Below are 70,030 nucleotides of genomic sequence, written 5' to 3' on the forward strand. Positions count from 1 at the left end.
GGTGAAAAATGACTTGTCTGCTGAATGAGGTCACCCTCACATATGGTAGTGATTGTGGCTCTGACATGCTGTCAGCTGTTGAGAAACAATGGAGTCCAGTAAACTAAAAGTGATCTAATGTATAAGCATGAGGTTTTTTTTTTTAGAGGTTTGACTTGTTTGTGACTTAATTGTTGGTAACTTCAGCAGCACATTTAATAAACTAAAAGCTGAATGTCCGTGATGGACTTTCCAGGGTGTCTCCCCACCTTTTGTCCAGTGAGCGCTGGGATAGGCCCTACGTGATCCACTTAAAGTCCTACCAATTACTACTTTGCCTCACTGCATTTGGAAGATGTGCATTGCTGTTGTATTAAAATTGCAGCTGATCAGTACCTTGATAACAAGGGGACAGCAGTAGGATCTCTGATACCATGGGAGTGTACAAAAGACGTCTAACTAAACTATTGGTTTAATTCTTTCTGTTTGCTCACTGGTGCATTACTCTCTTTTGAGCTGTTGGTTGTTGATGGTATTCACCTCATCACATCATCTTTACTGCAGTTGAAGTATTTCTATATTTCTCTATGTAGGCAATTCAGTCTACTGTAGTGGTGGAATGTGCCCTTAATGTTCAGTGCGGTATCAATGGGAGCGTGAGAATCAGAGTCTACACCAGATTCCTGTGCTTTCCTCCATCTGTATATTCTCCCTGGTATGTACCTTGTTAGTTTGAACATTTCACGCAACAATTGCCATGATGACAGAAATAGCCAAACCAGAATGGGATGAAGTGTAACCTTACTTGTTTCCTCCAATACGGTTACAGTTGAGTGACACTATGGCATTGTACTCTTTGTCTAGCAGTTCCCTGCACCTCGACATATTTCACTGAGACTTCCGCACAGACATGAGAGTATGCCTGTGTAACAAAAAGAAATCATCATGCTCCCAAGTGCTGGCTGACAAACCTGTTAGGCTAGGAATATCATTACCATGATTAATATTATCTGGTCACTCAAGATATATATCACATTAAAGGAAACTGAATATTGACTAGAGATGTGGTAAGCCTGTGGTAGGTCTGTGACAGGAAATTCTTTTAATAAGTATCTTTTCTTCCAAATTACATTTCAGTGTGTGATTACTCAAGCAAATAAATATTACATCAGACCGGCCTATTCCATTGTATGTAATCTGAAAGCACCGGATCGTATGAAAGCACGTTCAACAGCTACCAGTGCCACATGTCAAGATGACCTTTACACAAAACATGAAACTGGTTTGGTAAATGACTCACATTTGTCACCACTGTAGTACCTAAAAGTCTTCCCATACCTTCTTCTTACACCCACAATAAATTTGATCTAATACATTTCTCCATGTGAGGTACAAAATGGGACCCTTGTCGTCGCTGTTTTTATCATTACTGTTGTTGCCTCACAGGCTGAAATGGTTGGGTTCAGTCAAATCTAACCCTTAAAAATGAGAAGTTCAAAAAGCAAGAAGTAGATTTTTTCCCTTTTTGTAACTTACTCTAACTTTCATTCATACAGTTTGGTTGTAGAGAAAAATGACTGTCTTCTTTCTGACTTTCACTGAAAATATATATATAAAACAAAATGTAGTAATAATTTAAGTATTTAGAAAATATATTCAAATGTGGTTCAACTCTGGATTTTGAATGTGTCACTGAGATGAGTAAGAATGGTCACAGAAAAAAACAATCTTCAAATGTCATAAAACTAGACCACTAGAATCGCTAGTTTGAATTTGATAACTTGTCTAATTAAAGTAAATGGACTTATATCAGTGGCTATTCAGTGGTAGGGTTTCCTTGTTTGCAAACCCCCCCCCCCCCCCCCAAAAAAAAACCGGAGTGAAAGACTGAAAATCATTCATTTTTATATATGTGCTCAGCTCCCACTCACTTGAAACATTTTTTGACATATGGCAGAAGGGCCTAATTACACTGAATTAAAGAAATATCTCATTCAAATATTCAGTGTGGTATTTTGACTGACCTCTGTGGCTTAGCTCAAATTGTATGTGCCTCAAGAGGATATTTGAGGCTTTGGATTGAACTGGAATCAGATGAGCAACAGAGGAACAGGAAAACTGTATAACAAAAACATTATCTCCACATCTTAGCCATCCAGATATTTTATCTTAAATTCCATTCATTTTAACAACATACAACCTACAGTGACATTAACAATGTCAGCTTTCAACAAAATCCTTTTCACTGGTGTCACAACCTGCACCGCCATTTTGGACTTTTAGTTTGCTATGTCTTTGTGCTCTTGCTGTGTCTGTCTCTGCCCCTCACCTGTTCCTGTTTTGTCTAATTATTGACCTTGTTAATTTTACCCAATCCTGTTTTGCCCTGTTTAGTTTCTCCTATTTAAGTCCTAGTGTTTTCCTTGTCCTTTGTCTATCGTTGTTTGTGTATTTTGCGCACTGTCATGCTGCACCTTTTTGTTATCGGCTTTTGTTATTGGTTTGCACTGTATTTTGGTCTTCATTTTAAGTAAAGCCTTCCGTTTCGTCACCGTCAACCATCGTGTCTTTGCACTTGGGTCCTGCACCACACCACCAGCGTGACAACTGGTAAACCATTGTAATATACAAGTCAAATGATATACTTTTCTTGGTGTTGTAAAGAGACGGACCAATATATTAATCCATGTTTAACAATGTATTCATTGACCAAAATGATAATACTCATCAGAATAAAGAGTTTTTGAACATTATCGCTACAAAAAACTCATTATACCTATCTTTGGTATGCCATACATAAATGCACTGACTCTCTCGATTTTCCGGCACAAAATTGAGAGAGCTTATCTATGAAGTTTATATATCGTTATTGAGCAAATGGAGGATAACTAATGGACTGACTATGAACCCTTTTTCCTTTTTAAATTCTCATAATAAGACTGATCTGCTTACTCTCCAATCCAGGCAAAATGGCAATCAGATACTGCCAAAAATAATTACATCTACTATGTCATGGTGGTATGGTGAAAAAAACTGGATGTGTTTCTGTAGCTTAAATGAACCATACAGGTGATTTATATGTTAGATTGGTCAGCTAGTGGTCTGCCTGACAATATTTTCTTTTTCCTAAACTATCAATAGAAGTATTTAGATTTATCATGTCAAATATAATCTCAATGCCATGAATCATTCACTGCAATACATTTGCCCAGCAGACTTTTTGTGTGTGTGTCACTGAGACAGAATAACAATCTGCCAGTCCGGGTGAGGGGGGAATGCCTTGTGTTATCAGGACAAACTAAGGCATTTGTGAGATTGCATCAACTTTATCAGTACAAGTTCATGAAAACATCCTTGTTCAGACCTTGTTTTTTATCATTCACTTTTAAATAATCACGATATGATTTAAAGGAAAATCAGTCAAAAATTAGAAGAAACACGCTTAGGAATCACTTTAATGTGTATTTTTGGCCGGAAAGGATAGCAAAAATATCTGTCCATTTGGTGACAAAGAGAGCAGTTTGTTGAACAGTCTTGGAATGTCTTCTGGTTTATAATCTAAGAATGGCTTTGTACAGCATTCAAGTTAATCATCACAACCACTATCACAACACCCACACAATGAGGCTTCTTTCTTTCAGTCTTCAGTCAGTGCAAAAGCTGCTTGACATGAATGCTACACATTCACATTCCTTTAACAAGCACAGAATTGTTTTCTCTTTTTCTGTCTTTCTTTCTTTCTTTCTTTCGTTCGTTCTTTCTTTCTTTCTTTCTTTCTTTCTTTCTTTCTAATCTATAGAGGCCCATTAATTCACTTTTTGGGGGCAAAAACAAACAATATAAAGGAAGATCATGCCAGTATGTCAGAGAGTTACTTTGGGGTCAGTTGGAACTATATTATGGCCCCACCGTTTACATTTGACTCACTGTTTTGGCACTGAAACGGTTAATGTATTGTCTCCTGTCCATACATTCATGCCTTGTTGTACATATTAACAAAACAAAAAAAAAAAATTAAGAACTGTTGGGAAAAGTATTTGCAATGCCAATCAGTAATGTAAGTAATGTATGCTGGAACTAAATCTAATTATACTCTTAGAAAATCCATGGCCAAAGAGGAATGCCTGAGGATTATTCAGTTCACAGTTCTTTATATGGGTGGGCTGTAATCTTTTGTAACCTTCATATATTCTTTACGTTAATGATTCAGCAGCCTGAGCACATTAAAATATTGCCCTGAATTACACGCTTAAAAAAATCAATCGGTTTTGTCCGGTATTGCTTTGAAATCAATCAGCTTTGTCATGCAACACAGTTGCCATATGGTTTGGGACTGGACCATCTTCACTCAAAAGAAAAAAGCCGGAGGTTTATGGACTTGAATTTCTTTTCACATTAAAATGAGGTGGTTTGAGTTGGAATTGAAATGAATAAACAAATTTAAGTAATCTGAATGACAACGGTTCACCTTATGCACAGTGATGGACAACACTGCCACCTTGAGGTTTTTCTCAGTGTTGTAAAACCTTGCTTTTTAATTAAAACCTTGTTTACTTAGATGTGATTAATACCAGGCTTGCTTATAATCTTACCAGTCAAAAATCCATTGAGCATATTAAGATAAAATAAGATTATTTCAATATTGGTGTGGTACATCCATTTATTCGTATATATTTACAATTCATCCATTTTTTGCTATACTCTAAACTGTACAGAAAAGGGTTCAATCAGGTAATTCAGTGTTCAGGGATTTTAGTATAAAGATGTCTACTTTCCAACTGAACTCCCTTTCCAACTGAATGGCATCTATTTAAAAAAAAAATGTACACTTTTCAGCAATGAGCTGATTTCAAATTTAAAAAATCAAGCAATTTTGAAAATGGTTTACAGAAGTTCTTTTTCTCTCTCTCTCTCTCTCTCTCTCTCTCTCTCTCTCTCTCTCTCTCGTCTATTGTGGCACTGTGTGGATGGCCCAAGAAATGATACATAAAAAGGTACACTGTGATTTTTGTGGCAGTCTTTTTCGTATCTAATCAATGCCTATCACAGTGCCAAGAATAAAGTATCACATTAGACATATTAAAAACATGGATCTCTGGAAGTAGCCAGTTCTTGTTCTTAAAAGTCTTTGGTGTATTTCAAATCCTCATACTTAACAACCCTTCCCTGATTCATTACCACCTCCTTATACTCAAGAGTGCCAGCTTTGCCATCCTCTGACACATAACGACGGTGAACCACTTTACCATCTGTCGGAAGGGGACAAGGAAAAGACATATTCTGAAGAAGCGAACTTTGACTCATCTGTGACTTGGAGTTCAAAGGAGTCAAAGCCTGAGCCTCTTCTTTTAGTGGAGAGACAAGACGACCTGTTGCTCCTCCTAGTGGTGGCTTCACTTCCGTCCTCTGTGGAGTGGGGGAAAGAAAGGAACTTTTTGCTCCTATTAATGGTGACTTCACTTCCGTCCTCTGTGGAGTGGGGGAGAGAAAGGAACTTTTGGCTCCTACTAATGGTGACTTCACTTCCGTCCTCTGTGGAGTGGGGGAGAGAAAGGAACTTTTTGCTCCTACTAATGGTGACTTCACTTCCGTCCTCTGTGGAGTGGGTGTTACTGTGGGGAATTTCTGTTTTACCCCTTTGTTGATGCCCCCTATGTCCGGTCCTGTTCTTGTTCCCCTCTCTTCTGCTCTCAGACTTATCCCAGCCCTTCTGATGTCATCAATCACCCCAGCCATGGTGGCTCTTTTAGAAGGATCGCTGTCCACCATCTTGGAAACACATTTGCAGTAGGGATGGTCCTTGAGATTCTCCTCAATTTTGGCCGGAGAAACAAAGATGGTTGGCAGCCTTACACGATTGCAGAATTCAGCGATAACTTTACCCATGGCCCAGACGTCAGAACGCATATCCCTAACGCCACCATTCAAGATTTCAGGGGCAGAATATGCTTCATTGCCCAGGTTTGCAGCGGTGGTAATCCCATTATGTGAGAACTTTGCCAGTCCTAGATCAATGATCACAGCACGATGGGTTTGGTGCTCAACCTGTAAATGCAGTCAGAAGATGAGGATGGAAGCCATGCTTGTTATTCATTGTTAAGGATAATGTGGCCTGTAGTTTTATTTCACACATACAATATCACCCTCACCATAATGTTATCTGGTTTGATATCTTGGTGAACAATGTTTTTGCTATGCAGATGCAGAAGACCCTCAGACATGCCAGTGATAATGGTGGCTTTGACAGATGGTGTCAGCTGTTGAAAGACAATGAGATCAGTGAGATCATTTATAATATAATTTAGAAGTACTCCGCTAACGCAGTTTTGTGCAGTTAAAATTGTTTTTAAACACTATATGATTCCTTTGTCATTGGTGACGATGTATCAACATTGCAAACCAAGAACTGAACTTAAATCATCATAAACTAGTCTTATTTTGCAATAGTTCCCAAGTCATTTCTGTCTCATACCTGTATTTTAGACATTCGTGCTTTGAAAATCGTTGTTTCCAGGTCTTCTCCAGTGATGAATTCCAGGGGGATGTGCCACTTTGAATCCCTCAGCCAAGGATCACCCAAGAGCTTGACCACGTTGGGATGTTGGGCATTGCTGCACATTTGAAGATTGGACATACAATAAGCTTTCTAATCATAAACAAAGGTAAGATCTCTTTTAAAAATAAGGAAAATGACAGGAATGCTCACCCACTTTATTGATTTTGCATATATTTTGTAAGCTTTTAAACATGTACAGTATGCATGTCATTACTCTGTCATCACTGATATACAGTAGCTGGGAGGAGGAGTTAGTAATGTGAGTATTTAACCCTTTACTTACCGGTATACACGGCACTCCCTATCAAGTTGTTGTCTGGTTATGAAACCCACAGGCACCTTCTTTAATGCAGCCCAGGAATCCTTATACTTCTCTTTGTAAATTTTCCCAAAGCAACCTCCAGCCAATGTTTTGGTGGGATCTCCCATCTTCTGAGTATATGGCAAATAGAAGTGAAGCTGTAAAAAGCAAGATGACTGCTTCCAATCATTGGCATCACTGTATTATATAGTTACTTCCTCAATAAAGGCGAATGACACAGGATGTACAACATTATTTCAGTGCTTAAATATACAGGGAAAATATTTTCCTTATGATGATAATGATGATGATGTATATCATAACAATATCACAAATGAAGCTGGACCAAAACAACAAGGTGAGAGCCAAGGGAACAAGAGGAGCCTTGGGTGTTGAGGGACGTAATAGCATTGGTTAACCTGAACTAAGCTTGGGGGAGATGAAGAACTGCTGCCTGAGGAGCCCCCTGTATGGTTGGGGAAGGTTTGTAGTAGCCTTTGAGGTGTTATCTGTTGGTGATGTGGCAGTGCCAGTGGTAGAGAACCAGACGAGGGATAAGTGGCAGGAATAAGGGCTGTGAGCAATGCTCAGGGGCGTCTCTGTATTTGAACAGATGCTCAATTCAAGCTTTGGAGTAAATTATGAGGACAAGTTTTTTTGTTGTTGTTGTTGTTGTTTTGTTTTTTTTTATCTGCGTAAATGCTCGAGGCGTCGGCCTGTGGCTAGCCCTCTTGCTAAGGTATGTTCGTGAATCCCTATATTCCCTCATAGCAACTCGGAGTTTTTCCACCTTGGACTTGAGCGGTCGTCACTGCGATGCACTATTGCAACCACAGAGAGATACTGACGACAGAGATAAGTAGAAACCTGTTTCTTTCTCGTATATGAGCCCAGTGTCTTCCAGTCTACATCTGACAGGGCGGATTCTTGCAGACTTGCAGTGAACAGTTTGTCTCAATTATTTAGATGACATGTTCAGGGGGATCTTTGGAGGAGCATCTGGCTCATCTTCAGGCTATGCTGATAAATGATTGTTTGTTTAGAGGAGCAGTGGTACTGAAACCTGTGCAGTATTTAAATCCACTAAGGCAGATCACTGTGCACCTCTACAACCGCTTCAATGGTCTTTTTGAAAAGTTAGGTATAGATATTATATTCCTAGAAACTGGCCGTTCTTAAGCATCAAGGGTGACCCAATGCTTATGAAGACACTTTTTTTTACTTATTTAAGCCAATTTGCTCTAAATTATTAAACTGAGGATAAACTGTGAGTGAGAGACAATGGGGTAGAAAAAGAAGAGACAATGTATAAAGAAAAAGAAAAAAGAAAATGATAAAGACACATCGTACAAAGAATACATATCAGATGAGCTCCTCAGACTCTCTTGCCAGGGTAAACCCTGTTTTTTTGTTTGTTTGTTTGTTTGTTTGCTTTGGTTCACTATGATTGCCTTAATCTTTGCTCTAGCTGAGTCCAACAACTGGGAAGACCCTCCCCACCCTGCCCCTCAGAACTACTTCAATACATGACTGTGAACACCAAAAAAATCCAGCCTGGTGCTATATCAATGTCTTGGTCAAGTAAGAAATAGCAGGACATTTCAGAGAGTGGAGATCAACATTTGCCAAGGAATGTGGGAAACAAATTCATTGGTGTGGTAGACATAAGCAGACACTGGCGCATGTGGTTAAAAATACCTGTCGCTTGAGGAACAGTGTTTTGCATGTCATGAGAAGGGGAGAGCCAAAGAAGATTGTAGCAGAACAGTAAACCACACTCTCAGTGATCATAAAAGATGCTGTGAATATGACTAAAATGATTTTTTTTTTAAAGGCTCAGTGTAGCTTGCAAAACTAATACAAAACAGTGAGGATGTGACATGTGAAAAGACGCTGTGCAGATGACCTCATGTGAACTCTGAACAAAGTAGCCAACGGTACAAGACCTGACCACATGATCCGTGACCAGTGCATTTGCTGATCTGCAGCTGATCTGCTGCTTGCTCTGTGAATGTGCACAATGGGACTCGCCCTGATGCCTCAGCCCAGTCATTCTAGTCCAGTTTAGACTTTCAATTAAGATCTGTGCAGAAGCACCGAATTCTAGAGAAGTAACTACTGAATACAACACTAATGTTATAGTTTGTGTGCTATCTGTCTCTAAATAAATAAATTTAAATTTCCACTGTGTTGTTAAATGTTAAATAGAGCAAAGCAGGAACAAGAAAAGTAAATAATGTGGCCAGACTGGATTCTCAGGATTAATTCTCCGCCCTCACAGACATCAGTCAACACCACAAAGCTAAACTCAACCGCAATTATGTTTTTCACTGAAGATCCCCGGAAGTACAGTGTATGTAGGATACAAATGTAGGCTATGTAACACATATTCTTTTTTACGCTCTTAAACAAATTTTACAACGTATATGACATAAAACAGCTGTCGGGCGGCAATAGGAGGAGAGACTTTTTACACTGCAATACAAGGTCTAATAAATGTTTTACTAGTTTTGATATTAGAAGTTGCATAGGGTCTCCCCCCACGCCTCACCTTTCACCTTTCTTTGACACTCTCTAGGCGCATTCCTCCTCTCTGTCCCTATCTGTGCCTTTGATCTTAATTTCCCTCATCCATGGCCAAGCCCAACTACATTCGCAGACAATGTACATCACAGCAAAAAGTCTGTCGTCGTAACACCTACAGACGCCGGGTTCGACGACACAACATTTCCAGTGAATTCCAGATCAGATTCCAGGTTACTTTGCTGTGGGGATGGAATTCGCACCATGCCACGAGTCCTAATCAACATTTCCTCAGTCGTTAACAAACTGTACAGAGCAAAATACATACTGAAACATTACGCGCGTATTGAAGCTGCGTTCTGAATAATTTCTAGGTTCAGTGTTCAGAGTGCTGAGCTATAAATAGAGTTTTTCAGAATAACTGTAATTTCACTGGGTCAGGTTCTCAAATAAGTTTATGGTTACAGCTAAGTTATATTAGTATTAAGTCCTGTATTCACAGTGAACCGTTGACCAAAATTTCCCTGTACCATTGGTACAACACAACATACATATCTTCTTATCTTAGAGAAACACAGACCCTGTTTCTGTCAAAGAGAAAGAGCAGACTTAGGAGGAGATTTCAAAATGAAAGAATAAAAATATGCCAGTTCTTGTACATACAAAGTTAATTCTGTATACGTCTTTGCATCTCTGTACGTGACCACTGATTTGATCTTAATCATCTTGAAGCTGAGGAGCTCATGTGATCAGTTAAAGAAACTGTTCCTACCTTTGCTGTGGCACACTTTAGGCTGGTCTCAGAAAGAAATGAAAACACTCAGGAAGAGGCGGTTTTATCTGTTCTCTGTCTGACCACACCTTAAGTTTCTGTGTTGAAAGTGAAACAGAAATTGTGGAATAAAGGTGTCTGATCAAGATTCCAGTAAGCTGTAATGTAGAAGTTACCAAATGAGGTCAGATCTTACTTTATTAAGAAAATGAGAATGATATCGTCATATGAGTTCTTTCCCAGACTGAGAGATTCAAATGCAAACATTTGGGGTGGAGGACATATTTTGAACGAAATTTATTTTAACAGCAGAATAAAATATCTGTAAAAAATCAGAATCCTTGTCAGATGTTTGTTTATTTTGTAGTTTAGGTATGAGACAGGTAGGGAAGTTTTCTAATTTTCCATTCTTTGCTTTGTTGTAAAGCCAATAACAGGAGTCCATTAACACCGAGTACCTGAGCATGACCACCAACTTCTGTACTGCTTTCCCCCATTTGCGAGTGTTCCGATAAAGCACTTAGTTCAGGTGAAGCTCCCAGATGGTCCGGGCAAAAGAACTTAAAGAGGATGTCCTCAAGCCCTAAACAGGTGTGATCTCACTAGCATGCCATTACTCGTCCTTCTGTATAATAATGAACTAAAATGAAAGTGCTAGCATGACTGATTTTCAGTATCAGTCCCAAAAAGCAACACTGTCAGAGTGGGGTATTTAAGTTTCCAGTGACATTTTCAACTGTTGTTTTATTTCAGTAGTGACAACACAAAGCATTGTGCTTGTGTTTTAATCCACTAGGGGGTGTATTTTCTTTAAATTTACATGACAGGCTCCTCTCCCTCTCTTTCCCCAGGTGGAGCACTATGTACTCAAGGGGCCAGTCGAATGAGTCAGGCTGAGTTCTGCTGTAATTCTTGTATAATGACTTTCTTCCTCTGGCAGGTGAAACCAGTAAGGCCTTTACCTGGAATTTGGAAAGGAAGTGTTCAAGTCAGTTGTGATACGAACTATATGCAAAACAATTACTGATCTGACCCCTGAGAATAAAGAAAAAAAAAAGAAAGTACAAAATAATAGATTGAATATAAAATCAAAAGAACATGAAAGTAGCACATGGGAATTTTCTTACAGAGGAACAGCTGTGATCTCAGCAAAATCATTAGGAAATGTGTCCAAAGCACAAAGCCAAGTTCAAATGTGATCTCTGCTCATGAGCTATTAGAAATCCGACTGATGCACTGATTGTAAGTCACTTTGGCTAAAAGCATCTGCCAAATAACAAATTGTAAATTGTAAATTGTAAATGCTCATCCTTGTGTGTGACTGACTAGTAAAGTAAAATAACAATTGAAAAAACTATAAACAACCCTCCAAATGATTCTTAATTTCAACTGGGAAGGAATATTGTCGAGAAATGTAAGTCCAATAGAACAGTTGATGTCAAGGGAAAATCAGGAAAAGACTTATGGGCTTGAATAATGGACTGAAATAAAATCCACCTAAATTCTATAGAGAAGTTCAGCTGACACTAGGGTACTTATTCACAAGACCATGTTACAGTTACGCAGCAATGATCTGCTAGGCAACAGTCAGTTGGAGGCCTTTTCTATCATTATAAGTACAGAAAAAAATGATTAGAACTGATGAAAAAAACTAAAAAACTGGTGAAGCATGTAAAGGACAGAACACTTCACAAACCAAGCAAAAGTATCAACCTGTTACCTTTTGGTATTGCGTAAGCCAGTGGAACAGGACATATCATGTAGGTGGAGGAAAGACTGGATTGAATTGTACCAACAAATCCTACAAGGGGATTTCCCAGGCAGTCAAGAAACTGAAGTAGAGATCAGGTTATATATTTCAGGGAAGCAACAGCTTAAAACAGACCTCAAAATTAAACATGAATACTTAAAAGCAAAAAACTGAAGGTTTACAAATGGCTGTACAGATCCACAGATACAAATATTATTCAAAATTGTGTGGTGTTCTCAAACATACAGTGTATCTACAACAACCTAAACACATTTCTGGTGCTAGAGGAGGTCTGTAAGGAATATTGGAAAACCTCCAAAAGCAAGAATAAGAAGACTCCAACCTACCTACACAAAATGCCTACAAGCTGTTATATCAGCAAAAGGAGATTTTCTAAATGCATATTAACATTGTTCAAGATTTACAAGTCACACATTTGCTTTTTAGAGTTACTTAAATCTATAAAAATGCAAATAGATGGGAACTCCTGAACTAGGACTGAAACAAAGCCCTAGTGAGATTCCACACCTGACCAGTATCTGTGCACTTAAATACCCATCAGTGTCCTAAATTCTTAGTACAACTTCAAAAGTGTTGCTCATCTAATCCGAGAGAAATCCAACATTGCACTGTACACACAGGACTGGTAGTGTTTGTGATAGAGGACAACACTCACTTTTTCGTGTTAATAACTCCCTCTAGTGGATCAAATGCAGCATAAACAAAAATTATTTGTTTTCCCCTTCCGAACCGATTCTGTTAAGGTCGTCATTTATTTGACACCTACATCAGTAATATAATATAAATACCCGTAAAACCAGAGCGCTGAGTGAATTGATGTTGACTTCCTTTTTTTTTTCTTCAGACGTTAATAATTTAAATCGCCTATCTCTTCATCACTTAATTTTTTATTTCCCAAAAAGCAAAATAAAAATGAATTATCACCATGAGACCTCTTTGTGAAACTGCTGTGAAATACTGCTGTATTCTATGAAAGACTCTACGCACTCTCCTCTTGAACATTTCTGTACCGCAGTCGCCATTATACTGAAGTGTAAATATCTTGATGTGAGCTGGCCAAAATATACAATTACACAGAAACAGAGAAAGATGTGAGTTCATCCTTCTCCCGAGTCACCAAGGTGCAGGGCCACACAGATAAGTAAGTAAATCATATGTACAGGCAGCTAATCTCATGGTGACTGATTGAGTGCTTAATATAAGCTCATTTTACTCAGGCAAACAGTGCAATAGATGATAATTTGTCAGCATACAACAGCAAGTCTGTGCATAGTTGATTATACATTCCTAAACAAGAATAACTATCCTTGTGACACACGGAGAAATAATTTATAATAATAACAACTACATATTGCAAATTATTTTATTAAATTAAAGTACATTTCACTGACAATGAATGTCTGGGTCTTGGCTCATTTTATTAAATTACTTGTCAAAGAGTCATTTGTTCATTATATGTCTCATTTACTTTTTTTTCAAGAGATCTACTCGAAACATATAGTGAACAGATAAGTCTCAAACTAAAGCAGGTTGAATTAATTTGAATTCCCTGCACCACTGAAGACGTAAGGCAGAGGTGAGATCACCTAGGGGTAAGGACACGTAACATGAGGTGTTGAGAATCTGATTCACCACTTGAGGTGTGTCACTGGGTTCTAAGTGTCTCTGATGATTGGTTGGTCATTCAAAGAAGGAGGAGAAAAGGGAGGGGGACAAAGAAGGGAGAGAGAGAGAGAGAGAGAGAGAGAGAGAGAGAGAGAGAGATGACCTAATAGTCAAGAAAAGCGATGAAGTCATAACCACCTGACTCATATTCCCAGCTGAGAACAGCTTAAGCCTCATGTGAGTAAGTGAGTGTGTGAAAGAGTGAGAGGGCAATATGAGTGAAAGGGTGAAATGAAGACTGAAGATGTGCACTGAATTATATATATGTAGATACAAGTGCGTTGAAGCTCAGAAGAAAATGTAATTTTCTGAATTACATCTGCTGTCTGAGTGATTACTAAATGCTTAAACACCCTTTGTTTTCATATAGCAAAATGCTAATGCAACCCCCCCCCTCCCTCATTAGAGTGCTTAATTAGATTGGCTTGTATTTCATTTAGAGCTGCTTATCCACAAGAGTGCTTAAGCTAAAATATCCAACCATACTAGTAATCATGTATTTTCAAAAAGACAACAGATCATTTATTTCCGCAAACTTGTTTAACTTATCAAGCGACTTCTTGACACTCAGCCATTAGCCTATATTCAGCGACAGTTCCAAGAGCAGATGTCATGTAAGGCCATCAGTCTCTGTGAAAGTTGAGTGGTGTGTGCTTTGTCTTTCTTATATTATGCAAATACAGGTGGTTGGACAAAGAATGTGACACTTCAACAGGTGTTCTAAATGACTATTTTTTTTTTTCTAACAGCAGCTTGCTTGTCATGAACTGTGACATTCATCACTGAAACAGATGGCCATGGAGGGAATCTGCTGAGAAAGGGTAAGAATAAAGAAAAAATAGTCCTTTTATAAATAGGCCCAACGCAGAGACATAGACAGACTGGGGTGAGCAGGAAACATTATCCGTTATCCATAGATGATATTGATTTGGGCCTTAGGCTCCCAGTAGACACCATTAGTGGAGGCAGATGACCTTTTGGACATACTGAGCCTTTTACCAAGAAGCTGGACCCATTTTACTGTCAAAGCAAGAAACACCCCTCTTTTATGCTACAGTCCTCGGGCTCCTCTATGGTATTTTCCAGCCCTGCCCATTGTCTTCCTTCATTTGCATAGAAGGCCTCTGCCACAATAATCCCTTCATGGTAAACAAGGATGTTTGATCTGAGTGAACATATGAGGAGCTAACCATGGTGTACCATCCTCACAAACTGTATTGATTCCCCCTGGCAAACAAACAGTAGGATGCACCGGGGAACCTCTCCCTAATTATTTGGTTGTTGTTAACTGTCTAGACAAAGATTATACACACCTGATCAGTCTCATACTGACATGAAATCATTCTTTTTGGAAGTTCTTATAATTAACGATATGTACTGTCTATTAGAATAATACACGATATACAAAAAAAAATTCTAAATATACACATGCATGAGAAAAATAGGGAACACCAACGTAAAGTGTCTAAATAGGGTACTGGAACTCCAGAACAGTGTCAGTGCATCTTTGGCATGGCTCCTGCAAGTATTCAACAACATTTTTCTTATAGAAATTCCACCATGTGATGTTTTGCTGATGACAGTGGAAAACACTATTTCAGGTGCCATTCCAAAATGTCTTCAAACGCTCAGCTGGGTTGAAATCTGGATATACTCATATCCCTGGTTTATAGTTTCCATTGTTTTCATGCTCATCAAAGCATTCATTGACCACTCATGCCCTGCATATGGAGGGATTGAGAAAACCACTCCCATTAGGATTGAAATGGTTCATGAAAGTGATGACTCAGAATGGCTTAGTGTTCACTGGTCATTACCTCATCCTGATAATAATGAACAGGCAATATAGAGATATTCAGTGATACATGATAATAATTAAAATTCAAAGGAATTTATGTCACCTCATACTATCACTACAACTACTATACTACTACTACGACTACCACTACTACTACAACTACTACTATAATAATAATAATAATTATTATTATTATTATATCTATTTATTTATTTTATTATTATTATTATTATAACTATTATTATAGATTTCTATTGCGTGCATAATTTACATAATTCCAGTCAGGCGTGGCGTCTTAAGGAAATATTGACTTGACAGTGCTGTGATAAAAGACGTGACTGGTCTTTGTTCGGGGTTTGCTCTCGATGCTGCAATAGCTCTGATTACTGGAAATTAGTTTTCTCTTTTTTTAAAGAAAAAGATCAGTGGTTGCTGCAGCACAGGTTCTGCAATGCCCGTCTGACAACACCCTGTCTTCCTTCTTTACCACATAACCTAATGTAGTCCCACTCCCACTACACACCATGCCCTGCGCTACGGCAGCCGAGACAACAACACCAACACAGTGACCCACTGCAACCCACCGCGAGAGGGGTGGGCGGCACCCAAAATTATGTCAGTTTAACTCTTTGGTGCTACGGAGTCGAATAAGATACGATAGAATCATCGAAAAATATACAAAACAAAACAACGAGAGGCAAAGGAATCACAAACGCAGCATAACATATATGCGCTTACAGGGTGAGGCCAAGACATGATACTTAACGACGCCCAGCTCTCCGAAAAACACATATTAGCTGTCATTCATGTGTTTATTTGTGCACGCGCCTCATGAGGCATGTGCAGAAAACATGTCTCTGGAAATCTGCCCCTTCAATACTAGACTGCACATTGCGACAGTGGCATTTATTTGTTAGCCAGAGAATAGCCTCCAGAGACAAAAGGAGACTTGTATCATATAGGCTACTCTTTATTCACAACGGAGGTGGCTCAATCCAGGAGCAGATTTAATGCCACCAGCCCAAGAACTTAGGACTGGATGGAGTAACGGGGGAGGTCTGCTCGTTTTGTCTCAGCAAGGAGGGAACGGTGTAAACCAGACGGGGTGGAGCAACATATTGCCTCGCCCCTTTCCGTGCAGACAGCCTTGTGTCCCGTTTGCCTTGTGCGCTGTAAAAAGTATTGGAAGTAACGGGCAGAAAGAGGGGGCCGGTCTATGGGAGGGACTACTGCATAGGGGGAATTAGAGGGAGGAGGGGGCGGGGAGGCGGCAAGGGTGCTGTTTCTCCAGTCTCTTTCCCGTGTCTTTGTCTCATACTCTTTTGTTAGCCATGCCTAGCCTGCTGGTTCTAGCAGGGATCATGGAGAAAAATGGGGGCTACGGCGGGGATCTAGCCAGCTCCGGCTTCGGTAGCGAAGGTCTCCTGGTGCCAACCGATGAAGAGGAAGACGACTCCCGTGCCCTTAGAGTTGCACTGGGCCAACTGTCTTTGCTGGGTCTTGGAGAAAACGAAGACGGTGGCGGGGCTCCTGCCACAGGAGTTCAGGACCGGAGTAACAATAACAATAACCATCACAACCACGCTAACAGCGTTGGAGGAGGAGGAGGTGGGGACACTGGATTGTTACAAGGGAAGAGCAAGTTATGTGTCCTGTATGAGGGTTCCTCAACTGAAACGAAAGGACGGGGCTGCAACATAACTGAGTGTGTTCCTGTGCCAAGCTCTGAACATGTGGCCGAAATAGTGGGGAGACAAGGTAAAGACAATGATGCGCAACTGCCCACATATTCCAAGCTTGTTTTGCATGTACGTTTATTTAAACGGTCTGTTTGTGGTTAAGACAGTGCCTTAGAAATGATACAAAGTGTTATTGACTAAGAAAAGGGAGTGGTGATCCCTTTTTGTGGTGTTCCGCCGAGACATGGCCACATTGTTGCTGTTTTTGAAGTCATAACTTGACACACTTATGAAAACATAGTCAAATGTGACATTGTATCCATTAAGTTGTCTCAGATTAGTTAGAGAAAGGAAGAAATACCAGTACCAGCAGAGTAACCGTTACCTCATGGGCGCATTATTCTAGACCCACGCCATCAATGTCAGCACACAGACGCACGCTTCAGGCATTGGAAGCACTTGCTTCCTTTGTCGTCTGCGCGCGCGGTGACAGTTTTGAAAAACACGTTGAAAGACTAATAAGTTTTCGCTGATTCTCTTTGCATATACAGTTACGGGTCTTACAATTTCATGAAGCAGTGATGTCTTTCTGCCGAAGATATTTCTTTTCATGAAGTTGTCTCAACAGTTTCTTAAAAATTTAATGCAGCGCGTTGTTTTGTTGCAGGCTGAACCGCTGACTCTGTAGGACAATGGAGAATGTTCGCTACTTATTAAGTTAGTGGTCAACCTGTGTTTAGTGCATTAAAAGTGTAATCCCTGTTCCTTGTCTGATTTATGCCATCATTTTGACGGCCATTCGAGAAACCGAATGAGATTCCTTGTGACAGCAGTTATCAAACAAAGGTGTGAAAGTGAGGGGTGGGGTGGCAGTCTAAAGCCGTGTAAGTAGAGGGGTATAGTCAGTAGAATAATCAAAACAGAGCAGTCAAAACATGACTCAGCGAGAAGTTGGTTGGGGTTTATGTAGCTATGTATTATAACAGTCAAATACGCTGAGTAACGTTTGTCGCTGCACCGTTATGACTTGTACTTGACATACTTAAAATTGAGTGGCGACTCAGTGACACCAAACTCCGTGCAAGCTTTATTATTCTAAGTGATTTTTCTTGCCTCGTTCCAGCAGTTGATCCTCTTAATGACTATTAAATAGTTGCTTTGTTAGTCCACGGCTCTGTGTGGTATTGCTGTTTAGCTGTGCGTTGCTTTGGAATTAATGGGAGATGGTCAGACAAGGAGCACGAGGCACAGAGTCGCGGAACATTCAAAGAGAGTCACGCCCAGTCATCCAATACAACAGCCCCACAGCTCCACTCCACTGAACATGCTTACGAGCAAGGGGTCACAGTGGGATATGGAGAAGAGAGACAAATGATATTTTCGGAGTTCTTCAGTTTCTGCTTTGGGGGGGGGGGGGATATGCATCATAACAGTTCTGAGAATGTCAAGTCTGTAATTTACACATTGTTTCATCAACTGCATGTGCTGACTTTGTTTTGTTTTGCTATTAAGTGTCTCGATGTCTCTGTGTGGCTCCTAGTGGTTACTCTGAAGTGTAAGCTTGAATTTTAATGGGGGAACTGAGCAGTGCCGTTGGGTGGAACCTGAAAGCCTTCGTGCAGCAGAGGGTTTTGCGTTGAATGAGAACTGCTGATTGGGAGGTTTTTGGATTAGTTTCTTTTGATTTGGTGCTTCATTAGTTACCAGACGTTCAGCTCTGTCTCGTGCTGGGTAGGAATACTTCTCCAATGTACTACACTTTGTCATTTTATTATTTATATATTGGAATTTATGATTTGGTTTTGTATTTTTGTGGCTAGTTGAAGATGTGATTTGCAATAAGGACATTTCTGAAAGCACATATGCACAATACAGGGTTTTTTTTCCCCCCATCTCTATGGAAAGTTTTAGAGCTAGTTTTTACTTTTTATTAAACAAGCCTATAATCACATTAATAATATTTAACTAAGTATATTTAATTGTTAACATCTGTTTTTGACATCTACTGTTTCAGTTGAATTCCATTATCGTCCATGCTTTCTAATTTTGATGACCAGATAATCTCACCATAATTTCAGTCAACAGCGTAATAACCACAATAACTCACTAGTGGAAATGATAATATTTATTTGGAGTAAAAAGCAATAATGAAAAATTACAAGGCCAGTATAGTGACTGAGGCCACAGTTACCATCTCTTAACACTCTTGCCATCCACATTCACTCCTCCATTCATCTCAAGCAAATATCCTCCATTTCTCCTCTGATTCACTCACCTGCGGTGGCAGCCATGCCTGTAAGGGCTGTGTTCCTGCAGTGTGTGAGGCTATTCAACAGCAGGAGACAGCTGCATGTTCCCTGCTGTCAGTGTCAGACTTAAAACCCAGGTTTCTGAGGAGGTGGAGGTTGGTTTTTTTAGCGTCTCATGTATACCTTGAGCTACGAAACAGACAAGCAGAGATCCATGAATTAAACAGGCCGTTGGAAAATGGGAGCCATTAACCACTTGATAAAATATCACAGGGCGACCAGAATGCAGTATGAGGCTTATAAATGTCTCCATGTGGTATATATGAATCTCATAGCGGGACTCTAGACACATGTGTGTTTAACACCTTGGTCTGCAAATGTTTTGTTCTGGACTGAGATACTGATGATTGGAATAAAGATGTCCTTACAAAGTTAAATGTTACCTTGAAAATCACGTTGCAGATGCTTCTTCCTATTTTACGTGATACTTTTCTCTGCTCTGTCTTCTAGACTTTTCCACTGTATAAGCCTTTAACAGATAAGCTTAAAACTGCCAGTCATAATAACTAAGTTACAATAGATAAGTAAGAACGTAGAGAATAAAGACAGAAACTATGTTTGGTGGGGTTGTTATAGAAATTACAACATTTGTATTTTTTGGGTGGTAGATCTGAATACAGTCTTCCTAAGGTTTACTTTTAGTCATTTACTTGTAAAAAAAACAAAAACATTTTAACTGATATTAATTATTTTTTAGTTATTGGCAATGGTTACACGTAATGGTATATTAAATGAAACATTCTCTGTAATATAAATATTTTAATTATTAATTATTAATTTTAGGGTCATATTAGGTCTGGCACATCACTATGAGTATTTAAATTACAAGTGGTTATTAACAGCTCACCAATGGTATAGAGTTGATAAAAGCATTTAAAGGTGAGCTACTTTATCATAGTTAAAATAAAAATTACTTTATTTCCAAGAAAAGACATGCTTGATTATTGTTTTGGTCTAGATCCTTTGTATCCGACTTTTGTATCTAAAGAGTTCACCACTGGAATTCCAGTTGCACTGACTCACCCTACCCTTTTCTTCTCTGCAGGCTGCAAGATCAAAGCCTTACGGGCAAAGACCAACACTTACATCAAGACTCCTGTTCGAGGTGAAGAACCCGTCTTTCTCATAACTGGTCGTAAGGAGGATGTCGCACTGGCCAGGCGTGAGATCATTTCTGCAGCGGAGCATTTCTCCATGCTGCGGGCATCCCGTAACAAACTGGGCGTGTCTTTCAGTGGCTCTCCTCCAGCACCCATGCCTGGTCAGACTACCATCCAGGTTAGAGTGCCCTACCGGGTGGTTGGTCTTGTGGTTGGACCCAAGGGGTCAACCATCAAACGCATCCAGCAGCAGACCTGCACCTACATCGTCACTCCCAGCAGGGACAGGGACCCCGTCTTTGAGATAACGGGTTCCCCCGGGAACGCCGAGCGAGCCCGCGAGGAGATCGAGGCGCACATCGCCTTCCGTACAGGTGGCTTGCATGACCACAACAATGAGAATGACTGCCTGGGCCCTGAGAGCGGTAGCGGGGGTTTGGAGAGCCGCCTGCAGCAGGTGTGGGGGCTGCAGGGGGGCCAGCGCAAGCCGCTCACCAGCAGCTACCGCCAGAATTTCTCAGACACCGTGGTTGGAGGTGGTGGTGGAGGAGGAGGAGGAGGAGGTGGAGGAGGAGGAGGAGGAGGAGGGGGAATTTACAGCAAGGGTGAGTTTCCCAATCCAAACGGCGGCGAGAAACCGTGCTCATATTACGGTTCTGAGGGCAGTCAGAGCTGGGGCGATCCCGACTTCCCCAAACAGGTGGCCTTCTACGCCCAGCAGCGTTCCAAAAGCTTCGGAGGCCTGCCTCTCCCTCTGACCAGACTCTCCCCTGGCTTACCCGAACCCTGCGGCACCACCGGCTCCACTGCAGTTGGATCTCCTCACGCCCAGGCACGCCGCGCCCACAGCGAACCCACCTCTGCCAGCGCCGCGTTCCCCGGCCGGCTCCCGGTACCGGACTCCCCACCAGCTGTTGTCCGGGACTGCATGACCTGCTTTGAGAGCAAGGTGACAGCTGCCCTGGTCCCCTGTGGCCATAACCTTTTCTGCATGGAGTGTGCCATCCGAATCTGTGAGCTTAACCATCCTGAGTGTCCTGTCTGCCACACCCTTGTCACACAGGCCATCCGAATATTCTCCTAAAAAAAAAATTCTGCTCTTACATTCTTTTGTTTTCATTTGTTTTCCTTTCTAAATTTTGTTCATTTTTTTTTTCTTTTCATGTGTTTATTTGATCAGTATTTGCTGTGTAAAACTTCTTTTCTTTTCTTTTTTTTTTCCAAAAAACGTAAAACCAAAACAAGCAGATATTTTAGAAAGTGCTGCTTGCTTTACTAAAAAAAAAACTATAAGAAATATTTTCAATTTTCTTTTATATATACATATATACATATATATTTTATAAAAGTTTTGTTAAAAAATATAGCATTTCAGTTTTTTTTACTGCTGCTGTTTTTCACACTGATATGCAGTGTGGGCAGAAACACAGGAAAGATAATGTGAAATTTTACACTTGATTTATCTTATAGTAATTTTCATTTTTGCCTCGATTTTTTTTAGAAGACAGAGAGAATATGTTTTGCACCCTAATATCTTCTGCAAACGGTGAATCATACATTTCAAAGGCAAACTGGATGCAAAGATGGTTGAATCTTAAATCTTCGCACCTTACAATTGATCGATAGTCAAAACCATGATTATCAACCATCTGTGCTAATTAGGCTATATATAGAGGTATATATAGACTATATATAGTTCTCTATTCACTACTACCATGCTAAATGTATGGCTATAAATTGAAGACAATTTTTAATCAATATAAACAGTAATAAGGACTTGTAACCAATTTGCAATATAGTATGCACTCATAATACTCATTTTAAAGAATGCATAGTGTTTGGCTCACCTACTCATTTAAAAGATAGTTGTGTCCTACAGAATGTTAAATGAAAACAAGGTACTTTAAAGCATTTGTTTCATTTAGGCCAAACGCCTGGCTATATCTCAAACTTTTTTTCTTTTTTCTTTTTTTAAGTTTTCAAGATGATTTTAATAGGCCGTACATGATATCGTTGTTTTGATATGTACAGTTTTGTACCTTAAAATATTCAAGGGGATCATTATTGTGGCACTTGAAAAGCTTATGGATTTCACAGATTTGAGGAATTCATTGGTCAGATCAAAAAAAAGAAAAAACAGTCTGGGAAGCCGTCCAGTTGGCTACAATATAGAGGTGTTTCCCTGGTGACCTCAGTGACCTCTCGTTCTTTTATCTTACAGAGTCATTGCATCACTACTAATCAATTAATCTGTTGTCTGATATGGTTAGAGTGACAGTAAATTTAATCACTGGTAGGTGCCGTTTGTGGAGTAAGAAAAAAAGGTGCTGGTCTGTTTTCAGATGTTGAATAGAGTTATACACAAAGGAGAGCAAATCTCAGACCACTTGAACAATATGAAGTGTCTGCTTCTTCGATGCCCATGACCATGCATTTGACGTGCAAAGTGCCTGCTGGCAGTCTCTCATTACTGCAGCTGTACAGGGGCAGGTGTTTCATAGTGTACTCTAGATAGGACCAAGTTCTTTTTCTTTGGGAATGCCCTTTTTCCCCCCCACTTAGCGTTCAACTGTTCACTGCATCTGCTATAATGACTACAACGGCTTAACAATGCTTTTCCTCGCCAGAGAGCATATTGTTTTGTCGCAGAGGTGGTACAGTCCCTGGAGTGTTTATTCATCGGCCGCCCAACTAGCACTGATAATTAGTAAAGAAAAAAAACAAAACAAAACAAAACAAAACCCCCCCCCCCGCCATAGTCCAGGTGCAGGCGACTGGAGGGAAAGGAGGGGCTAATGCGAAACAAAAAGGGGAAATGCCCAGTCTTCAGCTGAAGCTGTGTCCTTCCATGGTGGGCCAGGTTACCAGCCCACTCCTCTGCTTCCTCACAGAAAGACTGAGCCGGGTGCAGCTGAGACCCCACAGCCACCCCCCCCCCCCCCCCCACCCCCCTCCCCTCCAAACCCAACCCCACCCTACCCCACCCCGCCCCACACTCTCTCCTCGGCTTACTCCTCAGAGTTACGGTTTTCCCAACGGGGAAGGGGAGCGTGCTTTGTCCTCGTTTAAAAAAAAAAAAAAAAAAAAAGAAAGAAAGAAAAGACGAGGGATCTCTCCAAGTGCAGATTTCATTTCAAAGAAAAAGACCAAGTAAAACGGAGACTGGCTTGGGGTTTTGGTTTTTTTTTTTGTCTTTCTTTTTTTTTTTTCTTTTTTTTTTTTACATTTTTTTAACTGCAAACTGATAATCAGTTATTTTTGATGTATATATATAAGTTAATTACACCAATTACACAATTTTGACTAATTCGTCTTAATGTTTTAATGATGACTGATCAAACCTTTGTATTATTCTTCTAAAAGACTCATAAATCCCACTGTATCCCCCAAATGGGTTTCATTTGATAATGGGGGAGAAGGCGTGAGCCGATCAAAGTTTCCATGGAGTCTCCCCCTGTATGCCGGACATTGTGCAGCTGGCCCCTCAAGAAAGCTGGGCCTGTCCATGACCACAGCTAGTCAAAGGGAGTCTGACCTTGCTTTCCGAAACAAAATCAGACAATTATAATTGACAAGAAAGCAGAGGAAACGCCCCATTTAGCTGTCGCTTATGCTGAATCAAATTACACACCCACTGCCTGCCACATAGCCGGCTAGGGGATTTTAGAAGAGAGGATTAGATTATTAGGTGGATAAGAAAGAGTCTCTCTCTCTCGCTCTCTCATTTCTTGTGAAAGAAAAGGCTGCTAGAAAAGACCGGCCAAAAATCTAGTACATATGAAATGGGTCAGCCTTGTCCCCCAGGAGACAGTAGGGGCTGTGGCCACATGCGTGCTTATGGTCAGTCATTAGAAAGGGTATACTCGTTATGCGAACACAGGTCAGATTTCTCACTTACCGTTTACGATAGTCAAGCTTTTTCTTTTTTTTTCCAGAGGTTTTAGGGGTATTTTTTTTCATGGAGAAAAAAAAAAAGAATTGCCCCAACGTACAAAACTGCATGACCGTTTGGCTCCAGTGCAGTGGCCATTCCAAAGCTGTACAATTTACAGTTAAAATAGTTGACGGTGTTTATCATTTTTAACAGTTTTTTGGAACATCTTTAGCCAATGAAGTAGTGTCTTCTCTTTCAAATTCAGCCATTTTATAGGCCTGTCAAGAAGAGATTAAGGCCAATCTAAGCAAGCCCCTCTATGCCCATGGCATCAAAAAAAAAAAGCATTTTATTATTTATAGGAAAGTTAAGTGGGTATATATAACTGATCAAACAAATCTGGCCTTCAACAGGCTCTTAAGCTGTGTCAACACAGCTGAAACAATAATTGAGTCAAGCACCTTATGACGATAAAAACTACAATTGTCTGAAGCCAAATCAGCTACGGATGAGAATTAATGTCATTTAAAAGATACACTCACCTAAGCCGTCTATTATTATTATTATTATTATTATTATTATTATTATTATTAATGTTGTTGGTGGTGTTGTTGTTGTAGCATAGGATTGTGCTTTGAATTGTTGGAATGATTCGGTTTGCACTGACTGAGAATGGTGAGGGCAGTTAAGTGGGTATTTCTGAAGGAAATGGGTGCTTTGGATTAATACAAAGGAGCATAAAAAATATATTCAATCAGCTGCCTCTTCTGAAGTGGTATTTTCAACGTCAGTCTGAATAGGAAAAAGGGAAAAAGAAGCAGTCATAACTGTCTGATAATAACAAATTAATTCTTAGTTTATTGCTCAGTATAAAAGTTTTCTTTATCTTGATCCCCAGTTTTCTTTTGTATGTATCCAGGACAAAAATCAAATAGTTGTCTTTAAGCGAATGTATATATGCACATACAGTGCATTGTCTCAAGCCAAACACATTCTGAAGATTAGATACCAATTATGCAAGATCACACTGTTTTGTACAGTTTTAAAAGACCATACAAATTATATCTGCTTTTATTTTTTCCAAAAATTTCTAATATCCCTTTAAATCAATCAGGTTCTATGTATATATTGGCAAAAGCAATAACATCCACATTGTAACAGTAATTACAAACATCTTGAAGAAGGTGTAGTTCTCAGAATTAAGTTTCTGATCTGAAACACTACATGGCTTGAGCATTGTTCTGAGTCGTCATTTCAGTGACAGCTACATTTTCTCTGACCTTGCCACGTTCGCTTAGTTCACCGATGACTAATACATATTACGAATGATAACAGCCATTCTGAAATTCTGTTTATTTCACTCATTTAGTTAAAATGATATGAAAATACATTTGATTTTACACAGAATGGGTAAAACATGTGGAACACTCTGTAAGTCATCACAGATAGAGTTCTGCAATGTTTTTTTTTTTCTTTTTCCCACAACAAAACAGATACAACAGTGGCTTTTCCTTTTTTCAGGAGTTTGTAACTTGAGCACTTATTTTTGTGTCAACTTTAGACAACATTTCCACTTTTGAACGCCACTCTCTCTTTATTGAAAATATTTTTCCCCTAATAATGAACTAAGCACACTGTTTTTGTTTTTGTTTTAATTTAAGTAGTGTTTATTAATAAGTATTCTGTAATTACTCACACTTAGGGAGAGGTCAGAAATTAATAAGTACCATAAACATATCATGGAAGTATATTTCAGTATTTAAGTATTTAATATCTTTTAAAATTATGAATGACACTCTTTAATTTTCTTTATACAGTTATGACAGATCATTAATATCCTTAGTAAATTAGAGGTAAAATTTAAAAATAGCCAAAGAATTCAATTAAGAGGAGATTCAAGAGAGCAAAAAAAGAAGGACATTGTATTGATTAAATAAACTGGAAACTGTATGATGGTAAAGAATTATATTGGTATGCGATCTGAGATTGGAAATTATGCTCCATGTGGCTAAAACGATTATAGTTTTGTCTCTTGAAATCATGTTCAGACTAAAATCAAACATCAAATTCTCAGAAACACATACATTCTGATAACTTTTCATCCAATTTTTCTGCTATTAAAATACCTGCACAACTATTGCAGAAATACAACTGGATTTGAAAGGCAGCTGGACTTGACCCTTTTAAGACTTTAGTCTCTCTTCACCAATTCAAATCCTAAACACTTCTAAACAAGAATTCATTGCGCTGAAAATAACTTTTTGCGTTCAGTCAGAAAATCCTATCACAAACAGATTGCATTGTGTGTCACAATGTCATCCTTAATGAAAAGAAACATTTTTCCTTAAAGTCCAGTCTAAGCATTCTGAGAGATATAGACATATTTAGGGATCTATTTCAGTTTTGTGCGTTTGATAAAGACTTAAAAGGAGCAAAATAACATTTGTTACCTTTAGGGGGGGGGGTTTGTTTGTTTTGTTTTGTTTTTGAGGGTTGAGGTTGAGAAATTCTGTATTTGTAGTAGGTCCATAGTATTACTGTAAGATGAAATCATCCTTAATTGCATTTTTGCTTTCTTACCCATGCTTTATGGCATGTTTTCCAATTTCAGAGCATTTACCTGTAAAAAGATGAAATCTGTGCGTTAAGTAATACATGTATAGCACAGAGAGGTTTAGTTATGACTTTATAAAGTGTTGGAAATAATGATGTAATAACTCTGCAACACAATATTTGCTCAAAAAATGTATCTTTATCTCCATTCAGTAGTGTTTAATATATCATCACTTTACATAAAGATAAAAGACAAGATAAAGACTTTTCACAATTCCCATAGGAATAAAGTCTAAATATTGCAACGGTCTCAAATATTGATATTGTAGCTATAAACAGGTGTTGATTTGTAATAGTGAACCAGGATACTATACAAGTACACATTTACATAATCAAATTAGCAAGACTGCATGCATTTATTTATTATCATTACAATGTCCCTTTTACAAAAGTGATTGGAATACTTAGATAATGCACTTAAGCAACTGTAAGACCCTATCTTTGTAGTAAGATGGGCAAGAAATGTGTTTGAATGTAAAAAATCCATCCAATGCGTTCATTTTGCCTTTTTTTTGTTTATTTTAAGAGCTTTATGTTTTTGTTGCCATGGTCAGAGTTTTAAAAGTGTTATATTACTATATGTTAAGGGTTTTTTTTTTTCCTCTCAACATTTATAAAAAAGCAACTTAAATGAAAAAAAGTCTAATAACCATTTCTTAAAACTCTATTTTGCTAACTTGGGTTATTATTTCATAGAAAGTGCAAAAGGTCAGTATCTGGATGTTATTTATGAATATCTTAAAATGAGACAAACATATTTATAAGTAACTTCAAGACATTTTGTTTTTAATTAAAATTTTAAAAAGTTAATATATTTCTAAAACACATGAAGTTGGTTTCTACTAAAATGATTAAAAATAATAGAATTTTTATTTATGAAAGTTAGAGAAATCCTTCACACTTTAGTCATTGTAAAATGCATTGGGTAGTGTGGGCTTTCAATGGCTTATATTTTAACCTCAGATGTGCACTATTTTAAAGGCAGAACGGTGCATTAACAGTGGAATTATGACTGAAAATAATAAAATATTTTTTAGGATTTGGAGGTATTTTAGTCACTCAGCATCAAGATTGTGCCTCAATATCACATTTTAGTATAGCATCAGTACTTGATCAGAGTGCTGAGAGCCTGTCCTTTTACTAACCCCATACAACCAGCTTAACACATAATGCTTCCCCCCCCCCCCATCATTTCCTATGATAATAACTTAAGGGTTTTTATTTCATTTTTTGTTTGTTTCTTTCTTTGTTTGTTTGTTTTTTTGCATCTGTCTTAACTGCAGTGCAGAGAATGGGTATCACAGGTGTGTCTGTAACAGAGAAGCAGACAGTCAATTGTATACACACTCTATAATATTACTTTCATAAATCTACTACATGCAGTTGCTGACAAATGTGCAGAATATGAAGAAAACGTGAAGGAAAAAAAAAAAGTGAATGATACCATGAATTATAAATATTAGTAATTCAAATTGAAGACAAGACTGATTTGAGGATATTAAATCCTGAAAATAATAATCCTTGCTTTGTTTTTTTTGGATATTTGAAGGCAATGTAGTAGGTCTATGATGATTTTAAGCACACACAAACACAAACGTCCATATCCATATAACAGTAGTTTGCATGTATCTTGTGTCATCACCTAGACTGGAGAACAGTGCTGAGCCCTTTGTGTAACAAACAAGCAGAAGCTGTCATACTAATAACCTTACACACAAGGGCTACTGGATATCTTATTTGCTTGTAGATTTTCACAAAGTCTCAGAGGTTAAAAATTGGGGGTTTTTTGAAAACGGAACAGGAAAAAAAAAAATGACAGTCTCAGACCCTGTTTCATAGTGGAAAAAAGCATCTCAATTGTTTGTCCTCTCTAAATGAAGGCAAAAAGAACTGTGTAGCATCATGTGGTTTTCAGTCCTGAATGACAGTGGAGAAACAGGGCTTAGACAGTCATTTTCGTAGTCTTTTCGCAGATGGCTGTATCCAGTCTGACAGTCTTTGGTAGCTTTCAGAATCTTCCAGCACAGTAGAAGTGTTTCATACCAATACTTATTGTAGTTTTAGTGCATTAGTTCAGACCAGCAGCTCCTGGTACTAGTGTCTGGTTTCTCTGTGGTGAGTGAGAAGGGTTTGCCATACCATGGTCATGGCCAGCCATTACTTTAGAAGTCTTCTTTGAACTTTATTGCTCAGTGTCATGCCCACATAAGGCATGCAAAATTTGCTGGTTTATTTTATAGCACATGTTCTTTGTGAGTTTCATTTTTTGATATTTCATCAGTGTATCCATACTAGTTTTGATTTGTCTTTTTTTTTCCAAGATTCAAAATGTATTGTAAATGTTTCTAATAAAACAAACCATCTCAAAATTCCTATCATTTCCCTTTGTTCTGATCCAATATTTGTTCAGATTTATTCATAAATGTAGTATTCTAGTTGTCACACACTATATGTGGTTGGAATCTAAAAACAAAGCACACAGTGAATAACAAATATATTTTATTTATACATATATTATCCAAATATACAGATGTAAGATTAAACAGAAAACCTCTCCCAATCCATACCATTAGAAGGATGCCACTAGTGCCCTTGAGTAAAACTAGTCATTCTGTGAGTGAAAGGTACCTAGTTCTATCATTCAAAGTCAAAACAAATCAATGATGTGACTATCGACTGACTTGATCCTCACTACGCAGTTGACATACATTTTAGATCAGCCATCTCCCATTCACGATTTCATGATCATTTCTTTGAATATCTTTTCAAGTGTAGAGTTGTTTTTTTTAAGGTCGTTTTTTTTTTAGCCAAATCAGTTCAGCTCCCGACACCCTTTCCTTTGCCTCGAACAGAATTATCCCTTTCGGTATGGAGTTAAAAATGACCTTGCTTCAATGGCTTCGCACCAAATTTCAGATTTGTCCTTCCAGTAAAGGTGGACCTCTCTAAGAGCGGTCCACCAAACCCCTTAAACCATACCATGTAGAAAAAAACAAAAAGTCAGAACTCAATCCAGAGCACAAAGAAACGGAGAGAAAGAGCTGGGACAAAAATTCCGAGGGGTCCCAAAAGGCATGGTACTCTTCAAGTTACATACAGGAGATAATAGGAAATGGCAATAAGGATTTCATTTACAGTAAGTCAACCTTCTCCAGTAGATCAGACATCCTCAGTGAGCAGGCAATGAGTGCCTGTATTGCTCAACCCTGCAACATAATACGTCCATCCAGTTGAGAAGGCTTCACTCATATAAGCCTGCGTCCCAGCTCACTGTTTCTCTGCCTTTCATGTTACCAACCACAAAAAGGTTAAAATGGCTTAAACATTTACCCAGAAGACTGCATAGGAGAGACCACTCCATCTCGAAGAGACAATGCGAGTCATTTTTCAAACTGAAGTGTCAATATCTTAATGTGCCAGTGATAGGACGATTTTATTTTAAGAATAGTAGTGTGTAGAAAAAGGACATTCAAATGGAACATCATCATGAGAGTTCAGAGGGTGTAAACCTTAAAATATTGTTTGCCAGCATGGGCTTCCATTCTACGCAACATTCTCAAAGTAACTTATAAAATATTCAGTGAAATACTTAAGTGTCTTTGTTCTGCATTAACCAAATCAAAAGAATCATTTCTGAAGGTGAAGTTGTATCTAGTGTACACTGATGATAATTTAATTTAAAAAAAAAAAAAGCCATAGAAAAAGAGTCCCTTAATACAAGCAGCTTTACCCAGTGAAACAACGAAAGAAATCAAACATATGCTCAAATAAATCAATGTTGTACTATCCCTCTAGTCAAATTACAACCCCAGAACCACAACATCAAAATAAAGTTTAAAAATAAATACAGTTAGGATATTTATGAAACTCCTTGAGTAACTCTAGGTTTTAGAGAGAGGGTACAGTGTGATGAACTTGTCAGGGCAAACATATCCCTTGAGCAAAGATTCAAAGGCTAATAAAACATCTATGCTCTGTTCAACACAAGAGAAAGTCAAAAAGTACAGATAGCGTGGAAAGAATGTGCTGATCTTTAACTAATTCATTCTCCCCCCATCTGTAGCTATACAGTTGGTAGTTAACATAACACCATCTAATCGCTTACTGGTTTCGTCTATTAATTGCAATATACATTTTGTTTGTAGCTCTCTGTTTACCCTGTAAGCCATGTAAATGAAAAGTACATGGTAAAACCTGAAAGAAATACATCTAGGCTTACTCGAATCTAATTTTCTGTGTGAGTCTAATGTGGAGAAAAACAGTGATAAAAGTGACGAGAAAAGAAGATTAGAGACAGAGCAGACTGTGCATAAAACAAACAAACTTAAAATATCCAATCAGTGTGAAAACAGGCTTGATGCATCAGTCCTGAGAAAAAGCACTGACACACTCTACCCTTCACCATTCCTTTTCATAGTTTTAAAGCTTATTACTCACAAATTCTGGGTTTTGTACAAAAATGCTTATTGCATTTGACAATGATAGACTGCATAGAGAACACACCACAAACAGAACATAGGCTGACACACAAGTAGTCCATACTGCAGCCCACCCTGCCGTCTGTCTGGAGGTACACCTTTCACCCAGAATAACCAAGCGGCCCCAGACAATTCAGTTGCTTTGGCAGCAAGCACCCTGCTTAGAGCTACTCTGTGTCGGCTGCACAGTGATGGGTACCACGTTAGAGTTTGGTGAGAAGTCTGCATCGCTGCGCCCGGACATCTGCCTCTGAGACACAATGCGATAGATAGCTGCAGGGGAGAGAAAAGATGGAGAAAAGAGAAAAGACTTGTGATTTTGTCAGTGAAACGGGGATTAAGACAGCAACACTGCCTGGAGCTATCCAAAGTGCAAACTTACTCACTATGTATAGGCTATCAGTCAACTACAGCAAAGTATAAAAAAATAAATTAATAACCAGAACTGAATATCTTAACTCGCAACATAAACGGTGCTAAACAAAAAAAATCTGTTACTTCTGCTGGATGTTGCTGCCATCTATTGGTGACAGAATGAAGCAATCCTAAACAGTTTGTGTGTATTCGTGTGTCCGCGTCCTGGAAACTAACCTGTGAGTATCGTCTGAAACGCCAGCTCCACGTTAGAAGAATCCAGCGCAGATGTCTCCAGAAAAGATAATCCATGCTTCTCTGTAAAACAGAAAGAATTCAAACAGCCTTTCAAAACTCCCCTCTTCCAATAAAATGACTCTAACCCACGTGACTTGAAATCAATCCCTAAACAAGTAAATCAATAAAAAATAAACAAATGCTGACCCGCAAATGCCTTCGCCTCGTCGGTGGGCACCGCCCTCAGGTGACGCAGATCACTTTTGTTGCCCACCAACATGATGACAATGTTACTGTCGGCATGGTCCTGCAGCTCCTTAAGCCAGCGCTCCGCGTTCTCGTACGTCAGGTGCTTGGCAATGTCATACACAAGCAACGCACCCACTGCACCCCTGTAATACCTGAGAATACAACAACGGCTTCATTACCACTTCATTACCAGATGACTGAATGACCTCCTCGTATTTCTCTTACCACATTACCCCTCATGAACACCAGACTAATAAGCAGCGGCAACTTTAAAAACTACGCCGCTTTTGAGGTGCTGATATGGTGTCAGGCGAGACACTCACGCCGAGGTGATGGCGCGGTATCTCTCCTGGCCTGCCGTGTCCCAGATCTGAGCTTTGATGGTCTTGCCGTCCACCTGAATGCTGCGGGTGGCGAACTCCACGCCGATGGTGCTCTTGCTCTCCAGGTTGAACTCGTTGCGGGTGAAACGGGAGAGAAGGTTACTCTTCCCCACACCTGAGTCACCAATCAGTACCACTGCAAGGTAAAAGCACGCCCACGTGTCAGATTAACACACTTCGTATAGACACAGTGAGTGCTTCTATCACGGACTGGTCATCTGAATTTCAAGGAGGCTCCAGACCACTGCATGGGCAATGCAAGATAAACGTTGTAGGCGAAGGGTTACTGAGTACTGTAAAGAATAAGAAAACTGGTCTTGCAACTAGACAAAAGCCATGGTCATTAATGAGAGACAAATATTCCACACACTTAAAGGGCGTGTTACAGAAGCAGCTGTCACAATGAATGAAATGACAACACAGGGAGATTATATTCTCCACATTTATTATATTCTACACAACACTGTGAAATAAAAGGAATGGTTATGCCTTACCCTTTACAGACACAATTGATCTAGTTAGCACTTTTTTGAGTCTTAAATCAGCATATGAGAGAACACAGAGGACTTTAAAAATGTCTGTTTTTGTGACAATACACATAGGCCTGTACCAGCTGCTGTCCACAAGAGTCTACACTATTGGTAAAAACACACACAAAAAACAAATACGTAAACAAAAATCAACTGCTTGAACAAGTTCAAAATATTTGCTTTCATGTTTTATTTTTTCCCCAAATGGCTAAAATTGTATGCTCCCTTATCTCCTCCAGAAAGAATCTAAAATTCTCATCCTGGAAAGTTGGTCAACTTGCTCTTCAGCAGAAACAGGCTGAGCTTCACGTATTGAACAGTGATTCACAGACACTCACTGACTCACACCGTGAGGGGTGCAGTGGAGCCTCAAAGGTGGGGCTCTTTGTTAATGGTAAAATATGGAGGAGGAATCCTTCATTCTTTGGCAAACAGAGAGCTTCACAATACCTCTGGTAGTCAATTTCCATGTAAAATTCCAATGCAAGGTTTGTCTTGTTGTTGTTTGACTCAAAGTAATGAAGCTTTTTTCCAGACAATAACAGGCAAATGAAAGAGCTATGACTTTAAGTTCTCATCTGTCCAAAGCTCAGGGATTTTGTCAATATACGACACATACAACTTGATTCATGCAGGTCTTTCCAGTTCTACTACACGGAACACTCACTCCACTTAGGAACAAAAGGCCAGAAACATATCATTCCTCTCCTCCTATCCGTCAGCTTGTAGTTCAAATTCTAGTCTTTTAAATCCTGTCCTGATGTTTTAAAGTGTCATATCAAGCCTAGGTTCTCGAAGTCCACTTAAGACTGTGCAGGCATTTGTGGGTGATTCTCATGTCATGTATTTTTCACAAGGCAAGGCGAAGGTTTATTAATATGTATGCGAGTCATTTACAGAAAGACCACATGATAATTTTCGTTTTCAAGAAAGATAATTTCCAGACAATCTACATTGGCTACATAGGCTGTACAGCTGTACTGCGAGTAATCTGAGCACTACCAAGAGAACTTCTGATCGTGGGTCCTAATTACTAGCAATGATAGAACATGTAAACGGAGGAAATTCATCTGTATCAACTGATGTCTTTCAAGGACAACAACTCTGTCTGTGTAGTGGCTGTCACCTAACAGTGTTTGGTGGTGAGGGTTAAATTTATTGCATCACATAACCTCTCACGTGTGATGACGGACAACCAAACGTTACTAAGCCATACTCCCTCTGAAGTGCATAAGCAGCACTTCCACCACTATGTCAGCAAAGTTAGTTAGAAATAAGATCGATAAAAAGGTCAGACTTTCAGTTAGCGTAAAAATTGTGACACACACTGAGATTGATAAGAAACAAGGATTTCCACAAAAAGAACACAATTGTGATTTAAAAGAAAGAAAGAAACAAAGAAAGAAAGAAAAACAAAAACAAAAATAAAACTATACTGATACTGAGTGAAGATGAACATGGTGTCGTTAAATTATATCTAGCTGAGAAAGTTGGCGACGAAATCCAAATTCTAGCTTAAAACGCTCTCTACAATGGAACACCACACAGTAAGGTCAATCCAGAGACGAACTGACAAGACAGTGCTGACGTTGTAGGAACTCACCTTTGAAAAGATAATCGTACTCCTCCTCTCGACCCGTCATTGCTTTGCGCTGTTTCTTACTGTTTGTATAAATTCACTTTACTGCTGTTATAACCACCTTTAAATTGCCGACAGTGTAGCTAGGATTGTACCTGTCACTTGATGATAAAAGTCAGAGAAACTTGTTCATGTACCTCGCCAGCTAGCAAGCTAGTAACGAACGCTGCCTTCGCTTACTTAACATAAGCTTCGTGGTTGTCACCAGTAAAAATTCTGTCCACAAATCAGTAAACTAGCTAAATGTTCTCTCGGAAATATTTGAAGTTTATCTCACTCGGAAAGGACCAGGTTACTATAAGAAATTCAAATACTGGCTGGTGTCATGAAAGTTTTCCTGTATCCTTTCGCAGTCTTATGGCTTTCCATTTCCGAGCGACGTAATGCTAAAATGTAGTCCCGCCTTCATACTGTTTTAAATGGTCTATAGTTGGCAAACACCTGTCACCTGGCTTGCACAAGATTGGTTTGGTCACCTATCAGGCACACAAGTTTACCAATGGCAATGCTGTATCTGTGCAGGTGTGCAACGTCACAGGTTGCCTCGTTTTGTAGGGCCATATTATAGTAATCAACGACCCGGTTTATATGAAGCCAACCGCACATTGTTTTTTAGAAATATTTTGCCGGTTAATATTACTCTATGAATAAACTGTCCTCATACTCTGAGAAATTAGTGAACGATTGTTTCTGCTGAATACACGGGTAACTAAATATTCCACTAAATATTCCTACTGTATCTACTACTTGTGATACACCACTAAGTATTACTACTAGACTATGCACGCTTTTCCGCAGTTCCGAGAGGACTGAAATTTGGGAATATAGAGGCAGAGATGGATGTCGCACTTTTCCCCTTCTTGTTTCTTTTTGCATATGTTAATGTCAAAAACAAATGTTTCTTTAGAACTACTAAAGTCGGGTCACTGTCCATAGGACATGGGGGGCTTTTAGAGCAGAGATACTGCTTTTGGGAAGAAATCGTTCAAGCATTGTGTCGTACTAGTCCTGTCCTGATAGTACAGTACAGTTTTTCTGTTGCTAGATTCTGGAAGAGGTGGTTGCCTGGGTGACTGGGGTCAGTGGCAATCTTTTTCACTCAATGCCTGAGTCTAGGGTCATGCAGCTCCTTGACTGAGAGCTGCTGTTGGCTAGTCTGCCTCTCTGCCATCCAAATAATTTGTTGTAGTCTGTGTTTTGTGTGGATGGGGGCTGAGCTGAGTCACACAGTAATGAAAAAGATGCTCTCAGTGGTCAGCTTGTAGAAGTGTGTCAGGAGACGCTGGGATTTCACAGCTGTTTCAAGAACAACACCCTCTCATGGACTTTTCTGATGATTGTGTTGGTGTTGTGCTCCTGTTTGAGATTACAGGAGTGTATCATATATGGTGGTTCCAAAGAATTTGAAGGATTCCACCGCATTCACAGCTGTGGTGCTGATTATGAGGTGGAGATGGGGACATGGTTTCTTACAGAAATCAGTTAGCATCTCAGCCTTTTTTTTTGTGCATTAAGCTCCAAGTTGTTACCAGAACACAGCATAGCAGTCACCAGTGTACAGGGAGTTGAGGAGAGGTGAGAGAACACATATCCATGGTACACCAGTGCCGATGGGAGGGGAGTTCAACCTGTAAGGTCCCAGCCGAACTGAAGAACTGAAGTCCACAAACAGGATACTGGGAACATAAGAGCCTGTAGAAACCAGATGGTTGAAGGTACCCTGAAGACTTAGGTTGAGTCTGAGTCAGGGTGCAGTCTTTGGTGGGTGGGCTGGGGAGGGTTGTAGTGTATGTCTTTCAAAACAGGTGTGGAGGTTGTTGAGCTGGTTGGCCAGTTCAGGGAATGGAATGGATTGGGGGCTTGTCTTCTTGCACCCTGTAAAGTGTCATAAAAATCTTCAAACTGCAGAGGAGTTGTGGCTAGCAAAGTCTGAATGTCGGATTATTTGAGGCATAATAAGTATAGGTCTTTGTGAGTAAAGTGTTTTCTTCAGCAACGTCACAACAGGAGAACTTCAGTGTTCTGCATAAGACTCATATCGATGTGCATATAAATGTGTAACACATGCTACAAAAGTTTACGCTGTTTTGCCATCTAGAAAACACTGATGAGCACATTGTGTGAGAGATTTTCCAGTGATGTATTTGGCATTTATAGCAGCTTAGGAAACAAAATTGTTTCTCTGTTTTCAATAAGGAAATTAAGGGAACTCAGCGCATTGTTATACATTTGGGTGGACATCAGCTAATTTTGGAATTTGGTTTGGGCTAGATTTGTGATTCCTGATCCTAGAGTCCATTATTATATAGACAAAATCAAGACATAGAAAATTTCATCAACAGAGGTCATGCAATGTTGTGCTAACGTAAGTAAAACACATGTACTTATGGAGTAGCACATTAGATTAATATTGTTCCTTAAATTATTGTTGTCTTTGTGTGCATTTATTCTATATAAATAACAGTTTAATTGTACCAAAAATAATTAAATGACACAGTGGAATAACATGTACATCATTTATTTATTTTTTTGAACAGATTTAGCAATTAGCAGGTGAAAAACTATAGTGATGAAAGATGATAAAAAAAAAAAAAACAATCACTGCAACATTAAATACAATTTTAATTTGGTTTGATGTTACGACCTTAAATTTCTAGTGTCAGAGTTACATTTTTTGAAATTATAGTTTTTAATACTGGAATTTCTCCCAAAGTAATTAGATCAGTTGAATGAATGCATTACAGAAACCACAACACATTACATCTTCTTAAAATGTTTCATTGCACTTTATAAATAACATACAATATGCTCCCTTCTAATGCAGGTCGCCTTTCTATTATATAGAGAAATAAGAGAATTAGCTGAAAAAAAAAATTAACCATCATCCTATAGAAAAACACAACTCATTTATTACTGTCATCACACTCCATGTAACATTACAAGAGGTTCATATCAGTCACTCAGTGAATCACTTGGTTTATTATTTTTGTTCTCACAGAGTAGATAGGATGGAGAGGTTCTACTATGCCAATTGTAATGGTGGAGTAAATCACAGCTCTGCACTCTCCAAACCTTGTCCCATTCACCCTGACTCCAGAGTGTACTTTCACAAGTTCTTACAGCAGGGCTTCTTTTCCTCCTGGCTCTCCTCTGACTGAGATTTAGGGTTGGACAGTGACACAGCATTGATGGATCCTCTGGTCACCTCTTTGCTGCTTACTTTCTTGTGGATTTCTAAAATGGAGGACACAGAAAACATTCAGAATAGTAAGAGAATGGGAACTATGAAAGAAGAAATTGTATATAGTGCTGTCAGGTTACATGAACTTAACCATAGGGCTTCAGTCTACAAAAAAGCCTGTAAACTGTGAATACTGTTGGTGTACCTTCAAGCACATTGTTGAACGCAGCCTCCACGTTTGTGGATTCCAAAGCTGATGTTTCCATGAACAGTAAGCCATTCTTTTCTGAAAAGACAAGAAGGAGGCAGTCACTATAACACTGTTTTCTTCTGCCCTTTCAGCCTGATTTCATGTCATTATACACATATCATCACCCAAACAAAAGTCACATTCAATCTCCCATAATTTTTATGACACAGGTTTTGTGGTAAAAAAACAACAACAAAACACTTAAATAGAACATCTTTCGAGAGCACCTGCAAAGTCTTTTGCGTCCTCAGTAGGCACGGCTCTCACTGATGCCAGGTCTGTTTTGTTGCCCACTAGCATAACAACAATATGGGGATCTGCATGATCATACAGTTCCTTCAGCCAGCGTTCTGCACTTTCATAGGTAAGGTGTTTTGAAATGTCGTAGACCAGCAGAGCCCCAACCGCTCCCCTGTAGTAACTATGTTGAACATAAAAAAAAACAAATAAGAGCATGAAATTGACATTTCGCTGTCTGCACAAGGTCCAAGAAAGGTGATATAGAAGGAATATTTTGATGGGTTTTGATCATCTGAAAAAAAACTGTAAGACGGCGGATTTGAGCGAGGTTTCAAAAGAGATTCCTCAGTAAAGTCAATGATTTTTCTTGGCAAACCCAAACACTGCTTTAATGGAAATCATGCTTTTATTCCCTTCATGCCTAAAATATTTTCCAGGCTGTAAAGTCATTGGGAAAGAATATGAGGATTGAGCAGCTGTCCTAAATAACTAAAAATTTGTCAGACCAAATGCTTGAGAAGTGGATATGTTTACAGGATATTTCCAAATCGTATTAAGTTTTAAAGAACTGTCATGCCAAATAAACTTGTTGAACTGTGAGTTTGCTTTCACAATGCTGTTCACTATAGTCCTTGACGATGATTAACATCTAATGTCACTCTTTTTTCAAATACCTTTAATAATACCTCTGCTAATTACCTCATACAGGATCATTTAAGACGCTACATTTGGTTGACCCATAAAGTTAACAGCGTATTATGATTTGAAGAGAAGACTGACAGTACCATTAAACAAATAAAATACATTGTTACATAATGTCGAGCAACAAATATACCAATAAAAACACAGGCCAACAACGAGTAGGGCATTACAATGAGAGATAAACATTTAAATGCTTGATATACATTTAAACATGCTTGATATACATTTAAAACAAAAGCCTCTAAAATTCTCACAAGACCCTGCAGTTGTACTTGAAAAGCTCTAAACCATTCATGCTACCCACGCTGACGTGATGGCCCGATACCGCTCCAGGCCGGCTGTATCCCAGATCTGAGCCTTGATGGTGAGTCCTCGTAGCTGCACAGTCCGTGTGCTGAACTCCACTCCGATGGTTGTCCGACTGTCATGGTTAAACTCGTTTTTGGTGAAGCGTGAAAGCAGATTGCTCTTGCCTACACCGGATTCTCCGATCAAAACCACTGGGGGGGGAAAAAAGCATAATGAAATAGGAATCGTTTAAACTTTGCATGTCGCTAGGAGCTTGCGTTGGCCTTTATTTATTTACTTTTTGTTCTTCAGTAACACCCATTTCACAAGCTGAACTCCACCAAAGTATACACAGCTCAATGATGAATCACAATTTAATCATATTAAAAACATGACTGGGTATATTTTGTAGGTGGTAGGTAGCGTTAGATTGAGCCACACAGTGTGCTTATTCACATAGCTTTTGTCTATCGATATTCTGACCTAATAAACAAATTACAGCAATGAAATGAAAATTATCTAACAAGTAAAACATAATAGCTCATTAATGCATGTTTTAGACTTTGTATTGTACCTTCATTGCATTATTGACTCTACCTGCAATGCACAGCCAATGTCTCTGAGCTTCTGAGAATTATTTACACTTCAACCTGACACTGCCCTGATTATGGAGTGAAAGCTGTTAAGATACATGAAAGCTGTTGACTCAAAACAAACCCTCAACCATACTGAACTAATAGCCTGTCATCAGACACTCCTTGAGCAATATTAAAGGTGAAATCAGTAAGTCCAAACATGTCATAAAAAGTAGGAGTATTCTTGCAACAATGGAAAACACCATCATACCTGTGGTTCCTATGGGAGAATATTAGATGACCTTTCTAAAGGAAACGCATTGTTAGGTTGTTTAAATCCAACAAAGTTAATCTCTTATTGAAAAGAAAAGAAAAATGAACAATCTTTCGATGTATCCCTGTTGTTTTGTTTTCTTTCCTGGATTGGCGGAAACAGTAGGAGACATAAAACCTTGTGTGGTTAAAAAATCTTAAGTCAATGGACTGATTTTGCCTTTATCTCAATCCTCATTTACACAGTTGAAATGATTGTATATTTTTATAGGTTTACTTCATTGAAGTAGAAATCAGGAAGGCATTTTACAAATCTGTAGTGTTGTGAAACAGTGGGGGAAAAAATCATTTTGTAAAAACCGCTCACAGTCTTCCTGCATGACATATGTCTCTATGACTCGTCTTATGGGAAGTAGGAAGTATGGGAGAGGCAGCTAACTGAAACAAGGAACAACTGAAAACTGAGGGTGGCACCACAGTGTTTTTTTTTTTTTTACATACACAGCCAATGAGCACAAATACAGCGACGTATGACATACACACATGTCAGACTTTCATGTATGACGAAAACTCTTTTATGTGTGACAAAAGATCTCTTCATCGGACATGGTCACTCTGTAACTGTGAAAATGGAATCAAGCAAGCTTGAGTGTTTGAAAGAAGGCAGAAAAAGCATGGAAATTCAGAAGCGTGACTTTCATATATTCACAACAGCTTTATCGAAAAACATTAGCTGACTTCACGAGTATTATTAGTCTTCCTTTTATTTGACTGTGTCATGCTGGCTGTGAAAATGCACATTTTCACTTGCTTACACGATCCACAAAATTTTAACCTTGGATGACAGTGCAACTGAATTTTAATGTGTTCTTCCACATTTCTGCTTCAGGTAATTGTTTACTGCACTGGCAGATCATTCTTTTACAGTGGGTTTTGGGAAACATGTTAAAAACAAAAGGCCTCCTTCCTACTAAGTAACCTATCTTGTGCAAACAATACACCGGTTGCCATGGCAAATCAGACTAAGACCTTGGAATATTCTACAGGGGCTACTTTGTATGTCTAGCAGAAAACCACTATCATAAAGACTGAGTTATATCAAAGCTTTATCAAACTCTGCATACACTGCATATGTGCATTAACTGCTCACTGTTCAATGTAAACATAGGAAAAGTACCTTAAAATTATAAACAGCTCACTCTTGTCTGATGAGTGATTAGTTCCCTTCTCTCCTTGAGGCCCATAATCTGGGGTTTCTTGTTTTCTTATCACCCCATCATGCTACAGAACAATGTTACCTGCCCTCAGTATGACACCACATGTGTTTAACTTGACTTGCACCCCTGTGTGAGCAACATACCAATGGTTGTATGGCATACCAAGATCAGTGGGTCATTTTAAGTGCAGCAACCATTGCCTCACACAAGTACACTGAAATGGGAATGAATGGAATGAAAGAATAAGTGATAAAGACAGCGATCGCATCACCAGATTGAGGGAAAGGCTGAATTGTATATTTAAGACAAAGAATGGACTTGCGTCTCTCTTTTAGGATGGAATGATATCGAGAGACATGAAAAGCATAAAGCAATTAGATTTGAGAAATGTCCATCAAAAGCAATTATTGCAAGGGTTTGTTATTGATTTACTTATCATCACACTAATGGAATTACATATAAATAAAGTATGTAGCATTAGTATTACTATTCCTGCTCTATTCTGTCCTTTGGGAACTAAAGCATCTTTGTCTGTTCCTTATATTCTCTGTTCTAATGACTGTGTCTCACTTCCAACATGGATTCAACAGTAAAAAAACTTTCACACATTCTCTGTTTCTGCAGCACAGACATGTCTCAAATCCACTCGCACAGGATTAATTGGCAACTTGCTCCTAACATTGAATCATAATCATTGGTCAAGTATTACCTGTCTAAAACATATTATGTCTCACTCACGGTGCTCTAAGTTGTGGCTGACTGTTCTTGCAAAGTCTCAGATTGACAACAAATATGTCACTGAATGACACATCCTAAGTCACATTTGCATAATTACATTTCTCTTGCACAAAGCTATAATGTGAACCCTTTTAGAAAAAAAAAGTTCTCTCACCCTTAAAGACGAAGTTGTAGGCCTCATCTGACCCCATCTTCTGCCCATATAGTAGTTCCTCCTCACTAAATCTTGATTAGTACATTCATCAAAGTGCCAAGGTTTGAAGGAAGAGACGAGAGTTGGCAATGTCACACCACTATCCCAGTTTTAGAGTGCGAAAGAGCAATGGGGAATGTCTGAAGAAACGAGAGCTCAGCTCAGTGCGTAACGGCCCCTCAGTGTGTTTGATTGAAAACTTGCTTGTTTGTACAAAGAGCTAGCCCTATTGCTTCGCCAGGTAGTTCCGCTGACAAGTGCACTGGGGGTGGGGTGGAAGGTAGGCGTGCCTTTTGTTAGGATTCAAAGCAGGTTGAACAAGTAGAGCAACTACAGGTGCAGTTATATGCAACCAACTCTTACATATTTCCTGCTTGGCAAATAACACTACTAGGGGACAGGAAGACGTCCCTTTTCAATGGAAAACCAATCACTGTGCTCTTGTACTCACTAAATGTCAGCTTTGGCTGGAGAAGCCTCTCCCAATGTACCAAAAAAGAAAAACAAAACAGAAAACAACTCCACACAGTGACTTGACTTTTAGACTTGACTTTTACACAGTTCAATGGAGTATAACACTCATCTTACACTCAACCGTCCTGTTTTTTTCCTGGTTCAGTGACTGAACAATACTATCTTGACCAAAGAGACCAATTAGAATACAAAGAGTATATTGAACAGATCTTTTTAAATTGGCCTTTTATTATCATGATAGCCAGGTAATTCCATCAGAGTCTGAATTTGAGTTTGTTCAAAATACATTTTTATACTGAATGGCAAACTGAATATTATTTTATCCGTTTACCTTTTAAAAAGTAAGCATCTCTTTTATTTTTTTTTTAACCAGTGGTGCTTCCCCCACAATAAACAAATATTCTACTTTTCTAGCAGGAAAGGAATACACAAAAACACTTTCTGTGTGAACAGTCTTAGTTTTATATTAAATAACAGCATATTATACAAAGTAATTATTTGTTGTATGCAAAGCCAACAAAGCACATTTATATGTTTTGCCCAAACACCACTTGCAGTATTAGTTAGTAGAAGAGCAACAGGCAGAACATAAGTAAATGTGGAGCCCATCAGAAACATTTTAACACTATTAAGCATACAAATTTAGCCCATAAATAAATAGTAAAACCATTAACATAAGACATCCTTAAAATCAAAGACAGGTATGTTGGATGTCTCAGTCTCTGGTGCCACTTGAGTTGAAAACAGATCACATTGTTCTCTGAGAAAAAGAAACAACGTAGGCATTGTTTCAGTGTTGTCCTATGATGCTGCCACTTGTGTTAGGGGCTCCTCAAGGTACTGTACGAGAGCTTCAGCCTAGAAACACAAAATGAAAATCTGAATTTCATGAAAAAAAAAAAAAAAAACATGTAAAAACCATACGGATCTCATCGTATCTCAGCATTCTTACAGAAATAATTAAAGCAACTTTGCTCATAATGCTACTGCAACAAATCGAAAAATATATATTTTTATTAGAAGTACAATTAAGACATTTTGGCACCTATTTTTCTGATCTGAGGTTAACAAATACTAATAATGTTAATCAGCCTTTGACTCGCTCTTCAAACCTCAAAATGAATCAGATAACCCATGAGAATCACTGAGTCCAACACCACTGAGCCCATGAAACAATACTGACGGATGTAGTCTGACAGTACAGCCATTACTCTCGTGCTGTTACCTCTTACCTTGGCCTTCAGCATTCCAAAGCCCACAGTTTCTTTGGCATACATGCACAACAGTAAATTTGCAACGCGTGTAATGGCCACTCTGCCTTCCTAGAACGATATGGAAACATTACCAGTTAGGTTTTTCCAGCTAAACAAGAACATAATAGTCCTCAGTACAGGTTTTAATTTAGATGTACCATCATTTAGCTTACTTGTTTCCATTAGAAAACTGATATTCATTTTAGAAAACTGATATTCATTTTATTGTAAAAGTCTTGGAGCGTTTTCCCGAATTTCGAAACACAAGCGTGCATTCACTGAACATACAACTTATTGCTAACGTATCCCTATACTGATATCAGTGTGAATGTTACTCATACCATGCAGTCCATCAAAATAAACTTAAGTTTGTCTTCATTAAAGGCTTGGTGTCCATTTTTATCGTAGGCAGCCCAGATGTTGCTAGCAATGGCTGCTGTGACTCGTGCATCTGTGTCCCCATATCCCGAATAGGCCAGGAGAGAACCTTCATTATTAAGTAACCTGAAGGACGACACACGATGAACATATAAACAAAGCTCATCAAAGTACAAGAGAACGTTTTCTTCGCCTAAAATGGTAACATTATCAAATCAATTCGGACCTGGTCGGGGTAGTTATCCTGGAAATTTTAGGGGAAAGTGTGTGACCAAGGACTTTACGAAAAGAAACGAGTGAATGAACATTCATTATAATCATTGCAAATAGCCAGTAGACAGCGTGAACACATATTTGTCGATGAAGAACTGGCGCTATTACCTTGCTAAATAAGCTAAAACCAGCTAATCTAGTATATATAGTAGTAGCAGACCTTAAGTATAGGTTAGGAACTTACAGGGTACTTTGCACTCCGCTTGTGTTTGCCTGACTCAAAACTTGTGTTAGTGCTTTCGGTCGTAACATTGCTTGTCTAGAGACAAATTCAACAACTATAACGCTATAAATTAAATTGTTTGTATGCTCTTCCACGACTCTACAAACCCTAACGATCAGGTGACTTTAACTTCCTGCATGTCAAGAGGCGCTTAGAACTGTGGGAAATGTAGTAGCGCTTCAGTCAGCTGACCAGTCATCGTGCTTGCGACGTAGTCGACGTAGCACAACGACATCGTGCAGCGAAACAATAATTTGTCAAATAGCCTAGTCGTTTTTTGTAATATGTCTAAACCATAAATGACTTGTCTGGAAACATCGGCTAGATTAAACCCATAATTTAAGATACAAAAATCACTACGTGTACATGCAGATATTATGCAAACAACCTCGTTGTCTCGTCGAAATCTGACATGTCGTCATCGCTATTGAACAACAATGCTAGTATGTGGAAGGGGTTGTTGACAAAACTAGAGCATATGTGAAACTATGACGCTTACTATGAACAATTCGTTGTGGTCAGAAAGTTGATCTCACGTGACGTACAGCCCCAGCTTTTACTGTTTCATAAAATTCCGGCGAATTTCAGATCATCAAATGCAAAAAAAAAGTTTACCCGACATTCTCAAGAGGAGACAAAGCTATGAAATGTATGATATCCAAGGACAGTTCTTCAGTTTTTAACCTTCCTCCAAGTCAACCATCCTCCCGATCGAGCTGGTAAACCCTTCACTGTCTACCCTACTCAGGGTTCACATCTAGGTCGACAGGGGTGGCGCATTATTCTGATAATATGGGTTGCAGATGATTGAATACCCCAATCTGAAAAGATTGTCGCTGGTACAACACAAACAAAATAAAAACCCAGACAGTACTTTGCACATGTCTAAAATCCACAGTCAACTTAAATGAAAACTTTGTATCATCTATTAACTTCTGCTCAGGTTAAATAAATTACAAACCCAAAGGTATTTAAATTATTTGAGTGTAATTATTAATAATGATTAAAGAGTGTATTATGAGCGTGAAGCAAAAGGCAAAGTTGAACACATTTTAATACACATCAAAACTCAACTGTTAGTTCCATTAGAATGCTGTATGTTAGCATTTAAACTGGTGCACAGAAAAGCTAGCATCTTCACTATCATGCTGTTACCAGATTTAATGTCAAGTGAATTCCAGAATGATGGATCAAAAATACATGTCTTTTCCAGGCACTAAAGTACTGCTTCTATGTGAAAGCATAAAGATATGATCAAAACAAATGGTGCCTGCTTTCACTGCTGCTCATTAGCTGAGAAATATTTTATTAATGCCTTGTTACAACCATACCCACATCACAAGCCTTCACCATAAATTCGTTCACACTCCTTGTAAAAGGCAATGACTAAAGAGATGACTGAATATCTTGAATATCAAATCCAAAATTCATTCCTCTCTAGGTAGCTGAAATTAAAGCGATCATCCAAGTCAAGGTGTTATGGTGCTCCAACATCTTCATGTATATTAGATTTCATTTAACACGTTAAATGTCAAGGAATTTTCAAAGCAGTGTGAATTGAAGAGGGGTGGTAAGGGAGTAAAAGGTAACTTCTACAAGTCTGCTATACATACTGATCTCAAGTCAGGCATGACTTAGGAGAGACAAAGAGAAATGAAGTAAACTGAGCATTCTCACAAATGACAGGGGTTCATTTGCCCTGGGGACTTGCTTGTATTTTTTTTTTTTTCCCCTAAACCGCAGAAACGCCAGAAAAGTATGTTCTGATTTCAAGGAATGGTAACCTAAGCTTGAGCCAACAAATATTGCCCCATTTTATAAAGGGAGCCAATGAGTGCAAAGTGGGAATGCTACTAATATGGTGTTACTTAATAGCAAATGCTGCACACTGTTCACAGAAAGAATTTGAAAACCCCCTTTTCCTATGATTTCAAAAAAATCAACTGAGGGAAAAAAAAAAATAAAGATGAAATAATTGGAATTCCTTCTATCTGGGTCATGTTGGATTTAATGTGATGGACTGTGTTCGTTTATAGTTTCCTTTCCACCCCTTACACTCCCAGCCCCCCCACGTGCATTCTCTTTCCCTCTCTCTCTCTCTCTCTCTCTCTGATGGTACAGTTAAGAGGGCTGGGAGCCGAGGAGTCTTTCAATGGCGGCGTTAATGTCTCCTCCTGTTGCGATGAGGGCCTGCAGGTTGGCCTCTCTGTTGATGAAGCCCATGGCACTCAGCTGCTCCAGCTGCTGCTGAAATCGCACCTCAGGAGTCTGAGTCTGCAAAAGGCAACACAAGAAGTGAAAACGGCTTCCCGGACCAAACGGTTAAGACAAGCACAGCTTTGACTTTCACTTCAGGAAGCCAGATCATTTTAACGGGAGTTTTACCGACGCGCCACCGTTATCTGGGCTGTGTTTGAGATACAAGATATTTGAGATGTTAAATGGTTAAATCTGTACCGATGCACTTCCTCCGGCAAACATCTGTAACATCTGCTGCATGAGCTGCTGCTGTGATAGGTTGGTTCCAGCAGCTGGGGTGGAGCTCTGGCCAGAGGGAGGCGGGTTCTCTGGAGCCACCCCTGTGGAGGGAGGAGCCCCTGGCACTGGGACCCCACCAGCTACGAGACTGCAGAGGGCAAAGGAAGACTTCAGCTTTGTCATTTCAAACACAACAATCTGTCAAACCAAAAAACTGAAGGTATAGCTGAACTAGACACTAATAATTTCAGGTCTGAAAGACAATCAACCCATAAAAGTTCAATTTTCTATTTAGAAAAACCCCACATCAAATAAACTCTTATCAAATAAACAAAAAAAAAACCTCTTGAAGCTGACACGAAAATACATGTGCTGTATGATGTCAGTTTTTGAAAGGCCAAAAATCTTAAATTACCACTCTGCAATGAGGAAATTACATTTCGTTTGTTGCACAGGTTGGGCAAAAAGGGGAAATGATAATGGTACAAAGCTGAGATGGGGGAAAATAAAAACCAAAATAATATGCGTACCTTGGCATGAGACCAGGAGCTTCAGTCTGAAGGGTCTGCAGTCCCTGCTGAATCTGCATTAGGGCCTGCATGGCCCTCGGGTTTGTCATCACAGACAGGGCTTCAGGGTTCTGCATCTGGAGGTTAAACATCATCACTCCAACTTAACCTCAGACGCAGAATCATCAATAACACTGCTTTGAGATGTGTATTAATGCCTATTAGTTGAATGAAACACTACATGATAAACACTAAAAACCCAAAAGCCATAAACTAACTCAGTATGGCTATGAATTTGAATTGAACTGTCTTTTAAAGAACTACCTGCTGTAGAAATACAGGCAACTGGTGTCTCAACTGCTCCTGTAACTGTGGGTTTCCGGCAAATAGGGGGTTGTTCATCAAAACCTGATGGACCATAAGAAAAAGAAATGAGTGATATTACTTAACTTGGATTCATGTATCCGAAACGTGACTTAATACTGGTTTTAAGTGAGCATCTCTTTATAGTATCGGGCAGCCATTCGAGACATTCACATCTCCGTCTCAGGGCGCGTTCTGTCCCAGATTTGGGAGTCATTAGTCTCCCTGTCTGAATGAGGGCTGTCGGATGTTGGTCTAACCTGTGAGGCGACGTCAGGGTTCTGTGCCAGGGACTGCATCATACTGCGCATGTAAGGTGCAGAGAGCATGTTCTGCATCAGCTGAGGGTTCTCAGAGATCTGCTGCATCAGACTCTGCATTCCAGGACTGTTGAATATACCTGAGGGCCAGAGAGGAGCAACATGATCACAAGCCAAGCGTTTTACTGTGAAACAACAAACGTCAACCGGCTCCATCAGGAATTGGTCCCGTAAGAACTCAAGCCTGACATTTAGAGAAAAGCCATGCTAACGTGAACGGGCTATGAAAGAGAGTATTCCAAAAGCAAGTGAGCTATATGAGCTCCACTGTGAGATTTTTGGTCCAACCCAGGAGTGCCAAGTGAAGCATAACTTATTTTCCTCCTTTCTGTATATAGCTTATTGAAATGATCACATGAACTCAGAACATTAAATGACATAAAACCACAGAAAAAAAAAAAAAAAAAGACAGTTTTTATTCCCCTATCCCTGAAAATTATAAGCGTGTACCGTTTCCCAAGCTGCCGGAGTTGATACCTAGCGGGTTAGATACACTGGGCGTGGTCGAGCTTGTGGTAGAACTGCTAGAGGTGCCTGTTCCTCTTCCCTCAGGGGAGCTTGTGTCAGGGGGACCCCAGGGGTTTGGCAAAGGCTCTCGGTTTTCAGTTCTAGAGGGCTGTGCCCCTGAATTGTCTGCATTACCTCCCAAAGCTGAAAAAGGGTTGTTTCCAAACTGTAAAAACAGGAGGAGAAAATGAATCTCTATTAACAAGGAAAAAAAATCGGCTAAATAACTGGGAAATTTACAGTGAATTGCATACAGTTAACATTCTCCAGGTGTTAATACAACACCATGAAAGAGTTTAGGGATGACACTCCGCCCTAAGCGTAGTAGTACTATTAGCTAGGACACATAAATGGATTCACAAATGGATCTAAAAAACTAAATCAGATAGATAGATAGATCTGAATGACCAAAAAAAGGTTTTCTGGAGTAGTCTTAATAAGCTACCTTGGCTCTACAACAATGTCTTAGATAATGAAGCAAAAGGAGACAGATCACTCAGAAGGTACTCAAAGACAGCGTGATTTTATATAACCAAACTCATCACATAGTAAACAGGCAACACAATTTTAAATCAGTTTAATTCACTGTAAAGCTAAACGCGTGTCGCTGCCCACAGAGACCATACCTGCTCCCGTGCTGCACTAAACATGGGCTCCTGAATGTCTGTGTACATCCTCCGCAGAGCATTGTATCCCCCTGGGATACTCTCCAGGTTGCTAAGCGCCCGGTCCTGGTTACGCATCATCTCTTGCATCATTGCAGGGTTTCTTGCCAACTCCATCGTCTAGAGTGGGAAAAACACTGTTGTGAAAAATTTTTTTGGGGAAAAAAAATACCTTCACAATGTTCTTGGAACACAAGATGCATACCAACAGCAGTAACTCTGCTTTTATCCCAGACTCACCTGCCTCATTAGCTCAGGGTTGTTGAGCATGTGTGAAATCTCTGGATTTCGCTCCATGAGCTGCTGCATCTGTGGATTTGCCATGATCATCTGTCTCATCAGATCTGGGTTGGACATCATGTTCTGAACCAGAGGATTCTCCATGATCTGAGAGAGCATCTCTGGGTTGGACATTAACTGCCGCTGCATCTGCTGCTGAAGCTCCATGAAGTTGGTAGAGCCCATGCCAAGGGTGGCCAGACCTGACAGGTCACCAAATCCAGCTGTCCACACATATGTCAAGACACATCAGAACACATACTTCCGATACCTTGCTGTAGCGACAAACTCAATCTTTAGTGCTACGGCAAAAATCTGTATTACTATGTTCTAACAGTTGTATTTGGAGAAAACAGATCAAAACACGTTAAACAAAATGGATCAAGGATACACAGCTCAGATAGCCCATGATTGATATTATATCTGAATATCTCATTCGGCAGATGCTATAAGATCACTAATAAGGCTACAACCTACTGGAACTGTTTCTGCCAGCTTGATAGAATTTCTAAAATGGCACCACTGTTGAAAAATACAAATTTAAAAGCCACAGTCCAATGTTCTGCAAGCGTGTATCGTGCTCACAAGAAACATCATCCAACTAAGCACGTTTTTGAAATTGATCACCACTCCCCATTAATGGGGCCTAAAAGTAGCATTCAGGTCCGATTACAACAGTCATGGAGAAAACTTTAAAGTAGTATCATAGCAGTCAGACAGCAGATTCAAGTTTTGTCTTCCTTCCTTCATAAAAAATGTATTCTTCCTCAGTAAATACTCCTGAGAATATGAAATATGCCTTCTGTGAATCACATTCAGCTAGAGAAATGGTTACTTCTAGCGCTTGCACAATAATCAATCAGGTCACTGCCTCTAAGGCCATTGTCACTAGCCCAAAAATACTGAGAGGACATTGCACAACTATTTGGAACAAAGTAAAATTTAAACTCTGCTTTTTTTGTGTCAGTTGACTGTAGTAAACTTCAAATTTCATGACAAATTGACTCGTTCCATGTATATAACATTAAAGCTAAAATTGCTACATCAATAACCGTATTTAAATGGCCGTGTGAGGCACTGAGACCTTTCCTGGCTGTGTGATGCAATTTAAAGTACATTCACTGGCCAAAAGAACAAGAATACATCAGTAAACACGCCAAGTTATAAAACTAATCGAAAATATCTTCAACCCATTAATGAGAGGTATCCAGTTCTCAGCCACTCACTTAGAATATTGGCAGGTTGTGAGGAGGCTGGAGATGGCCCGCTGCCCTGTGATGTGCCCAAGTTAGTTGTTGAGCTTGTGTTGGCAGAACTGGCATTGCTGCTGTTCCCCTGTGGTGTTCCAGGGCTGGAGACAGATGCCTGTGAACTACCACCACCTGTAGCCCTGAACAGAAAGAATGTACATACCAAGAATGAAATTACATGCCAATAATCAGTTAACATCAAGAGCTAATTTGAACTGGCATGTTACAGATATCTCAATTAGGGTATGAATTACTCTCTGTATAAGTGATAGGTACTACCATTAATATGCAAGTGTGTGTGATTGGGTTGATCCAAGTGCATAAGTTTTGCGGTCTTACTTTTGTGCAGTTTTGATGACAAGGTGGACAGTTAGTCCATCTTTGATGCCATGCTGATTTAGTGTGTCACCATCTTTCAGGATTTTCCCAGCAAATATCAAGACCAACTGATCCTGTTTAGCCTTGAATCTCTTCGAGATTTCTTCTTTAAACTGTTGACAAAAAGAAAATACATTGTCATAACTATAAGGCAACCGACAGATGACGTTAAGTCTCGTGCGCACGATGACAAATTGTAAGTAACTGATGACGACAGTGATGTCTAGCGTGTGATCAAGGGTTAATGTATCTTTAACTCGAAACCGTAAAGAATGACTCGTCAACAACAAATGGGGCAAGAACAAATATCCCAAAACAAAACTCAATGTAGCTGCAATGTAGTTCAAATGAAACCGAGAAGCAGTTCAGACAAAATAAAAACGACAAAACGAAAACAAAAGTCTGCTTGATCACTCCCCGTGAGCAACTAGAACCTTCTCCCTGAAACCGGCAAGTTAGCTACCTAGGTAGCAAGCAAGCTCATTTAAATAGAGCCAGTATGAAAAGCGTTTCGGTTTGACCACCACCAGACTAGTAAACATAATCATTTCATACCATAAACTGAAAATAAATGAGAGTCAGTTAACAATAAGTGGATCGTTAAATGTCGCCATAAACCACCATCGACCATCAACCGAGCCCCATCCTATTTTTACTACGAAGAATCATCTCATTGGCTGCCGCCATAGCCGGGTACGACAGCTAACAACTAGCTCGGTGGCTAACATAGCGTCACGTCAGACGGTTTCATACCGTCAAAATAACATTACGATTTCAGAATACTAGCCTTGTATATATCAATAACAACACTTTAAACCATATACCATGTGAAAAGTGGTCTGACAAGCCATTTCCCGGCGAGTTAAAACTCAATGGCGTGAACCCTGTCGCAATTATCGTCGTAAGCCAACGAGCTAACCAGTGCTAACTAACCGACTAGGCTGGGTAGCCATTCATGTCGCATAGATAGCGATCACAAAACAGTCTTTTATATGACCAAGAATACCTGTGCCACAGATGAATCTTCAGAGATTGCTATTTCCTCTTTATCCTTCGGTGTTTTAACTGTGACCATGATTATGGTCCCGCTTGTGGTAGCATTTTCATCAGCGTTTGTTTCCACGGCAGGATCAGAGCCGCTGTTCTCCGCCATCTTTACTCCTCTTTTACTTCATTACATCATGGAACCAACAAGAATCGAAAACTGTGGGGAGCACACGTGTTTCCAATGTTTTTTTATGACGGCGCCATCAAGTGGTGTGAAGGTGTTATTATATTAGAAGTGGAGCATCACAAAGGGACCAGCCGTAGCCCAGATTCTTGGTTTACATGGTGTTTTAAGGCACAAGTGTACCAAATGCCTTAGTGCCACTTAATAACATATATTTGAACGTTTGAATACCTTAGCTGAACCGCATTGCTTTATTTAAATTCTGCACTGTTTGCTGTTTTAGCCTGAGTAGGCAGGCTACCCTTGTGGAAAAAAAGTGTACTGAAGTGCGCTTCGGAGAAGTGTAGCCTACCATTAATGCCCACATCGCACTTCAGTGTGTACCAAATGAACTATTTTGGAACAACTTATTGGAGCTTAAGTATATTCGTTAGTTATATTTGATTTAAATTCTAATATCAATTAAATACACCAAATACTACTTTAATATGTTATTTTAGAACACTTAAGTTGTACTAAAAACGGTTAAGTACATACTTCAAGAATATTAAATAAGTGTTGTTGTAGTTATCTTTCACAATATTTTTTGTAAGTGTTAAAAAAGATAGATATACTGAACTAAAACTTAATTGTGTCCAGATAACATTTACAAGTCACTGAAAGACTTCTAAAGATACATTTATGTATCACTCTAATAGGTCAGAAGTATGTTACTGATCCTATAAAGTTTATTCCCAAGCAACATGTTCCCAGCATACTTTTGAACAGTGTATTTCTAACAGCTATGCTCTTAGTACTGCTGCAAACCAGATTTTCTTTTTAAATGATATCACTAGTTTTGCACTTTATAAGAACACATGTTTAGCAATACTGTATGTTAAACAAAGAGAAAACCTAAATTATGATATGCTATGAGGGGAAGTACATTATTTGGGACGACAGTTACATTCACGATGCACAGATAATGTTCAACCATCACACAAATTAATCAACACAACACAAAGACTAGATGATGAACGATACACATACATTACTGCTAGACAAAAGTGGAAACATAAACTGAACAATAAAGAACCGGGTCAGGTAGATAAGTAACAATCCATCGCCCAAGGCATGCTGGGAAGCTCCGCCCATCTACCCCCCCCCCCCCCCCCCCCGCCCCCAGCACGCTACAGTTCTCCCTTTTGAGTAGTTTAGTACAGATATAAATAGTATGGTAATATATACTCATGGTACACTGAATCACTGCTCAAATCCATTGTCTTCTTGGTGTTAAAATTAGGAACAATATAATGGCAGTTAAGTTCACTGTTGTCTAAAGATCACCTTTTTTTTACACGCTTTGCTTCAAGTAGAATGCACTGCAAATGCATTCAGTTGTAGAGTTTGAGTGTATTTATGTACGACTTGAAGTGAGTAAAAAGTTACTTGAAAAAATGCATGAAAAAAAAACATTCCATCAAAAACACTTTATTTAAAAGAATGCGAAGATGTGACATGTCTGGACATTGGGTTAAAATTTGCCTCAGCCGAACAAAAAGCCAAAACAGCCAAACAAAAGATTTAGTGATATCCCCAAAAGTTAAAAGTTAAACTGAGAATATTTTGTCTTTTAATTATCAATTAAAAATATTCATTTAGAACATACTTTTTGAAAACACATCAAAGTATTCTTAAAGTACATGTAAATAAAATACATTCAGTTAACATACTTTTATTACTCTTTGTGTACTTCAGATATACTACTAACAATTTAAGTATACTACTTTTTCATAAAGGCACTCTCAACAGTTTGATTTAGAATCGCTAACACTAAAATACAGTTCGTCCTTTGTTTGGGCTGTCCTCCAAATTTATGCACTTACCCCTGTCAAACACGGATGAAAAGCAAGTATATCTAATCGTGCCCTTCTGTTGTGCGTAATCTTATGAGTCACTTTTTCCAACAAACGCGTTATAAAAACGCCAAGCAAAGGCCAGTACTTTGTCTATGTCTTCAGTGTTCAGTGAAAAAGCAACATTAATCATAAAGTTATTTCTTTATTACTGCTAGCTGTAGCACATCAAGTAAGTACTCTTGAAGAATGCCTTTATATTCTGTCAATCATAGGTTCATAGTGTTTAAAAATTTGTGACCAATCACTTGTGGATAACTTGAGAATAATTCTGACATTTTCTTTGAAAAAAATTCTTGACATGTTATTTAACTTTCACAAACAGTTATTTTTCAGTAGTCAACCCAGAGGAGGGAAAAAAAAAATCAATTTAAAATTTGTGTAACAACACCTTACAATGTTACAACATAGGCTACCTAATCTAATTATTTACTAATATGACTAGAGTATCTTACGCATTTTTGCATTATTGTGTTTGTCTGCTGTTTTTAAGGACATGGGCAGGACTACTCAGAAAGTTCTTTTAATCACATTACTTGTCCTGTGAGTATTTGCAGCAATGTCACCCAATTCTTCAATAAGTCTTAATACTGAAAAAGCTTTATAAATCTTAATCTTCAATAAGTCTTAATATTGAAAAAGCTTTGTAAGTCTTAATCTTGAATAAGTCTTAATATTGAATAAGGTGAAATGCGCACTGGATATTACATTTGTCCTTCAAATCTCCATGCTTTGCAAACTCTGACACTAAAGGGGACCAGGGTACGCCTAGCGTACATAAGCTTTCGGCTCCCCTTGTGCCTTGGTAAATATAGAAAGGATGAGATCGATGTTGTTTGCTTTTTGTGTGTACAGTAGCCTTAGTAACAACTCCAGAATTTTATCTCCTCACAGTAATTTTCACCCAGGCACAAAAAACCATGAATTCTTGAAATGTGATTTACTCTCTAAATACCAAAATATTTCATTTACACTGATCATTAACTAGTTCAGCAGCAATATGTGGAATAAAATGCATTTTCCTGCCTTTTGCACGAGTCTCATGCGATATGTAAACAGTGTTTACCGAAATATCGTACTAGAAATATTTGAGCAGACTTTTTTAGCACAATTATACAGATCTCGTAACATGTAGGTCTTTCTCTTCTCCTAGGTGTAGATTTACCAGTATGACTGTGGACATTTAGTGAAACATTTTGGCGACTGGGTCATGATAAACTTGACATCACCAAAACTTAAAATGTTTTGCAAACAAAAGCTACATAGGATTGTATGAATTTCTTGAGATTCAAGTTGTCTGATCAGTAAAGCTGAAGGATATGACAGAAATTCCCACAAAGAAATCAACAAAAAATATAACCAACACCTGGGATTGGTTTAAGCTTATCCTGAGCGATGATTAAACTCATCCTGAAGTTTAACCATTGTTGGCAAAGTGTGCAGCCAAGCCTCTGTTAGTCGCCTAAAAAGCAAACAAGATTATCCACAATATCTCATTTGTTTCTTTGGGTTTCTCAGTGTTCTCACTACTTTCTTGACGCATTATATAACAACAGACTCTCTTTGTGGGGGTAGTTCCAACTGTAAATAATGGAGAGGCAAACACCCTTTGCTGTTGCTTTGGTAACAAATTCTGCTTTATTTTAAAGCAAATTGTCCCTTATTTTTCTAGTTAAAAGATAGACTTGGAGCTTAAAGAACAAGACATATTTATATTTTACTGCTCTGGAATTGCGCATCTAATGGAGCCAGTGTGCAGTCTCTGCTCTGTCACAGAGTTTTACCCATTTGTTCTCAACAGCAAAATAGTCATGATTTTTATCCATCACAGCAAAAAGTAAAGTGGGGGGTATATTTTTTAAAATGTCATTTTTTCTGTCATGGTTTGAACATATTTTGTGCAGCAGACAAGTATACACTAACTTGATGAGAAACTGACATGCACGCACAGTGTGGCACAAAAGTAGATTATGCCTAAGACCTGTAAGCAATTTTTAAAAAAATTTTCAGGTCTTTGCATGCATTTGAATTGAAATAATTGAAAAACACAAACAACAGAACACTTAAACGATATCTGTTGTCGCATCCATGAATCTACAGAATGTCTCACAGTGGGAACAATGGAAGCCCTCAGACCTTCAATGATAAAGACACACTCAACCTCCCTGAGTCTTACCAGAACGATTGGATGAGTCTCCTTGATGACAACAAATTCATCTCAGACATCACTATCCCTGGCACCCACGACACCATGGCCCTTCACGGAGGCCCTGCGGCTGAATGCCAGGCATGGAAGCTAGAGGACCAGCTGAAGGCTGGGATTCGCTACCTCGACCTTCGCGTGTTTGCTTTTGAGGGCGAGTTGTACACAATGCATGGAGTGATGTATGAGCATTCAACCCTCAACAGAGTTCTAGATACAGTGACGCAGTTTTTGTCAGAATTCAGAAGTGAGACTGTTCTCGTTAGGATTAAGCCAGATTTGTTTAATAAGGACGAGGTTCAAGAGATGGTAGAGCAGGTAATAAAGGGATATGACAATGTTTGGGTAGACTCTGCAATACCAACAGTAGGTCAAGTTCGAGGAATGATTGTCTTTGTGCAGAAATCAAGCTTTCAGCTTGGCATTCCTGAGAAGGAAACAGATACAAAGGGTGACTATGAAGTTATACACATTTCACACAAGGAGGAAGAAACTGCTCAGCACTTGAAACAGGCTGTGACAGAGTGTGGGCGTGATTTTGTTGTGCTGACCTACTCAAGTGGTACAGGCATTGGTACATTTGAGGGAATGTTTTTAACACCCAAGAAAGTGGCTGAAAAAATGGATCCTTGGCTGTATGACTATTTGAAGAATCTTTCTGCTGGGGAGTCCGGACAATGTTTTGGCATCATAGCTATGGACTTCCCAGGACTTGATCTCATTCAAATGGTCATCAGTCTCAATATGTGAAAAAAAGGTGCTCTAAGCATGCCTTGTCTTACTATCTCAAAGAAGACAAAGATGCTCAGTGATACAGACAGCCGCATGTAAAATGATTCAGAGGAAGATGGTGTGTGGTGAAATTCAGTAATCAATTTAGTCCATTAAATGTGCTTTATATCTGGGTGGTCTGGCTTACCTGTCCTCAGCTCAGTCTCTAGTAAGGTTTGTTAAGTTAGAATGACTTTTTTCTTGGTGACATACGCTGATTTTCAATTACTGGTCAGTCATATCTGGTTATTACTGACCTATGACTCGTTTAAAACCCATAGAATCATGGACATCACTGTGGCTATAAGTTGTTTCTCATTTCATTGAGTTAGTCTAAAAGTATGTTTGCTTAATATCCTTTAAGGGAAGAAATGTGTCCTCTTGCTTGCATGTTTAAGCACTATTGGATAATAGAATTGTCCTTCTGTCAATACAAATGATACTATCAGTAGTAAATGGAATGACTACCAATCTTTGAAAATAAAGTAACTGCATGAGTGAACTAGGTCCCGTTGTCAGTAAATCAAAAGTCTCGAGTTTCTCTCTTCTGTGTTACATTAATGCTTCCTCAAACTTCACTTAATGTTTTTCCCCCTTTCTCACTTCGTGATCCGCTGTCCAACGAATAGAAAGACTCAAGTCATAGGCTATTGTCCTGGATTTTATTTAAAATACCACACAGAGGTACAGGCAGGTCAGTGCTTGTGACTAGAAACTATGTCTGATACACTGTAAAGTAAAGATAGTATGATAATACCACACAAACAGGAAGCACAAACTGAGAGTGCTCACAGCTGTCACTATGATCATAAGTGAAATCATCAAAACCCCAAGCAGAATGACTGTTTCTAGGCAGGGAGTAAAAACTACCTGCAGGCCTGTAGCACATGTTATTCAAGGAGGGATGCAGTGACAATGATGAGAGCAGTAAAAATAGACAGGCTACTTCAATGGCTCAATCAAATGTACAAGTAGACCATTAAACGTGTCTGGATGAAAAGGAACAAAGAGGGAAAAGTTGGAACTGCACAGTAACGAACAGCTGATTAACTTGGAAAGTTCGCTAAAATTGATATGGAACAGAAACTGAGATGGAGAATGTGCGTGATCCAACTTTGGTTGATGAATAGGAAGCAGAAGTGCTCTGAGGACACATCAAACATTGTCATCAGTCAGCATTTCTGTATCTAAAACAGTAAAATACTGTTTTACCAACAGGGCATTGTTTGTTGAAGAATAATAGGGATGGTCCTGCTGGAAGCAGGTATCAATAACCACAACTGGATGATTGTGAAGAGATTGGTTCATAATATCATTTTTTCAGTTAGTTATGAGGATAATGGTGGGGACAGTTAAATCCACAATAAAGCATAAAACTTCAATTTCTGACAGCAACATCAAATCCAGCTGGTCACACAGAATGTCTAAATTTATGTTGAGACCAAAATAGAACATTATGACAAGCTTAAGTGACACTGTACATAAAAGGCTCGGTGTAGTTTGTCATCCTTGCAGGACGCATCCTTCGGCATCTAAAACGGGCGCATTTTTGCAGACACAAAGACAGGAGCAACTGTTTTTGCACCAGCAGAAGTTCACCCTCAAGATACATAACACAAATACAGCCTTAGATAGCATACCGCAGCAACACAGAAAAACAATACGTTTGAAAATCAATTTAATGCTCATGTGAAAATGTATCCCTAAAAACTATGTGTAAAGCGGTGCAGTGTTACTGGGAGGGAAGATGGATCGAAACAAGCGTATATATTAGGATAAGGATAAGGATAAGGATAAGGATGTTTTTATCGTGATTCCGGAACATGTTGCACATGAAAGAGAACGAAATGAGGTACTCTGGTCCCGGTACAGGTAATAAATGATAAAAAAAAAAAAAAAAGAAGAAAGCACACAATAAAACACCATTAAAAATAAAATAAATATATAAATATAAGTATAAAGTGAGCAGCGTGTGAGGTAGGACCAGACTATGAAAATCTCAAAGATAAACAAGGCAGCGAGGTGGGCCCAAATTGCAGCGATGCTCTGGTATGAAATGACGGTAACAGCAAGTTGCAGCAAGTTGTCTGATGAGAGCGGCAGATGTACAGTGAGAGTCGCAGCGTACAGAACAGAGTGGGAAGAAGCTGTTCCTCAGCCTGGTGGTTCTGGCCTTGATGCTGCATAGCCTTCCACCTGAAAGGGAGGGGGGCAAACAGTCCGTGAGCAGGGTGGGTAGGTTCCCCTCATTATGCGTGAGGCCTTTTTCCTGCACCTGCAGTTGTAAATGTCACTGATGGTGGGTAGATTGCTGCCAATGATTCTCTGTGCAGTCACTGCCACCCGCTGCAGAGCCTGTCTGTCTGTCTGTCTGTCTGTCTGTCTGTCTGCAGCAGAGCAGTTACCGTACCACACGGTGATGCAGGAAGTGAGGATGTTCTCCACTACACACCAATAGAATTGAATGGGGACTCAAGAAGTAGAGGCATTGGTGGGCCTTCTTCAGTATGCTGGCGGGAAGTCTCAGTCAAAGCAGACATATTTTGAGGATGAATAAGCAGAGAGAGAGAGAGAGAGAGAGAGAGAGAGAGAGAGAGAGAGAGAGAGAGAGAGAGAGAGAGAATGGAGTCAGAAGAGCTGGGGAGGTTTGGTGAGATGCTGGGGCTGAAGTGCTGGTCAGGGTGGAGGTTCTGTGGGTTTTTTTTGTCTGAGCCGCTATACTAGTATTTGGGACAAGGCTGAGCTTGATAGAAGACATAGGATACCATGAAGTTGTGTGTGTGTGTGTGTGGGGGGGGGGGGGTATCTATTCATTTTGGTCATCTTTATGCTAGCATTTTATCCCTGGATGCTCTCTCTTTGCCTCTAATTGTGCATAGAGGCAAGAATCTATTGCTTAAGGTCTAAGGTAAAATGTAATGTTTTGCAGCTGTGGAATCCCACCCTTATTCATTACTAGATGATTTCAGTGGGCAGACTGTTTAAAAGTTTAGAATTGTAATATAGGGAAATGTTTCATAAAAGTGGAATAAAAGTGGAAAATTCATTCAATACTGCATAAGAATATGCCCTTTAAATACAGAAAGTGGAGACAGACTAAATAGTTATTAGCTGACAATTATGATCAAATCAGGAAACACTGCTAACTAACTATGTTTCAACTCTGAAAATATTTTGAATGAATTCACCAATTATTTGACTTATAACTGTTGTTGCTGTTGTTCTATACACAAACAAATAAACAAACAAGCAAACGTAAAAATGTAAAGTGTGTTGAAAAGACAAAGACGGTGTCTCCTAATTACCGGTTCGAAATAAAATTTCACAAGTAGCATGTGTTGGAAAAGTACTACTCTCCTTTAAGCTAACCACTGTAGTAACCATGATAAACAATGTAACCATAATGTATTCATTATTATAGGGGTGAATCAATGTAATCGTTTAAATTAACAGCTATATAACTATACAATCCTTTGTATTGCAAGAAACATCATGTTCTCTTTGTTCAGAAAGAAAAGGCCTGTGCGGCCCTATAGAGGACAGCATGTGAGATAAGGTTGGCGCCTCTGCCACAGTATTGTGGTCAGTCATAATATATGGAGAAGGTGAAATATTCCTGGTTTGTGCTATATCTCGCGCCACCGCTTAGCAGGGCAGCAAATATGGTAAACGTCAAGGAACTAGACAATAATGACGATAAGTGGAGTCTTTGAAGATGGGCTGGCCGAGGTGCCCCACATACAAAGAGACAAAGTAATGAGTATCTTTTTTGAGAAAACGTGTATAAAGGCCGGTGCTTTGTGAGAAGGAGTCAGTCACTCCCTGGGACCTGACTCAGTTTGTTGTATGCCTTTTGAACTATACAATAAACTTACACTGCATCTGACTCATTGTTAGACTCCTATTGTTTTGTCTCAGAACAGGTATCGTGTGGCGTTGGGACACGGTCTCATTTGGCCCAGGCTGAGAATTTCACCCACACATGCACCTTCCTAAAAGTTACGAAAATGTCAACCTCTCAAAAAACAAACAAACATACAAACACACAAACCGTTACTGAAAAGTGAAGTTTACATAAAAAAAATCAGAATAGTCTTCAGCCCTACGGACATATTGGATACAGATTAAAAAAAAAAAAAATTATGACGCAGTTGCCGAAAATCTGGGAATCGACTGCTGGGAATTCCGCCTTGTGGCTGACAGGGGAAGTTTCGATTCAGACGAGCTGTGCAGTAGAAAACAAATCTTGTGTGTTCAGGACTCCTGCTAAAATACACGTAAGTAAATTTTAGCTCTTATTAATGTGTCTCATTTGTGAGGTTACATGTAAACGATGAAGGGATATGGTCGGAACTGAGATGATGTAGTACGGACATGACACCAGTTTTTCTTGTGTCTCGGAAAATAACTTCCTTGTTCCTCGTTTCGAAAACAGGCCACATTGTGTTTTCAACATCTCATCTGTTGTTTTGCATGTTCGAGGGCTTTTTTTTTTTTTTTTTTTACCATTTTTCCCCAACCGTGGACGGACGGTCGCTTATTTATTATTATTTTTCTTTCCTTGTGCTCTATTAGAATTGACAAGATGTCGATAACAGTTAGCAGAGGTGAGGGGTTGACGGTGTTAACCGTGAGCTCAAACCCAGGGAGCAAGTGGCCCATAATTTGTCAGATCCTGGGCACTATGTGCTACAGCCCAGTCTGCTCCGTTTCAGAGGGATTGAAGAAGCAGTTTCGGGGCCCTCATAAAGCACTGGCGGTGAGCTTTATACAATTTCTTTACACACCTGTGGAGAAATTTGCAAAGCATTTTTTGTGGTATTTCATTAATATAATGAAGTCTGTCATATTTTTGGATGGAAGACATACTTTTCGTATTTGTGCACTGTTCTCCAGAATTATAGAGCAGTTCAGAAAAATGAAGATAAGACACACGTTCTTAAACTATGTCCAGAGTAAAGGAACATGTGTCTCATTACCATGTTATGAACTGCCGTCATAAACAGCTTCAATGAGTTGATTCAGGTCATACAAGTATGGTTCATATAAGTGTGAACTCGTCGCACTAACAACAAAAAAGAAATGTTGAATAACAAACATAATAATGATGTTGGTGATCATTTTAGAATACCTCACTCTTGCTCTCTTTTAGACCGTGCAGATAATGGTTGGGCTAATCAATATTGCCTTTGGGGGTTTGTACCAATCCACTGACACTTTCGACTTCCTCACGGGCGCTCCCTTTTGGATGGGTGGTGTGGTAAGGCATAAGCTATGAGTTGTGAACTCATTTAGTCTAATCAGCAAACAAGCAGATCTGTGATGCAGTCTGTAATTCACTCTCAGATATTTTCTATCTATTATAAATTATAATATTTCTATATTATAAATGCATAATTATATCAAATGTAGCTTAGATCCCACTGAATTAAAAATTGGTCTTTGGTATAAATTATTGCGTCCAAAGTGTTATAGGAGACAGTCTGTACAACATTTTTATATTTGTATATATATATGTATAGGCATAATTATATATAATTGCTTATAAATAATATATAAGGAATTGTAAGTAGCTATATATTAATCCTGCATAGTCATTTTCATCTTCATTTGGAATTTGGAATTAAAGTGTATCTTGGCTGTGTTTGTATGTGTAGAGCTAAGTGTAGCCCTCATAAATCCAAGCAGGGCAAGCCATGGAAGCAGTGTTTCATGATTTTGGTAAGGCAGCATGAACTGATTTCATTTAACTCTTTTTTTCTTGCAAGTTTGTGGCAGCAGGCATCATGTACATCTTTGTAGACAGGTTTCCAAGCCCTTGCCTGGTGAGTGTTTCATTAGCACTCGTTGATAAATCCAGACTATTCAACGTCTATCTCATGTTAACCAAATATCTTTTTTTTTCTTCATTGTACAGGTGTTCTTGAATTTGATCATCAACTTAGTCAGTGCAGCCATAGCACTGACTGCCATTGTAATGTATTCAGTGAATCTGGGAACAGCACGTTGGACGCGCTCCTCATGTGAACATGACTATGGCTATGGCTATGGAACGCAATCCCCTGAAGCTGCTCTGCAGAACATGGAAAAATGTGTGGAGTACAGAGACACATTGAAGGTAATTTATTTATTTGCATTCTGCTCGTTTATTTAGATTTCTGCACAAGATTATATTGTATTAATTGCAACCAAAGGTTTAATACAAGGAGTTGAAAAGTTATGCTTTTCACTGATAATTCATTTCGCTCTTGCATAAATGCTGTTCAAGTGACCGTATTAAATTATGTTTGGTGTTACCGCTGCCCTTTAGTAGATGTTTAGCCTAGATGTTTATCAGCTCAGACCAAAAATGTCTGTCAAAGGTGTATTTACAGGTTATATTTCTTTTAAATGTAAGAAATTGGCATCTTAATTGAATGTAATACGTTTATAGACCCCTACATTTTGTTAAAAGGAAGTTGTTTAAGGGCAGAGCTATGTGAAAAGTCTGTTGAAAACTATTTTCAGAGGGATTTCTTTACCACCAGGTGTTTCTTGAAGGCCTGGAGATTTTTTTGATTGTCTTGGCTGTTCTTCAACTGTTTGTGGCAGTCGGTTGTTCCTCTCTGAATTTGAAGGCTTTGTGCAATAATAAAGGAGACGAAGAGGTACAGATATTAATTACCAATACATTTATAACAGGACAAAATAAAAAGAAAGTAAGCTCTCAAACTGAAACGTACTAATTTCTGTATGTATGTGTTTTGTAGCATGAGAAAGACCCAACACTTCACGAGCCCCTCCTTGAGGAAGTCACTTCCAATCCTGCATCCTAGACTCCATCCTTATGCTCATATAAATGTCTATGTATACAACCACTGATTTTGATTCTGCTTTTGATCTTTTCATAAGACATAACTGACACGATTGGTTGAGATTTCAATGCAAGCACTAGTAATTATATTCTTGTGTAAAACTGCATGTGTTCATACCACCACCTCGCGGCATGGGACTTACTGTTCAGTACCATTGTGCAAACCAAACAGTTTCAGCTGGCCAAATATTAAATGCAATACGTACAACTATGTAGTATTTGTGATGCAATAATTTACAAGGAAAGTGGCATGCAGTGGAACATGCATTGCTTTAAATCACTCACATTGACATATTCTTGCTTATTCAGCAAAAGTAAACATTATTTCAAAAGTACCATCACATTGTATAGAATGATCACAAAATTCGTATTCCATTGCATCTTTGGCAAAGCATAGGTCATCGTGCATCTATTCAGTTTTTCATAAGGAAAGTCCTTTTTCCCCCTGCTGTACTGAAAATGTACTGTAGTGTGCACCCAAAACCACTGTTTATGCTTTGTGCCTTATTCTTTTTTATGAAGCACTTTTATATTTTGCACAAATAGAGACAGAAATAAAAATGAATTTAAATCAGTTGCTTAACAAATGTATTCCACTGATCTTGTCAACTCTACAACTTTTTTTCTCTCTCCCTCTCTCTTTCTGTGCTCTTTGTATGTATATATGTATATGTATATATATATATATATATAGAGAGAGAGAGAGAGAGAGAGAGAGAGGTATATATATATATATAGATAGATAGATAGATAGATAGATAGATAGATCTGTGTCTGTGTCTGTGTGTGTGTGTGTGTGTGTGTGTATTAACACACACACACACACACACACACTTCATAGCAGCATTAACAACCTCCCCAGCAGAGAATCCAGTTTCTGTTGCTCTCAGTCACATGATGATCTCTTCAGACTCAAGACTCTTAAGCTTGACTGAAAAGTTAAAGTTTGAATTCAAGAGAGCAGTCTTCAAACACAATACAGGGGTTCTTCGGGATCTTGTCACCAGAATTGCAGAATTCCATGACCAGTTATGAATTATGTACAAAATTCTGTGCCGTGATCTCTAAGCAATTTACAGTTTGGTATTTTGCAGATGCTTTTAAACCAAAGCAACTTACAATTAGTGTATCAATCAGGTTTAGCTAACTACCTCGTAAGCAAAAGATTGCAGTAGGAATGCAAATTATTATTTATTTATAATTATTTTCAGTGCCACCCTCCTGTATATCCTGCAACGATAAAACAGAAATCTGCAAACAAAACCTGCAGCACAGAGACAACGTTAGTACAGAAGATTTTTTATACCATAAAATATAAAAACACAAGATAAAGAAAGGTTATACATTAGCAGACAGGTGGATTCTGAAAAGGGGGGGGGGGTTTCATTCCCCTGTGGAAGACAGCACACACAATCACATATTAGGGATGTGCTCATCGCTAAATCAAATAAAAATGAAAAAAGTTCAGACAGTGAGCTCAGGGGAAAAAATAAGTGTAGATAACTAATTATTTCAGTCGCATATTTATACACACACTCACACACACACACAGACACATGAAAACCATCACCACATGAGGCAATCAAAAGCCATGGTTCACAGCAGAAGTTCACGAACTGCTGAAAATCCGGGATGCTGCTTTCAGAGCAGGAGATGGTGCGGCGCTCAGAGCAGCAAGAAACGACCTGTCCCACGGCATCAAGCTGGCAAAGTGTGACTATGCACAGAGAGTCAATCACCACTTCACCTGCTCGAGAGACACACAGCGCATGTGGCAGGGCATCCAGTCCATCACGGACTACAGAATCCCGCCACGTTTCTACGACTTTGACGCCTCTCTACCACGCGCACTCAACGCTTTCTACACCAGGTTTTAGGACCACAACACCGAGCCGGCAAGAACAACCAGCGAGTGAAGAGTACCAAGTTCCTTGCTGTTCACATCAAAGAGGACCTCTCGTGGACCACCCACATCAGCTCCCTGGCCAAGAGAGCCCAGCAGCGCCTACACTTTCTCTGACGGCTGAAGAAGGTGCACCTCCCCACACCCGTCCTCACAACCTTCTATAGGGGCGCCATCGAGAGCGTCCTGACCAGTTGCCTCACTGTTTGGTATGGGAACTGCCACGCCTCTGACTGCAGAGCTCTTGAGAGGGTTGTGTGGGCAGCAGAGCGGATCACCGGCACCCGTCTCCCCTACCTACAGGACATATTCACCTGCCAAGCCATCCGCAAGGGCACCAGCAGTGTGGCTGACTCTTCCCATCCCCCCCATGGACTGTTCACTCCCCTCCCATCTGGGAGAAGGCTCTGCAGCATCAGGACCAGGTCTGTCAGACTGTGCAATAGTTTCTTCCCCCGAGCAGTCCGGCTCCTGAATACCATTCTGCCCCCATCCTCTCTGGACTCTATATGTTTCACACCCTGCTTTGACACCCCCCTCACACCTATACAAATTCCCCCAACTTGCACAGCCACTGTATTGGACAATTAAAGACAATGCACGGCCACTTTGTAAAAGGTATGAGGAGATCCTTCCGTAGCTGCCAGTGTTTCAACACACGCACACTATGGCTGGTTGATCCAAGTACATACCCATGTTGCACTCTCTGTAAATGTTTACATACTGGGTACAGTTCTACAATGTTCACTTTATTTATATTACAGTCCTTGTCTTTTTGCACAGTACCTGTTTACACACTGTCTCACTGTTCGTACAGTATTTTACTGTTTTACAGCTCCACACTGTTAAATTCATTTATACTCAACGCACTGTCTTCCCATTTTGCCCCCCCCCCCTCCCCCCCCCACGAGCTACAGAGCCCTTGGTGTAAGGTCTTGCCATATTTTTAGCACAGTCTTTTTGTAACTAAGTATATTGTATGTAACTAAGTATATTTATTGTATTGTACTGTGTGTAGTCTTGGTATTTATTGTATTTATTGTATGTCTGACTGTATGTGTTGCTGTCTGTCTATGTTGCATCATTTGGTTAAAAGAGGACGTCATTTCGTCTCTGCTGTATGCTGTACTGTATAAGGCCAAGATGACAATAAAGCTCTACTTGACTTGACTTGACTTGACACACACACACACACACACACACACACACACAAACACAATATGCCATCGTAATCAAAATCACCATGGATCTCCAAGGCCTTATGGCGGCAGTGTTGAACCTTTCCAGCAGAGGACGCAAGTGCATCATGCTCTCTGTCTTCAGACTAAACCTCACTGAAAAATTAGAGGTTGAATTGAAGAGCCCAGTCTACAAACCAAACCAGGGCTCTTGAGAGGACTTGTTTGTTTACCTCATTAAATACCACTGGATTAGTAGTGCTAAAATTTACCAGGCTGCAGCACTGAGAACTTTATATAAGGTTATTTTGACGGATTCCATCAAATCGTTGTTAAATTATATCTATACATGTATTACCCAATGCTTCATTTACTTACTTATTTTCAAGATTATGCTACATTATAATACCTAAATTTAGTAATGTAAATCTTATAAGATGTAATACTACAAATAAAATAATGTTCACATCTTTTTTTGAGGTTTGGAACAAGATTAATGGCAGAGATCCACCCATTCCAGAGACTGTTTGCATTCCATTATTCAGACAGGGCACAGCATCAACCCAGATAGCAAATGGAGGACAAGAGACAGCCTTGTATGAAATGAAACATCACTTCAGTTTTCCAGCTGAACATCAGTACTCAAAAAATGCAAGAATAATTTCTTGTATAAAAGGATTGGTGAATGATAAAGAGGCCAACATGTGATAGTGTGAGGTTCATATAACATAGGAGCTATATGTATGGAGTTCCTTTTTTCATCATGTTGGGACAACATTAATATTTCTAATTAATCTAACACCTGAACTATACTTTATTTTCTCAACTTACACTGTCTTAATGGCAGACTAACATGACTTTGTGGCACAATGTTCTCTGAGTTGATTTAAGTCTGACAAATTCATTGTGTAATTAACTGACGCAATCAATCATAAGTGTAGCAGTTTCTGTTGATTAAATAAAAGGTATATATTCTAAGTGCATTTTTAGCTATTTTTTTTCTGATGAACTGATCCAAAACAATTGGATGTTTACAGTAAAAACAGAGCTGCCTTTATTTCTCCAGATGGCAGTGCTGAGCAGTTTTGTCATTTGTCACTCTGTTGTCGTAAACGATCCTCTTCTGTTACCTCAAAACTTGTTTTGTAGGTATTTCTCTCAGATTGGCACAGCATTTAGAATAGATATACAATTATAAATTTACAGTTAAAGGCAGATTAAGAGAGGCTTTAGGTATTACCTCTGATATGTCTGTTTTTAGAATGCCATTGTAATAGGACATGTCCATTCTTGTCCTTGTAATCAACTCATGACATAACTTACAGGTGAAACATATCGTGTGGTTTATTGATCAATAGTTAAGCAAACTCTGCATATAGCAACGAGTCAGTGAATTAATGACATTTAATGTTTCTTTCATTCAGGGATCTGTTTATTAGACATAATGGCTTCAGCATTATATGATTACCCACCATTCTTTGCAATTCTTTTGCCTAGTTCCACTGAAATTGTGTAAATTATAATCTGAATAATCCCAAATTTCAAGGTTTTTTTTTTAAAGGAAAAATGTATTATGTGCATAGAAACAGTAGACTCGGCCTATCTTTTTAACGCTGACATTAAGCTATAATCATCATGCAATATGTCCACATTCACATACAGTTCAGTATATTGTATGAAAATAACCATTTCCTCTGGCAACTTTTGTTACCATGACACCTACACTGTACTCACTACGATATCAGATTGTGTGCCTTTCTGGTTCCATTTTATCTTATTTTGTAAAATGCTTCGGATGAATGGAACAGGTCCGCTTTTGGTTATTTGATTTGAGACACTATCTGTTACTTATACAGAATCTCTCTTAATTTCACATCTGTCTTTCTGCTTTATGTGAATACGTCATTTGTATTTTGTGATACATAACCACACCAATCATTCACTGTGAGATTAAGGGTAATCTCCCCTCTAGTTCTCTTTAAGACTAGTCAAAATGACATATCATGGTGAAAACATTTTAGGACTAATTAAATCTCTTCTGTATCAAACTGAAGCGATTTCTTGGGGAAAGCATTGCTTCTCAAGATAAGTACTTGAGAGTGGATTCCTCTGAACTTGTGGTGGAGGGCCAATGCCTTAAGTTCCTGCAAAATGCTTTTTAAAGCATGTTCATGGAGAAGAGTTATACACAGCATGCATAAAAACCTGGCATCAATACTATAGTTTGAAATTGTCGCGA

The 70,030-nt window shown here is 39.1% G+C and overlaps 8 protein-coding genes across 9 annotated transcripts; 3 read left to right on the forward strand and 5 right to left on the reverse strand.

Annotated features, from left to right (window-relative positions):
* Window positions 1-5,097: 5,097 nt before the first annotated feature.
* On the reverse strand, window positions 5,098-6,964 carry LOC115819676 (serine/threonine-protein kinase Aurora-3). Its single transcript, XM_030783178.1, has 4 exons — window positions 6,819-6,964; window positions 6,452-6,590; window positions 6,129-6,236; window positions 5,098-6,024 (listed from the first exon to the last, which is right to left on the reverse strand). The coding sequence occupies exons 1-4, from the start codon at window positions 6,962-6,964 to the stop codon at window positions 5,098-5,100; spliced, it is 1,320 nt and encodes a 439-aa protein (XP_030639038.1).
* A 9,469-nt stretch (window positions 6,965-16,433) lies between these two features.
* mex3a (mex-3 RNA binding family member A) lies at window positions 16,434-21,537 on the forward strand. Its single transcript, XM_030783353.1, has 2 exons — window positions 16,434-17,123; window positions 20,399-21,537. Exons 1-2 carry the CDS (start codon window positions 16,697-16,699, stop codon window positions 21,535-21,537), a joined length of 1,566 nt encoding a protein of 521 aa, XP_030639213.1. The 5' UTR covers window positions 16,434-16,696.
* A 7,949-nt stretch (window positions 21,538-29,486) lies between these two features.
* Window positions 29,487-35,172, reverse strand: rab11al (RAB11a, member RAS oncogene family, like). The gene is made up of 5 exons (XM_030781120.1): window positions 34,775-35,172; window positions 32,582-32,777; window positions 32,217-32,410; window positions 32,010-32,090; window positions 29,487-31,691 (listed from the first exon to the last, which is right to left on the reverse strand). The coding sequence occupies exons 1-5, from the start codon at window positions 34,812-34,814 to the stop codon at window positions 31,552-31,554; spliced, it is 651 nt and encodes a 216-aa protein (XP_030636980.1). The 5' UTR covers window positions 34,815-35,172; the 3' UTR covers window positions 29,487-31,551.
* A 2,693-nt stretch (window positions 35,173-37,865) lies between these two features.
* On the reverse strand, window positions 37,866-42,514 carry rab25b (RAB25, member RAS oncogene family b). Its single transcript, XM_030781393.1, has 5 exons — window positions 42,429-42,514; window positions 39,488-39,683; window positions 38,469-38,662; window positions 38,197-38,277; window positions 37,866-38,044 (listed from the first exon to the last, which is right to left on the reverse strand). Exons 1-5 carry the CDS (start codon window positions 42,463-42,465, stop codon window positions 37,917-37,919), a joined length of 636 nt encoding a protein of 211 aa, XP_030637253.1. The 5' UTR covers window positions 42,466-42,514; the 3' UTR covers window positions 37,866-37,916.
* An 880-nt stretch (window positions 42,515-43,394) lies between these two features.
* On the reverse strand, window positions 43,395-45,188 carry lamtor2 (late endosomal/lysosomal adaptor, MAPK and MTOR activator 2). 2 transcript variants are annotated; one of them, XM_030782262.1, is made up of 4 exons: window positions 45,030-45,188; window positions 44,536-44,698; window positions 44,174-44,263; window positions 43,395-43,799 (listed from the first exon to the last, which is right to left on the reverse strand). In XM_030782262.1, the coding sequence occupies exons 1-4, from the start codon at window positions 45,095-45,097 to the stop codon at window positions 43,743-43,745; spliced, it is 378 nt and encodes a 125-aa protein (XP_030638122.1). In that variant the 5' UTR covers window positions 45,098-45,188; the 3' UTR covers window positions 43,395-43,742. The 2 variants fall into 2 exon arrangements, with proteins under 2 accessions (XP_030638122.1, XP_030638123.1); XM_030782263.1 differs by lacking the exon at window positions 44,174-44,263.
* Window positions 45,189-46,104: 916 nt separating this feature from the next.
* On the reverse strand, window positions 46,105-52,970 carry ubqln4 (ubiquilin 4). Its single transcript, XM_030781792.1, has 11 exons — window positions 52,824-52,970; window positions 51,779-51,930; window positions 51,416-51,579; window positions 50,151-50,413; window positions 49,872-50,030; window positions 49,189-49,411; window positions 48,679-48,818; window positions 48,380-48,463; window positions 48,077-48,192; window positions 47,526-47,694; window positions 46,105-47,342 (listed from the first exon to the last, which is right to left on the reverse strand). The coding sequence occupies exons 1-11, from the start codon at window positions 52,968-52,970 to the stop codon at window positions 47,190-47,192; spliced, it is 1,770 nt and encodes a 589-aa protein (XP_030637652.1). The 3' UTR covers window positions 46,105-47,189.
* A 4,014-nt stretch (window positions 52,971-56,984) lies between these two features.
* LOC115819677 (1-phosphatidylinositol phosphodiesterase-like) lies at window positions 56,985-57,836 on the forward strand. Its single transcript, XM_030783179.1, has one exon. The coding sequence runs from the start codon at window positions 56,985-56,987 to the stop codon at window positions 57,834-57,836; it is 852 nt and encodes a 283-aa protein (XP_030639039.1).
* A 4,206-nt stretch (window positions 57,837-62,042) lies between these two features.
* LOC115818152 (transmembrane protein 176B) lies at window positions 62,043-65,278 on the forward strand. Its single transcript, XM_030781445.1, has 7 exons — window positions 62,043-62,134; window positions 62,433-62,616; window positions 63,010-63,117; window positions 63,626-63,682; window positions 63,775-63,975; window positions 64,385-64,504; window positions 64,607-65,278. Exons 2-7 carry the CDS (start codon window positions 62,443-62,445, stop codon window positions 64,670-64,672), a joined length of 726 nt encoding a protein of 241 aa, XP_030637305.1. The 5' UTR covers window positions 62,043-62,134; window positions 62,433-62,442; the 3' UTR covers window positions 64,673-65,278.
* Window positions 65,279-70,030: the final 4,752 nt, after the last annotated feature.

Source organism: Chanos chanos, chromosome 8 (assembly GCF_902362185.1).
Source record: "Chanos chanos chromosome 8, fChaCha1.1, whole genome shotgun sequence".
In the NCBI taxonomy this organism is placed as follows: Eukaryota; Metazoa; Chordata; class Actinopteri; order Gonorynchiformes; family Chanidae; genus Chanos; species Chanos chanos.

Excerpts from the sequence above, each read along its gene's own strand:
- ubqln4 (XM_030781792.1), bottom strand. The coding sequence starts at position 52,970 with ATGGCGGAGAACAGCGGCTCTGATCCTGCCGTGGAAACAAACGCTGAT. Across the intron at positions 51,931-52,823 it reads AAGATTCATCTGTGGCACAG|TTTAAAGAAGAAATCTCGAA; the intron begins GTATTCTTGGTC and ends TTTTGTCAACAG. Across the intron at positions 50,031-50,150 it reads ACCCTGAGCTAATGAGGCAG|ACGATGGAGTTGGCAAGAAA; the intron begins GTGAGTCTGGGA and ends TTCCCACTCTAG.
- lamtor2 (XM_030782262.1), bottom strand. The coding sequence starts at position 45,097 with ATGTTACGACCGAAAGCACTAACACAAGTTTTGAGTCAGGCAAACACA. Across the intron at positions 44,699-45,029 it reads AGCGGAGTGCAAAGTACCCT|GTTACTTAATAATGAAGGTT; the intron begins GTAAGTTCCTAA and ends GTCGTCCTTCAG. Across the intron at positions 43,800-44,173 it reads TTGGAATGCTGAAGGCCAAG|GCTGAAGCTCTCGTACAGTA; the intron begins GTAAGAGGTAAC and ends TTGTGTTTCTAG.
- rab25b (XM_030781393.1), bottom strand. The coding sequence starts at position 42,465 with ATGGGGTCAGATGAGGCCTACAACTTCGTCTTTAAGG. Across the intron at positions 39,684-42,428 it reads CTACAACTTCGTCTTTAAGG|TGGTTTTGATCGGAGAATCC; the intron begins GTGAGAGAACTT and ends TTCCCCCCCCAG. Across the intron at positions 38,278-38,468 it reads GGACGCAAAAGACTTTGCAG|AAAAGAATGGCTTACTGTTC; the intron begins GTGCTCTCGAAA and ends TTGTCTTTTCAG.
- LOC115818152 (XM_030781445.1), top strand. The coding sequence starts at position 62,443 with ATGTCGATAACAGTTAGCAGAGGTGAGGGGTTGACGGTGTTAACCGTG. Across the intron at positions 63,118-63,625 it reads CCTTTTGGATGGGTGGTGTG|TTTGTGGCAGCAGGCATCAT; the intron begins GTAAGGCATAAG and ends TTTTCTTGCAAG. Across the intron at positions 63,976-64,384 it reads AGTACAGAGACACATTGAAG|GTGTTTCTTGAAGGCCTGGA; the intron begins GTAATTTATTTA and ends CTTTACCACCAG.
- rab11al (XM_030781120.1), bottom strand. The coding sequence starts at position 34,814 with ATGACGGGTCGAGAGGAGGAGTACGATTATCTTTTCAAAG. Across the intron at positions 32,778-34,774 it reads GTACGATTATCTTTTCAAAG|TGGTACTGATTGGTGACTCA; the intron begins GTGAGTTCCTAC and ends TTTACCTTGCAG. Across the intron at positions 32,411-32,581 it reads TACCGCGCCATCACCTCGGC|GTATTACAGGGGTGCAGTGG; the intron begins GTGAGTGTCTCG and ends TTGTATTCTCAG.
- LOC115819677 (XM_030783179.1), top strand. The coding sequence starts at position 56,985 with ATGTCTCACAGTGGGAACAATGGAAGCCCTCAGACCTTCAATGATAAA.
- LOC115819676 (XM_030783178.1), bottom strand. The coding sequence starts at position 6,964 with ATGGGAGATCCCACCAAAACATTGGCTGGAGGTTGCTTTGGGAAAATT. Across the intron at positions 6,237-6,451 it reads CACGAATGTCTAAAATACAG|CTGACACCATCTGTCAAAGC; the intron begins GTATGAGACAGA and ends GTCTTTCAACAG. Across the intron at positions 6,025-6,128 it reads TCAAACCAGATAACATTATG|GTTGAGCACCAAACCCATCG; the intron begins GTGAGGGTGATA and ends CTGCATTTACAG.
- mex3a (XM_030783353.1), top strand. The coding sequence starts at position 16,697 with ATGCCTAGCCTGCTGGTTCTAGCAGGGATCATGGAGAAAAATGGGGGC. Across the intron at positions 17,124-20,398 it reads CGAAATAGTGGGGAGACAAG|GCTGCAAGATCAAAGCCTTA; the intron begins GTAAAGACAATG and ends TCTTCTCTGCAG.